Source organism: Silene latifolia, chromosome 2, assembly GCF_048544455.1.
Source record: "Silene latifolia isolate original U9 population chromosome 2, ASM4854445v1, whole genome shotgun sequence".
Taxonomy (NCBI): Eukaryota; Viridiplantae; Streptophyta; class Magnoliopsida; order Caryophyllales; family Caryophyllaceae; genus Silene; species Silene latifolia.
In genome coordinates, this window is record NC_133527.1 from 25,270,847 (window position 1) to 25,342,935 (window position 72,089).

Below are 72,089 nucleotides of genomic sequence, written 5' to 3' on the forward strand. Positions count from 1 at the left end.
GGAGGAAGCAAGGTCGATTGAGCCTAATAATAAAGATATTACACATGAGCTGGAAGCCATTAAGCAGTCTTTAGTGATCAACAAAAATGGTAAACGAGTTGTCGTTGACTCCTTAAATGCTGATGATGCTCGGGCAGGAAAGCTGTTTGGTTCTTCTCTTCATAGTCAGGACGTAGTTTCTTCTCTCCAACCTCAAGTTGCTGAAGTGGCCGAAAAGATAACAGAGTCTGTAACTAATGCATCGTCGCTCTGTTCTGAAGTTGAAGCGACTGGCAAGAAGACCTTATCGTATTCAGCTACGTCTTCTGTTGTTTATGATATTTCTAATTCACCAGATGAGCCCATGGATTATGATAGTTGCAACGTGACTGATGAAGCCTCGAATGATACACAGGTATTTAATTCTTCCTCTTCTCCTACCACAAAATCTCCTCATTTCCGCTTCACCAACCAGAAGCGATCTCATAACACACTTCATTTATCATCTCAAGATTACGAAAATTTGCTACATGGCAAGAATTTGGGTTTCTACCACCCAAGGTCCATGTCTTTTATGAGGGTTCGTCCCCTCATCTCTAAAACTATCCAGACGGGAACTCCCCATGACGTCGTTCATGGGACAGCAGAAGTTCCCAAATCCTCTCCTCCACGGGAGATCTTTTCTCATGTTAGTAATGTTGACCAGCCTATAGATAATGATTTGGTTACGGAGGAGATTGAGGTACAAGTTGATAAAAAGACTCGACTTAATTCCGACTCTCCCTATCCAACTAAGATCTCATCAGTCCAGTTCGAGTTCGATGCTGTCAGAGATGTTTCACTTACCACAGTCCCCAAGGATCGTTCCCTCACTAAAGGTTGTAAGGGCCGCGTACCTGCCACTTCAAAGAAAAGGTCTATGTTGTCAGTTTCTTTTTGCAGGTACACCCGCAGTACAATTGCCATTAAGAGAATGAAGCGAAAGGAAGTCCACCTTATCGAGTTCGACGCACATTACCATCCACCGTTCAAAAAGCGTCGTCTTGTTTCTTCGCTTGAAACTACTTGTACCGTTTCTTCTTTTACTTGGGTATCAAGTAGTTTTAGGTTTGGTTCTGTTCCTTTGTTTGTACTTTAAGGTGACCTATGTAGTTTGAACTGTTTTATTAATCAAAGTTTATTGTTGTCAAAAAAAAAAAAAAACTCTATCTTTTAGTTTTATAATTTGTTTATCTTTTAAGATTAAGATTTATTTTTGGTATATTTATTAATGTGGTCTTTATCTCTTTAGATTAAGATCAATATTTGCAAATTCTATTTTACTTGGAGTCTCTAGAATTGCCTGAAAAAAGCCTCTTTTATATATATACTAGCTTTAATGCCCGGGCGATGCCCGGGCCACTTGTAATATTCTGTCTCTTAAACCACCGTTAAACGTTAAGTTATAAATAACCAATACAATTGTCAACTCCCATCTACAAAGGCTATGTTCTTTGTTCTTTTTGGCTGAATAGAGCTAAACTATACTGAATTGAGCTAAAGTGAGCTGAATTGAATTGAAATTTGCTAGATGAATAGAGTTGAAATCAGCTGAGTTTAACTGAACCGAAGTGAGCTTAATAAGAAGTGAAATTAAGCTGAAAAGAAGGATCATCCGAATACATTTACAATTCACTAAAAGCTCTTCGAATAGTTAAGACTAACTTTACATGGTCATTATAACTTATAAGTACTATAAGGCCCTGTTCTTTTGGACTTAAAGTCACTCTCTATAAGTTAAGTTCAGCAAAATTAAGTTAAGTTCAGCAAAATTAAGTTAAGTTAAGTTCAGCAAAATTAAGTTCAGAAAAGTTCAGCAAAATTAAGTTCAGAAAAGTTCACCAAAATTAAGTTCAGAAAAGTTAAGCAGAATAATAAGTTTCATAATATTGACGAGTTTTAAAAAATAGATACAATTTTCGTTCAAATCGGTTGTATAAACAATCCGAGATTAATTATTATTCTATATAATTTTTTCAAAAAAAAAAACATTTATTTAAAGCCGAATTCTTACCTATCCCCCGAAGGTATGTTAGAGCATTTTAATTACCGACATTCGTCATTGAGAATGAAAGTTGAAATGGTATTTGGTCAATTGAAAAAAAGGTGGAAGGCGTTAAAAGTTATGCCTCAAATGTCACCTAAGTATCAAATGTCCATTATTATTTCTAATTTCACACTTCATAATTTTTTACGGATGCACACTCATGGGATACCTGTTATACAATATGAGAACGTTCTAGGGACAAAAGATTTAGGCATGTTTGATAAGAAGCGGAAAAAAGCTATGTACAAGGTGCGAAATAACATAGTCAAAAACATTTGGCGAGGCAATGGATTTGACGGGGTGAGCTCAAATGAAGATGAAAAAAGTGACGAGGAGGATGATAATATGGAACTAGATGATTGGAAAGAAAAAAAAAGTAATGTGATTTACTTTTTATTTTTATGTATTAGGTAATGTGTACGAAAATATTAACTTATATAAATAAAGTATTTTATAATCTTTATTTGTGTTTTTAGTTATATTTCTTTATTATTATTATTATTATTATTATTAAATATTATTATTATTATTATTTTTTTGAAGGGAATTATTATTATTGTTGTTGTTGTTGTTGTTGTTGTTGTTGTTGTTGTTGTTGTTGTTGTTGTTGTTGTTGTAGTATTAAGTGAAATTAAATTAATTTAATTTAAGTAAGATTATTTTAATTTAGAAACGTTAAGCTATTATAAGTAAAGTTTAGCAAAGTTTAGCAAAATTAAGTTCAGTAAAATTAAGTTCAGAAAAGTTCAGCAAAATTAATTTCAGAAAAATTAAGTTCAGAAAAGTTCAGCAAAAATAAGTTAAGTTCAGCAAAATTAAGTTAAGTTCAGAAAAATTAAGTTAAGTTCAGCAACTTTAAGTCCAAAAGAACAGGGCCTAAGTCTATTATTAGTATCAAACACATTTTAAAAGGGGTGTTGGAATACTTAAGCTTTTATACACAACAAATGGTATAAGAAATTTAGCCAATTATAAGTTAATTCTCATCATAATCGTATAAAATTAAGATTAATTTAATAAATATGTTACTCCCTCCACAAACCTATTTTCACCCCATTTGCTTTTGGGAGGTCAAAGTTTCCGAACTTTGACCGTAAATAAGTTGGACAATAAAAATTATTAGACTATAAAACAAAAACATTTACACTTATTTTCATGACATCTTTCACGAAAAAAAAATTCAAGAAAAAAAATTAACATATAGACTTCGAAAAACACGGTCAAAGTGTCGTCTTGGAAACCGCAATAAAGCAAATGGGGTGAAAATAGGTTTGTAAACACGACCATGTTAAATATCGTGTCATATTTCCAGTCCACTTATATAAATGGTCATTAAATATCAACCCAAACCCGTTAACTTTGTGTCTTTCGTATCATATTTTTGGCTTATATAACACCTAAGGTGCACCCATACGGCCATACGGCCACACGGAATACTTCAGAAATTGGTCATCCACTCATATCTTTTGAGTAAATCTCGCATGCAAGTATTGTGAGACAAAGAAATAAAATAAAGTAAAAAATAAGTAATCCGGAGTTGTCAAGATCAGACTCATATTAAAATTGGATAGTGATAGGACGCCACCGAGTGACGGCCAAATTGGGACTATAGTTAGAAGAATATTGAACGAATGTAAAAGAAAAATTGGGAAAACAATTTATTTGCGACACTTATCCCTAATTATACAATCTGTATCTATCAAGTGTGTGTACACACACATACCGCACAATGAATTTATATGACAAACATAATATCATGTAAAGTAGGAGAATAACAAATCATGCATAGTTATAAAATCTATCTACATGAAACAATACATTATTGGGTTTTTCCCCTAAACACTCGTGTAATACAAATACTGTGAAATGGACTTTTAGATCAATTTCTTAGTCCATCCTGAAAAGAAAAAAAAAAGCATTTAGTTATAAAACTATGAACGAATGGTAACACTCATTAAAAAAATCATAAATCGAATATAAAGAACATGGTAATAGCATTAGCTACCTATTTGGCATTGACGTTGTAACATTATTGTATAGAGGGCTTTATTTTCCGATTTTCGTCCAATAATCTTAACTCTAACGTTGTTAACAATTTTATTTGTATAGAGCCTACGTAAATACCACAATAATGCACGAAGTCCTTCCGAAGCAAATGTAAGTGTGCTGCAAAAATAGAAAAATAAAGGGATTAGTGTCTCTGAGCAAATAAAAAAATTCTGCGAAACCAGAAAGACGTTGAATTGTAAACTTTGTGAAGAGTATAATACAATTATTGTACACACAATCACATATAATAACCTCATATTGTACCTGAAATTACAAACAAATTACACAATTAGTTAAACTATATAGTAAGAATATGAGCCAATATGATCATAAGCAATAAGCAAGCAATCACATTATAATTTAAGCAGCACAAAAAATACGCACAATCAATATCACAACAAAGTTCATCCTACATCACAATAAAATTAGATTCAATTTGTACGTCTACACAAGAGCTTTTATTTATAATACATGTTAAAGTCTTTGAAGTTGTATCAAATTCGTTTCAATATTTAAGAGATTAATAAATCAATTAATTAGTACTTGATAGAAATTGTAACAATAAAAACTTTCACTCTAACACAAAGACTACAAAGTAGTTTTGAAAGGCTGGACTCTCTATAATCGCTCGAAAAAAGCTTCCTTTAATAATATAGATAGATACTAGATTTAATGCCCGTGCGATGCACGGGCCTAGTAGTAATATCGTGTTATTTAAATTTTCTTTAAGGCTGACACGGCTGATGACAGTGATCTACATATATAGCTTGGATTCAAAACTACCTCTCCTCATAGTGAACTTGTTTCAGTAATAAATTGGCTAAATTTAGGGTGTAAAAACATATTTTTAAACTTCTTTGCTTATAGTTAACAAAAAAAAAAGGAAAAAAACTCAATCCATACACATGCACTATTATTCCTGTTCCGGGTGTAATTCCGAAGCAGTTATTTGTTACCACTCGTGGCTCGTAGAATGACGTCTTTGGTTGAATCCTTCTTTCGGCCTCTCCTGAAACAATGAACAAACTGAGGGCTCGGCTTTGGCCTAGCGTACTCACTCCGACGCTCAAGTCAGTGAACTTAAAGAGATAAGTTGTGTGTTACTTGGCGAAGTATATGTTGTAGAGAGATAAAGAAGATATTACCAGATTATGAGGTGTTTTAGGTTAAGGTGTGGATCCTTTCCTCAATGAGAGTTGAGGAGTATTTATAGACTTTCACCTTTTGTCACGTAGTGGCCAAGTGGCTAGCAGGTGGAAAGACTGATGTACCCTCGGCCGAGGGACCCATGGCAGGCCGGCGGGCCCTGTTGACTCCATGCCGAGGGGTCTTGGATATGAGTACGCGGATATGTGCCCCGGCTGGCTAGTTGTCCTAGCCGAGGCACAAGAGACAGGGCGACAGGCTGCGTCGGTTAGGCTGTCTAAGTCGTTGACTTGCTGTGGATATCTTTGACCTTGCTCAATATGTTGACTCGGTCAGCGGGTGCAGAATATGCCCCATCAATTCCTATTCCCACGCACTAAATTTAATGCTTAAACCATTAACGAAAAACTCACTATTATTCATAGGTATTTGCAAAATCGACTATATATTACTCTTTTGGTGAGTCTCCTTGCAGATTGAATGCGAATTTGACCAATTCACATACTGCTTAGAAACGTAGGTATAAATTTTTTTAGTAATGATCATTAACTAAAAAGTATGCATTAGTATTCCGTTCTCTTCGTTACTCTTTTAGATTGTAAAACAATGATGCATACTGATACAATGTAAGTATATCCTCCTTAGCTATAAGAAGCTTTAGTTCTTAATATTTTCTATAATGTAAAGGTTAATGGAAGGAGGATATTATGAATGAAAGCCCTTTATTGGTTAAGGAGGACATACTTATTGCTTAAGAATTTAGGTTTTAAAAGTGTCTCAAACAATATAAGTTTGGAGTTACTATGCATTCATCTCTAAAGAAAACAAACATACTGTAAAAAGAAATATTATAGCACACACAAATATTAAAACGTGAATTAATGATGTTTGTGAAAGTGACGAAATAACTTGTATTTATACACAAGTACGCAACTGATAAGAAATTACAGTTGTCTTCGGTTTAGAATTATCAGTCTTTCAATATTCAAAGAAGTTTATTTTTGCGTACAAATAGTCATCATTCTCTTTTGATTTTCAGTTTTGTTATGAAATATTATAGTATAATATTATATGGATGTCCATATCTTAGAATATTCTAGAGTGTATTATCTTATGGAAAGTCTACCCTCATTGTATGTGTATATATACCCCTCATAATGAAATAATATACAGTTCTGTCTCTCTCTTTTCTTCTCTCCATAATTATCTCTTGTCTTTATTTCACAACACGTTATCAGCACGAGTCTCTAACCAACCTAATTTATTATTTCTATATCGGATGCAACCTACTTTATTATTTCTACATCGGATTATAACCTACTTATTATTATGTCGTACAATCAATTAGATCTGATAATCAGGAGGTTCATATCAGATCTTATTATAGTATTTACATAATTCAGGTACGTCTCAATACTATTATTATGATTTTTAATATCCGTATGATAGTCTGTTATGATTAATTCTAAAGATTGGTTAGAATAACTTTGATTAATCTATGGTACGTTCCTTTTTATTTTGACCGAGATAAAACTAAAAATCATATTTTGACAGCAGAATAGAATTTACATGCATGAACCACATCTATGTATGGATTTTAATGGTCGATGTACATCCATTGAGTGTTCGATTTTAATCTTAATTGTATTTAATTAGGCAGGTTACTTGTGGTTTGTGGTAGGCATATAAATCAATTGCCCAAAGTTAATTCGTATATGACTGATCTGTATATTCTTATTTCAATCGTTTGGTGGATTAATAACATATTCCGTCTGTCATAAAAAATAAAAATAAAAATTGATGCGATGCGATGCTAAACGTAGAGGGATGTATGTTGCTTCATGTTTGCTTATTGTTTAAGAATAACAAGGATGACTAATGTAGATGCTATGTATAATTAATTTTAGTATTTGCAGTAATATATAATGAGAATTAACATGTACTTACGGCTTACCTGCCATGTTTACTCGGATACGTGTAATATAATGCTCATAACTTTGTTTTGATTTGGCATTAGTTGATTAAAGTGCAGAGAACTTGCATTAATATGTCAATGAAGTATCTTATATCAATGGTTGCTGGGTTTATTTGAATGAGTTTTATAACTGACTTTGAGTACTCTATGTCGCTATGCAAAGGTTGTCAACTTGCTATCTATGTGTTCATATATTTACATTGCATGTTTGACGATAATACTCTATATCATTAAAGTAGATGATTTTTATCAATGTTTTACTATTACGGCTATTACTCGTACGTTGTTCTCATGGTATTATATACTAGTACTTGATTTTGAGCGTAGGGTACAACACCCGTTAATGGAAAATGACATGATGCATGTAAGAATTTTTGTTTCTTCTATCGTTGTATTTTAATATTTGGTGCACATGATAAGATGTAATATATCGGACCTCAAGAATGAACATATTTTGGCGTTGAAGTTTTATACTATATGTGAACATGTTTGGAAAGAGGACATATCATATAATTTTGGATTTGAAATTCCAAAAGATTGATTTTACAAAGATGAGAGATATGTCCATATTATGACTTTGGAAAGTTCAAAGTTTTAAAGGTGTGTAATAATTTAACACCGTCTCATCATTACAATATATTCATATTATATAAGTGTAAGTGGCCAGAAGTCCACGTCTATGAGTATATGAACCGCTGTTCAATTTAAAGCGGTTTTTATGAAAGGCAAATTTATTTGCTAATTGATTCTTGTTCACCTGAAATTGAACAGTATAATGAGATATGAAATTTGATTCATTCTTTGAAGTGAATGTGACATCTCATAAAGACTCTGTCTGTAGCAGAGATCGGGAATATGGCGTTATGATAAGCCTAGCATTGCGGCTTTAATTGAGCCTAATGATGTGGCCTTATTGAGCCAAGTAAAGAAGCCTTAATTGAGTTTAATAATGTGGTCTTATTGAGCCAAATTTGTTCATTGAAAGAAATGAAAATATGAAAATACTCAAAGAGTAATGTATTCCTTATTGGAATATTGACGAGTCTTGTCTACATATATGAGACACATATTGTGTCATATGTCACATCATTTATCCGGTTGGATAAAGTACCACTAACCATAAGATTAGTGTGATGAATATAGTCAACAAAAATATGGCATTTGATAAATGAAATTATTGAGATACATCCAATTTTGATTAAAGTTTGCCGTGTATTTTTGGCAAACTAAGAAAGTTGACATGAAATGATTCAGATGTGACAAATTAAAGCCATCCGGGTTCTTACTATACCTGTTTTGATAAACCTTGAGTTTATCTTCAAAAAAAGATAAGTGCTGAAATTCTCTCGTGTAGCAATTTTATTAAAGGCAAGACACTACACTACGATTGGGTATATATGATGTTGGAGATCTAAACTACTCGATATTGAATAAAGAACTTAAATGTTCGTGTATGGATTGACAGTATATTGTGTGACTTGTAGTCACATAATGATTTTTCTGAGTAGTTTCCGTGATTAAAAATCACATTCAGATTTTTATATAAAATCGTTGATCTCTTGAATTGGGCACTGTGAATCAGCACATTAAAATCCAACTGCATTATACATTTCTTCCAGAAATATTTTATTACTATACAAAGATGCCCATATAATTTTTCATTGATGATATGAGAAATTGAGATTTAAGGTGGTTATGATAAATATTTAGACTATACTTTGGTTATAGTTTTTAACACCTTAGGGGGAGAAAAGTAAGTTAAAGCTGGTAAAAACAAAATTGATCCCATACTGAACCAGAAGTTCAGAGAAATGTTATACATTAAATTCATTGAGTAGAGGTTTTTGAATTTGATATAACAAAATGTTTACCAGAATAATACAAGTACACATAAAGTGTAGTATAAGAAAAGTCAAGATGAATTGACGGTTCCAATGAATAAATGTGAAATAGCAAGTTCAAGCAGTTGGTATGACATATAATTGCTATATTTGAAGTGTCCTTGAAGTGACACGATATCTGAAGGATAATAGATGGCTTAAATGAATATAATGGTACCACATACATATTCAGATTCAGATATCATTAAACAGTACTGATATTATCAAGAGATAATGATGGAATTATATCGATATATTTATGGAACCTACATACATTTGCGCACGATATTTTATGGACTTTATAAATGGGGATCGTAAATTTAAGTCCATTTTCATTGTCGACATATAATCAATGAGATTATAAATGAGCTCATGGACTAGATGTCCAGTTATTGACCCGAAGTCAATTTAAATTATGAATATTGGAAAAGAAAACTGTACCGTTTGCATTTTGAGTCATCATCATGTGCATATAGAGAATAAGTTTATCATTGCATATTAGTTTTCATATTTACATTATTATTATTGTATATTTGTTAGGATATGTTATTTAGAACTTAGTTTCATATCATATGCATGCACATGTTTCATAATATATAATTTTGAATGGATAATGATGGAAAGGAGAAATATATTTTACTCCTATGAGGATAACTCCCTATAGGAGCCCCTTATAAATGATCATCAATTGTTAATGGTTAATCAATTGAGTTATTGAAAACTCATGATATATAAACCTCTACTATACGATTGAAAGATATCGTGATTAGTTCCAAAATGGAACATCAAAACTTCTATAGAGTTTATTTGAAAAGTTATTGTCTCAACCTTAAGTTTGAGCATACTGAATGAGCTTTTTGCTAAACATGTAAAATTAGTTTATGGTCCAGAAGTACCATAATGTTTAGAATAATGTAGTGAAAATCTACAATGAAAAATGTCAATCCATACATATACTGTTTATTTAGCAAAGAAAATCGCTCAAAGGAATTGAATGATTTATTCAATAATTATCAGATTGATTTTCCTTAATAGAGGGAATTAAGGAATGATATGGCTATACTCTTTTTCCCTTCGACTAGGTTTTTTGTCCCAATGAGTTTTTCTTAGCAAGGTTTTTAACGAAGTAGCACTATAAGCGCATATACGCTATAGTCATGTCATCGTGATTATTGAGATGACAATTGTTTCAGACATATAATGTCATGTCGTTTATTGAGTAGAAACTATATCACTACTACAGAAGTATTATTTTGAAATGAAGATCCAAGAGTTATTATGAAATGACTATATCCAGACTGTGAGTTCTCAAAGAAAGATGATATCGAAGCTGTCATGGATTTCTATTGATTGAAGATTCAAGTTTATCAACCACAATAGATACTACTTCAACAATCGAGAAGTTATGTCAAAGCATGAATCATTTCAAGATTTATAAAGTTATGTAATTATCAAAGGGAGTAGCACGCGCTGTACTCTTTTTCCTTAGCCATGGTTTTGTCCCACTGGGTTTTCCATGGAAAGGTTTTAACGAGGCAGCTTGTTATGCGTGTTTGAAGATTAGTGTACTCTTTTCCTTCACTAGTATTTTTCCCACGAGGTTTTCTAGGAAGGTTTTTAACGAGGCATCTTCTTCAGTGATGGACATCCAAGGGGGAGTGTTATGAAATATTATAGTATAATATTATATGGATGTCCATATCTTAGAATATTCTAGAGTGTATTATCTTATGGAAAGTCTACCCTCATTGTATGTGTATATATACCCCTCATAATGAAATAATATACAGTTCTGTCTCTCTCTTTTCTTCTCTCCATAATTATCTCTTGTCTTTATTTCACAACAAGTTTGTATTTATCGGTATTTTAATATTCAAAGCATTTTATAAAAGATGGGCTCTCTATAATCGCTCAAAAAAAGCTTCCTTTATTAATATAGACTAGATTTAATACCCGTGCGATGCACGGGCCTAGAAATAATGTCGTCTTATTTAATCTTTTTTAAGGCTGTCATTAACTTATACAATGAGAAAAAAAATGATTATTTGGAGCTTTTTTTTTACTAAAATCATGTTTTAGGCTCCTAAATTTATTATCAAATTTTGATTAATAAGCAAGTAATTGATCCACTTTTCAATGTGAGCACCAAACTTCGAGTCCTCACAAAGACTTTTTCACCCTTATTTTCGTAATTGTGATCTCACTTATTCTCGAATTCAACTCCGACCGTTATGAAACGACGCGATATTGTATCTTATCGTTTAATTGTTTCTTCTCTTTAATCTCACATCCTACCAAAAACTTTACAGAATCAGATCATGAGAGCGTAATCATACAATAAAGAATGTAACTAACACATTGAATTTTAAAAGGAAATAATCAATCAAAAAGTTGTGGACGCATCATGGAAAACAATATCAACAATGGGAGGACAATCGGTATATACAAATTCGATCAGTGCAACTATATTGAACTTATACGTAAGAAAGAACCTAAGAAGTAAGAAGTAGTCATTCATTAAAAGACGCATATGGCTATAAAATATAATTGACAATCCAGCTAATTAAAAGCAATTAAATTATTAATAAATCTAAACTAATTAAGCAATACATATATTTAGCAAATTGAAGCCGCTACAGATCCATATGTTAAAGGACTACGAACCTATAAGAAGTGATATTCTTTAAAGCTAAATTTGATGATACAATTAAGTTTACATAATTATATATAAATTAAATAGTATGGCTAAATTTAACAATCTATTCAACATAAATAAATGATTATAGAGACAAAAGGTACGGTGTATTATGCTTCGTAATAAAAAACCGGTTTTATATTATGAGATGATAATTTCTCACGGAAATGAAAATTAGCCCCATAACTCCAGAAACCGCAAAACGATATAAAAAGTAAATAAATAAATGGGAAGAAGGACTATATGTAAACTCAAAATTAGCCTCATAACCCCAAAAATTGTAAAACGATATGGGTTGTTGAGCTTATACCTTTTCCGGCGGAACTATTGGAAATTTGTTTCTTCATGAATTTAACGACCGTGTTATACCCTCAACCATACAATGTACCTGAAAGAATTGACCATCTATATACTCAATCTCATATTGTACCTGAAATTACAAACCAAATCGCCTTATTAGTACTTTAGATAGACCTATTTATATAATAGAAACAGAAATACTTCGTATAAAACAATATGATATGCAATAAGCAAGCAATAATCACATTGTAAGAAAAAAAAATAATATGCACAATCAATATCAAAGCAAAGTTCACCCTACGTACTCCAAAAAAAATAAACAAAAAAAGAGGAATATGATGGAGGTAAAGTTTGATTTCTTTGTCTGAGCATAGCTTTATATATATATATATAGAAGATTTAATGTTGTATACGGAGTACATGTTTAAGTTCTTGAAGCTCCATAAAACTCTATCTATGCGTAAAATTGTAAACTTATTATTTCATTCTAATACAAACACCACTTGCGTAATCTTATGTTAGTATAATCATATACGAGTATGTACTGTATTTTCTATTTTCTTTATCTCCTAGCTCAAAACAATTTTATGAAAGTTGGACTCTCTATAATCGCTCGAAAAAAAGCTTCCTTTAATAATATAGATAGATAGATAGATATTGATTTTCAATTAACTAAAACTATTTTAAAGTTGCATAACTCATAATTCATAAATATCATTAATATTTTTTCAATGATACGGAGTATATCTTAAAATTAAAGTTAATTACATTGAAGTCTCTTGGTTTCTGGAATTAATATATAGTATTGATGATTGATTGATAAAAAAAAAAACGTACTTTGCAAATGACACTATCATATTATCACTACTTCGTATTCATATAAGCATATAAGCATAATTAGAGTAGATAATTACAGATAAACAGAATTGAATCTAAAACCCCTAAATTACTTGACCGCTAATAAGCAAATCTAATTAATTTAATCTTACACTTCAAACTATCATTAAATAACAACAATGAAAGCATACAACATCCTAATTAGGCATCAATCGAAATCAATATAAACCCTAACTAATTAAAATGAAATCGGTGAAAAACTATGAATACCTATTATCAAAGAGGAATCGTCTTACAGGAGATGCAACCGATATGAAGCCGCAGTAAAGGTAGCTTGGGCGTGCGTATGGCGACATTGTGCAAGTGCGTAATCAACAACCGTAAATGTCGCCTTGTGAGAGTGCGGTTTAGTGGTGGCATCTGGGCTAGGTTGGGTGGTCGGCGAATAAGCGGGATTTGGTGGTAGCAGGGTAAGACGGTGGGATGAGGTGCGATAATGCGAGTGGTTGATAAAGCATAAGAAACAAAACAGAACTAACAAACTTCTAAAAATTTAACAAGACAAGCCTATAATTAAGAGCAGATTCAAGGAGATATCCACTAATCAGCCGAATAATTGTGCTTCAATTAACACAACAATTATGTTATATTATTATATAACAACAACAAAATCATATAACATTTTAATTCAATTAATTAAGCACAAATCAAATTACCCATAAAACCCTAACCAATTAAATTGATACCAGTGAAAAAATGAGTACCTATTAAGGGGCCGTTTGGTTCAAACATTAGGAATGGAATGGAGTGGATTCTAACTCCATATGGGTATGGAGTTAGAACCCCATACCTCTTAATGCTTGTTTGGTTCACGTTTGGAATGGATTCGGATCCTTTTGTTTTTTTTTTATTATAAATAATACTTACAATATTATTTATAATTTCAAGTAACTAATACAAGATACTAACAAAAATAAAACTTCAAAATAATCGATAAAAAATCAATACGACTAAATTAAAAATATTCTTGAATTATTAAAAACAAAAAAATTGCAATATAATCATCTATCACTCTGATGATTACAATAAATCATACTTTTTATGATGATCATCTGTAATGATCAATGCTGCAAATACTCAAAACACTATTCGCCGTACAAAGCATGTATGATCATCATCAATGATGATTATATTGCTAATCATTTTGTTATGATGGGATAACATTGCAATTAGTCACACTAATCACACTTTCGTATTAAAAAAAAAAGAATAAAAAAAGGTAGAAAAGTATTGACAATGAAAAACACGAGAAAAAAAATGAAGAATAGAAGATGGCAGAGAAAGACTTGGTAAAATGTAATGTTGTATTTCTTTTTATTTTTTGTTTTCTATTATTCTAGGGTTTGTATATGGGGGGAATGAATTTAGAATCATGGGGTGAAACTAAGGTATGAGATTCTAGGGGGTTGGGGTGGAATTAGAACCCCTTGGGTTTCTAACTCCATTCCAAAAGGGGCCAACCAAACATTGGAATGGATGAAATCCATTCCAATCCATTCCAAATGCTCCAACCAAACACCCCATAAGAGTATTAAGGGGGAATCAATTGAACGGAGGCGCACGAAACACGAGGCGACATTGATGGTCGGTGTACGGCTTGGCGAATGGCAAAGATAATAATAGACGGCTCCCTACATCGTCATGGCGAGTTGCCGCGGTGAACGAATTGGGGCAGAATCATCCTTTATGTTTGAGAAATGGGAAAAAGATGAGGGGATATTCTACATGGTAGCCATCAACTTTTCGACTTTTTACGTGGTACTCCTACATTTTTTAAAACATACAGGGTACCTCTAATTGTTGTCATTATCACTAAGTGCACCTGTAAACTTTATTTTCCGTCAATTAAACTCAGTTTTAGGCGTTAAGTGATGATTTGGGCGCGTAACCAAGCTTGTCATTTATTATCCCATGACATATGGACTCTATTAGGCTCAATATGAACTGAATTAATGTTGGGCAAAATTAATAATTAGTTGTGAAGGTGTGAAACATCAACTCAGATAAGTGGATTATTGTCTAGTATATTTTGATTGTTATTATGATCATGCTTGACATCAACTATGATGTTGATAAACAACTGATAACAGTGGTGCGAGATTTGTGTTTGCGAAATTGACATTAGTACAAATTTTGATAACAGTTATTAATTGATCTTGTTTAGTGTTTGTCATTTTTGACATTTGACATTTATTTGTTGATCAATTGATTTAATGATGTTGATCATGATTTTGTTACTCCGTATCACGAAATAGAGTAACAACTTGGGCGTTGGCTCCAACTCTTTTAAGACTAAGTTTATCCACAGACTCATCTTCAGACTTCATAGTCTGCCACCTCAGCTTTCCACTAACTTTTCATTCTTCAGACACAGACTCAGACACTCTCAGACTCACTTAAAATATACACTTTATCCTCATACTCATTTCAGACTTTGCCACCTCAACTTTCCACACAATCTACAATCTATATATATATATATATATATATATATATATATATATATATATATATATATAATAAAAAAAAAATCTACAATTTAATATTAATAAAGATGTACAATATAATTTTAATAACAAAAAAAACCATTTGTTACCCAGCTCAACTCAATGCACTACTTTTGTTACCCAACTCAACTCAATTTTTGTTACCCAACTCAACTCAATAAGATGGGGTTTTTCTCAATTTTTGTTATCCAACTCAATAAGACGGACAAAATGTTGTCATTTTACGATAAATTGTTACCATCATTTTTAGGGTAAAAAGTGAGAATTTTAGTTATAATATTTTCTCACTAAATTGTTACATTCTTTTAAAAAATGGTGACATTTAATCCGTCTTATTTTAGAGCGTCTGAAGCAAGACGGACTATATTAATTGTTCCGGGTATAATTCCAGAGCAGTGATTAATTACCACCCGTGGCTTGTAGAATAATGCCTTGAGCTGAATCCTTCTTGCTCCTATCGTCCCACTCGGCCTCTCCTGCAACAATGAACAGGCGAGGGCTTGGGCGTGTGCCAAGCGTACTCACTCCGACGCTCAAGTCAGTAAACTTAAAGGATCAAGCTGTGTAACTTGGCTAGGTATATATTGTAGAGAGATAAGGGAGATATTACCAGATGAATAGTGTATTTAGGTTATAATTGTGAGATCCTTTCCTCAATGAAGGTTGAGGAGTATTTATAGACTTTCACCTTTTGTCACGTAGTGGCCAAGTGGCCAAGTGGCTAGCAGGTGGAAAGACTGATCTACCCCTCGGCCAAGGGACCTATGGCAGGCCGGCGGACAATGTTGGCTCGCCGCCGAGGGGTCTTGGATATGAGTACGCGGATGTGTGTCCCATTTGGAAGGTTGTCACGCCGAGACCCGGGTGGCGGCCGATGGGATGCATCGGCTAGGCTATCTAAGTCGTTGACTTCTTTGTGGATATCTTTGACCTTGCTCGGTGTGTTGACTTGGTCGGCGGTGCGAGAATATGCCCCATCAATTTGCCCCCAGCGTAGTCTATGCCGTGGTATGGGCTCCGATGTACGTTGAGCATGTATTCTGCACAAGTAATTTTTAGAAATTTTCTGCATCGGCTTCTTCTTGTGCATCGGCGTGGCTCTTGCTAGGCCGTGCCGTATACCATATCCCCCCTCCACATGGATGCGTAAAGGGCACTCGATGTGGAAAAGAATATGACGGTGGCCGTGACCAAGGCCGAGAGTCCGGTTGATTTTGATTGCCCCCGGCCGTGCTTCCTAGCTTGGTTGATCGGGTGGCGGCGGAGACCGGATACCTAGGAATTTGTTGAGGAAGATGAATAGTTGAAGGGATGTGAACGGGCGTGTTGAAGACGCTTGGTCACTGTCGCATTGATTGACGTTTAAGCGTTGCGATGATTGACATTCCGTGGTTGCATGCTCGACACGTGTTTGCTCGTTGATTGGCTGTTGCTTCATGGGTCGTGCTCGATTGGCCCTTCGTTGTGGGCTTTTTCCCTATAAATAGGGCAGTTTTTTCGTGATTTTGGTCACTAATTTCATTTTCTCAAATTTTCTTCAAAATTTTCGTCTTGCTAAACTGAAGAGCTTCTTTTTTCTTCCAATCTTCAGAGTTTTTGATCCGGCTAGCACTTTTTCCTTTCAAGGTAAACAAACGAATTTTTCTTTTCTTTGCTAGTAATTTGTTGTGAACATGTCCGCCATCGATGCCGGGGCTAGCACTTCCGCGCCGGGGTTCCCCGTCGCGTCTTGACGAGGAGGAGATTTTAGAGGCCATCCCGCTAAGGTTAGGGGGTCCTAGGCCTCCTTCTCCCATAGATGACCTGCCCCTCCTGGGGGAGTTGGAGGATGAGGATGATGTTGATGTTGATCACGGTGATGGGGCTCCCGTCGATGGTGGGAGGATGACTGTTCCGAGTCATGGCGAGGCCTGCACGACTGGCCTCGACCGTGTTTGGACGAATAAATTCGCTAGTAGTTCCGGAGGGACCCTGTTCGGAGATCATTTCTTCTTCGGTGAGGGATATAAAATTGTTATCCCGGAGGAGGGTCGAGTGGTCTGTTGCCCTCCCCCGGGCCATATCGGCGTGTACCTTAAGCATTTGGAGTTCGGGCTCCGGTTTCCTTTAAACGAGCATGTTGTGGCCATCATCAAAGCTATGAACCTTGCCGTGGCCCAACTACATCCGTTGGCCATGAGGACGATAATCGGCTTTGTGTGGCTCTGCCTTTTTAAAGGGGAGGTCCCTACGGTCAACCTATTCCGCCGACTTCATAGTCTTCGGCCGTCGATCTCCCGAAAGGTGGGGTGGTACGGCGTCCGAGACGGAGCCTGGATATGTCTCCGTAAACAAACTTACTTCCCGCAAAGATTGGTGGGGCGATGGGTGTACGTCCAGTGCTTGGGAGGACTACCCGTTGCCGAGGTCTTTCCAGGGCCCCGTTCATTTGCGGTGTGAGACCCGGGAAGAGTATGCGAAGTACGTCTCCCGGGGTAGCAAGGTTAAGATGGACGCTTCTTTTGTCCCCCTTACGGCGGATGAGAAGCGGGCAATGCAGCTATTTGATGCTGAGGAGGGATGGCTGCCCCCGACCCAGATTATCCTTCAGGACGAGATGCTCTGCCGCGTCGGCCTCATACCGGCCCTCAGCCGTGGTGAGTAGGGTCGGTGTGAGGCCCACCTTTATTTGTTATGCTCCTGTTTGGAGCTTTATTACTTCTTTCATATAACTCTTGTTTGGTTCTTTGCAGATCGATTTGGTCAGGACCTGTCAGAGAAGGACTTGGAGAGGCTTGGGCTTGATAAGGACGGAAAGGTTCTCATCCGCCATCCTACGGCTGAAGCACGCGATCGCCGACTGTCTCCTAACGAAGTCATGGAAAGACAGACAAAGGCATTGGATCCGGAGACGGCTCAAGCACGGGTTCTTGGCAACGTCTTTGAGAAGATCAAAGAAGGCGGCGTCCAAGTCGGCGGCGCATCGTGGCAACTCCTCTCCGACCCCGTGGTCGCGAAGGACCGTGTGGAGGTGATCAACATTTACGAGGGAGAGGTGACCGTTGCTAAGGCCCCTTCTCCGAAGAAGAGGAAAGATCCACCGTCTGCTTCCGCCGTTGCCGTGGAAGGGCACGCTTCCACCTGACCCTTGCTAAGAGGGTTCGAATCGGTACGGATTTAACTTGTGGTTCGGGATTTAGCCGGCTCGTTGGGCGTTCGACGATAGGCTTTTCGACGTGGCAATGCACGGTGACATGGATGCCCTCGTGATTTTTTTGCGGTTCCATCGTCGGAGGCCGCCGTCCTCACCGAACGGCAGCAGCGACGGGGAAGCGACTGAGAAGGCGCGAGAAGGTGGGTGACCGAAATGTCATCGTGGACTCCTCACCCCGGAAGGTTACCCCCACCGAACTCGTGGCGGAGGGTGAGGAAATATATAGGAGGTTGGGGAGATGGAGCCGTCAAGCCGCCTCCCTCATCGTGGAGCAAGAAAAGGCGACGGCCGAATGGGGCCGTTGATTACAAGGCTCAAGCTTGATCTCGCCGCGAGGGGGAAGCCGGGAAGGCTAAGTTGGATCTTCTTCTTTGCAAGGGGCGTGCGAGAGGAAGGCGAGAAGCTGCGAGGGCCGAAAGGGCCAAAGTTGAGAGAGGCGATGGCGCCACGGCCAAGATGATGGAGGAGCGAAATAGGTATAAAGGTGCCTACGACGCTGTGGTTGCCAAGAGGGACGAGTGGGAGGATCGGTTCCAGAAGCAGGCGGAGGTGCTCAGGGACACGCAGGCTATCCTTGCTCAGAAAGAGAAGGATATTGAGATGCTTCAGGATGAGGTCCTTCCTAAAATGTGCGTTCGATTCGGGACCGGGCCGAGGAGGCGACCGGGAGGCGATAAGAAGACTCGTCCCCGAGGGCTCCTTTCCATGGGATAAATTTGATACTCTTTTGGATGAAATGGCTGAGGCTGAGGAGACCGCGGCTACGGAGAAGGCTGAGGCGGCGAAGGCGGCTCAGATAGCTGAGGCCAAGGCGGCTTATGATGCGAAAGTGAAGGAGGATGAGAGGCTGAAGTCGCTTGAAGGTGCTCAGCCTTCAACGAAGCCGCCACCGATGATCTTTGTGCTCTGGCTACCGACGCAGGGGAGCATCGAGCATAGGGAGACGGGCGGTCGTCACCGGACTCACCCGGCATCTCGGATAGCTTTAGCTGTTCGGGGGCCAATTATTGAGCCTTCTCTCCCTGCCATCCTTTTGGCGCTTCAATTTCCAAGTCTGTACCTTTTGTTTTTCTGTTTCCTTGCTTTTTGTAAAGCTCTGGTAGGTAGAGTTTAGGCAATCCTTATGGGGACGGCCGTCGTTTGTACTCTTCTTGCAGTCATTTTAACAAGGTTTTATCTTTTTGGTCCTCGGCTTGGCCGGGACTCTGATTACGATCCTTTATTTGCCTTCTTGTGTCATTGACTGAGGCGATTTGAATGTATGTCTTAACCGTGTAGACATGTTGACCGCTAGATTGGCGTCTCAACTGCACTGTGTATACGTTTTTTTTTTTTTTTTTAGCGTATCGGCCGACGTGTTCCCCGTCGCTCTCGGTTTCGGCCGAGGTAATCGGGGTTGCGGCTTCGATAGCAATCGCAACTGTGTAGGCATATTGACCGCTAGATTGGCGTCTCAATTGCACTGAGTATACTTTCTTCTTAGCGTATCGGCCGACGTGTTCCCCGTCGCTCTCGGTTTTGGCCGAGGTAATCGGGGTTGCGGCTTCGATAGCAATCGCAATTTGTGTGTAGGCATATTGACCGCTAGATTGGCGTCTCAATTGACCGAGTATACGTTTCTTTTTAGCGTATCGGCCGACGTGTTCCCCGTCGCTCTCGGTTTTGGCCGAGGTAATCGGGGTTGCGGCTTCGATAGCAATCGCAACTGTGTAGGCATATTGACCGCTAGATTGGCGTCTCAATTGCACTGAGTATACGTTTCTTTTTAGCGTATCGGCCGACGTGTTCCCCGTCGCTCTCGGTTTCGGCCGAGGTAATCGGGGTTGCGGCCGATAGCAATGAATGTGTAGGCATATTGACCGCTAGATTGGCGTCTCAATTGCACTGAGTATACTTTCTTTTTAGCGTATCGGCCGACGTGTTCCCCGTCGCTCTCGGTTTTGGCCGAGGTAATCGGGGTTGCGGCTTCGATAGCAATCGCAATCGTGTAGGCACATTGACCGCTAGATTGGCGTCTCAATTGCACCGAGTATCGTTTCTTTTTAGCGTATCGGCCGACGTGTTCCCCGTCGCTCTCGGTTTTTGGCCGAGGTAATCGGGGTTGCGGCTTCGATAGCAATCGCAGAATCGTGTAGGCATATTGACCGCTAGATTGGCGTCTCAATTGCACTGAGTATACTTTCTTCTTAGCGTATCGGCCGACGTGTTCCCCGTCGCTCTCGGTTTTGGCCGAGGTAATCGGGGTTGCGGCTTCGATAGCAATCGCAACTGTGTAGGCATATTGACCGCTAGATTGGCGTCTCAATTGCACTGAGTATACGTTTCTTTTTAGCGTATCGGCCGACGTGTTCCCCGTCGCTCTCGGTTTCGGCCGAGGTAATCGGGGTTGCGGCTTCGATAGCAATCGCAACTGTGTAGGCATATTGACCGCTAGATTGGCGTCTCAATTGCACTGAGTATACGTTTTTTTTTAGCGTATCGGCCGACGTGTTCCCCGTCGCTCTCGGTTTTGGCCGAGGTAATCGGGGTTGCGGCATCGATAGCGTTTCTTCCCTTCGAGTTTCCGTCTAATGGCAAATCGTTGAGGGGACAGACACTTTGATGGAGAACTTTGGTGATTCATTTGCTTGTCATGATCGTGCGTTGGGGTGTCCACAATGTGTTCGGACACCTCCGCCGCTATACAAAGTATTTTCTCAAGTTATCGGTGTTCCAATGGCTCATCAGAGGCACAACTCCCATGTCTGTCAGCCGGTATGTACCCGGCCTTATTTCTTCGATCACTTTGTAGGGACCTTCCCAGTTGGCCGTCAGTTTGCCATGAATATTTCCTTTGTTGGTGGCGGCCGACTTCCTTAGGACTAGGTCTCCTACTTTTAAGTCCCTTTTGTGGACTCTTCGGTTGTAGGCTCTCTTCATCCGGCTCTGATATACGGCCAAGTTGAGGCGTGCCGTGTCTCGGCTTTCTTCGACCAGGTCAAGGGAAGCTCTAAGGCCTTCCTCGTTTTCATTTGGGTCAAAAGTGGCCGTTCGGAAGGTCGGCACGTCGCTTCGATCGGTAAGACCGCTTCGGAGCCGTAGACTAGATGGAAGGGGGTGTATCCTGTTGCTTCTTTTCTCGTGGTTCGAAGGGACCACGGGACGCCGGTAGCTCATCGGCCCACCTTCCCTAGATCTTCAACCGTCTTTTTCAAACCGTTGAGGATGGTTTTATTGGGCCGCCTCACTTTGCCCGTTACTCTGCGGGTGGCAGACGGAGGAATATGCAAACTTGATGCCAAGCTCCTCTAACGATTCATTATCGGTCGCTCCAAAACTCGCGGCCGTGGTCGAATACCATAACTTGGGGTAATCCGAAGCGGGTTATAACGTTTTCCCAGATTACCTTTCGACGGCGGTTTGTGGTCTTTGCCGTGCATCGCTACGGCCTCAACCCATTTGGTGAAGTAGTCAACGGCGACGATTAAGAACTTCCTTCCCCCGGAGGCCGTTGGGAATGGCCCTAGCATGTCCATCCCCCATTGTGCGAAGGGAAGGGGACTAAGCACCGGTTGCAGGTCCCTGGAGGGAGCGTGTATCACCGGGGCGTGCATTTGACAGTTCGTGCACTTCTTGGTCTTCGTTCTGGAATCTTGAAGCATGGTGGGCCAGAAGTAGCCAGCTCGGAGAGCTTTGTGGGCTAGTGTTCTTGCCCCCATGTGATGTCCACAGATGCCTTCGTGGATTTCTGTCAGTATCAGCTCTGCGTCGGCCGGACCGACACACTTCAAGAGTGGTCTTATTACGGATCTTCCGTACGTTCTCCTTCGAACAACGGTACCTGGCGGCGATCCTTTTTATTTTGGCCGAGGGATTGCGGCCCTCCGGCAACTCACCTGTAAGTTTGTATCTCATTATCGGAGTCATCCACGTTGTCTCGGTCTCTATGTTACCCACCATGCCGACGGTCTCAGTGATGCTTTTCGCGTTCCTGATGTCTACCAGCACGGTTCGGCTGACATTCTTGATAGTTGAGCTGGCCAGTTTGGAGAGCGCGTCGGCCCGGTTGTTCTCGGATCTGGGGACACACTGGATCTGGAAAGATTTTAATTTTGCTACGTCGGCTTTTACCCTCTCTAGGTACCTTACCATTCCGTCGTCCCGAGCCTCATACTCTCCTCTGATTTGGTTGGTGACCAATAGCGAGTCAGTTTTTAACACAATGTGTTCTGCTCCGGCAGCCCTGGCTAGCTCGACTCCGGTTATCACCGCCTCGTATTCGGACTCATTGTTCGAGGCCGAGAAGGTGAATTTCAAGGCGTACTCAAACTCATCCCCGTTTGGGCTGATGATAAGGATGCCGGCTCCTGAGCTATTCGCCGTGGAGGAGCCGTCGGTGTAGACCTCCCATATGCCTGGGTTTGGCTCTTCCTGATACGTGCATTCGGCCAGGAAATCTGCAAGCGCTTGCCCCTTTATCGAAGGCCTTGGTTTGTACTTAATGCCGAAACCGGAGAGTTCCACTTTGCCCATTTGATGAGCTGCCGGATTGCTCGAATTTTTCCAAAGCTTTCTCCAACGGTGATCGGTTAGGGACCGTCACGGGGTGTGCGTCGAAGTAGGGTTTTAACTTCCTTGTGGCGACGACGACGGCGAAGGCTGCTTTTTCGATTAGTGGATAATTCCTTTCGGCGGGCAGCAGTGTGTGGCTGACAAAGTAGATTGGGTGTTGCTGTTTGTCTTCTTCCCTGATGATCACAGCACTGACCGTGGCCGAGGTTACGGCTATGTATAGGTATAGCGTCTCCCCCAGTATCGGCCTGGATAGTGTTGGGAGAGTCTGAAGATGAGCTTTCAGTTGCTCGAAAGCCGTGCTCTGTTCCTCCCCCCAGCTGAAGTCTTTATTCCCTTTCAGCACTTTGAAGAATGGGGTGCTCTTGTCGGCTGACCGGGAGATGAAACGGGCGAGTGCCGCCATTCTCCCGGTCAGTATCATAACCTCTTTCCGATTCCTTGGTTCCGGTAGGTCTAGGATTGCTTGGATTTTGTCTGGATTGGCATCTATGCCTCTGGCGCTGACAAGTACTCCTAGGAATTTTCCTGCCCGAACACCGAAGTTGCATTTCATTGGGTTGAGCTTCATCTTGTATTTCCTTAGTGAACAAAATGTTTCGTGTAAATCGGCCGGATGCTCATTTGTCGGACTTGCTTTTTACAATAGCATCGTCGACGTATGCCTCAATGTTTCGCCCTTTTTGGTTTTGAAACACTTTGTCTACCAGCCTCGTGTACGTTGCTCCGGCGTTCTTCAAACCAAACGGCATCATTTTGTACATGTATGTGCCGTTGGCGGTGATAAATGCGCATTTAGGCATGTCTTCCTCGGCCATAAACACTTGGTGATACCCTGAGAAGGCGTCCAGCAGGCTCAAGATGGTGTAACTGCCGTGGCGTCGATTAAACTATCTATCCGAGGCAAGGGATAACAATCTTTGGGGCATGCTTTATTAAGGTTGGTAAAGTCTACACACATTCTCCATGCCCCTGATGACTTCTTCACCATTACAACATTGGCTAGCCACTCAGGGTAAGTACAAGGCATGATGAAACCTGCCGCTAGTAATTTATCTACTTCGGCTTTGATGGCCTCGTCCTTCTCGACCGAGGAGTTCCTCATTCTCTGCTTGACGGGGCGAGCGGTGGGGAGCACGTTCAGCTTGTGGACAATCACCTCTCGATTCACGCCTGGCATCTCGGCCGCTGAGTATGCGAAAACGTCTTTGTTCTTTCTCAGCAGGCCCAGGAGGTTGGCTCTGAATTCTGGTTCCAGGTTGACACCGATGGTTACGGTGCGGCCCGGATCGATCTCTACCTCCTCGGTTTCTGCTCCTTCGACCATGCCGATGGTCCGGTCGTTCCCGGATCTGGGGGTGTACTGTATTCGGAACGATTCTAGTTCTGAAGCGACAGCTCTCACCCTTACTAGATACCTTATTGTCTTGCAGTCCTGGGCTTTGCACTCTCCTCTAACCTGGTTGGTCACGAGGAGCGAATCAGTCCTTATCATGATGCGCTCTGCCCCGGCGGCTTTGGCTAGCTCAATTCCGGTTATCACCGCCTCGTACTTGGATTCCCTGGGGGTCACTGAGGTAAGCTTCAAGGCGTGCTCGGATACGTCCCCGTTTGGGCTGATGATGACGATGTCGGCCCTCGAGCCATTTGTCGCGGAGAGGCCGTTAGCGTGAATCTCCCACAAACCGGGATCTTCCTCTTTTTCCGAGATGAGCTTATGTGCCTCCCCCCGGTCCGAGACATACATCAATGTCAGGGCCCGGATGGATATTACAGCGTCGATCTCGCTCAAAGTGATCCGGCCTATGAGTACGTCGTAGGCAGGTGTACCGTCGATGACTACGAATTTAGACATAACGTTCTTGGCTGCACCTCCCTTGCCGAACCTAACCGGCAAACCGATTGACCTTGGGGGTACCAGCCGGCCCAGGAAAAGCTGTATAACGGGTTGGTGCAGGGGCTCAAATTTTCAATCCTCAGACCGAGGCCGAGAAAGCATTCTCTGTTCATAACATTCGTGTAGGCGCCTGTGTCAATTAGGCACCCCTTCACCAGGTGGTTGGCTATGTCAGGCGATCGTAAGGGGGTCGCTATGAAGGGCGGCGACTCCTCGTAGTCCCCTTGTCCGATGGTCATGTCCGGGATCTTTGGGAGCGGGGTATTTGTGTTGGGCACAAAGTTGATGGCCGGATAAGGTTCATCCTGGGGCCGTTTGTGCTCATTAACGGATCCGCCGCTCTCGTTGTCCCCGATGACGACGTTGACTACTCCTATCCGCTCAGAGGCGGACTTGCTATTCGATCCGCCGGCGTCTGATTTTTGGCCCCTGGCAACATACTTGCCGAGGCTTCCCGTCCGGATTAGCTCTTCAATGGCATCCTTCAGGTGTCGGCAATCGTTGGTTAAGTGTCCGGTGTGGCCGTGGTACTTACAGTACTGGCTCGTGTCACCGTCACTCCTCGGCCTAGGGGGTCTTTCCCATTTCTGGCCCTCGTTCTTGCTCAAAGCGAAGACCTCGGCTGCCGACACGACTAGGGGGGTGTGATCATCGTACCGTTTTTTGTAGTACGTCCCCCGGCTCCTCCGGCATCCGCCGAGCTTTGTTTTTCGCGAGACTTTTACGGCCGTGGCTCGTTACATTACTCTCACGGCGTCTTTCGTCGGACCGTGACCCGTTGTTGTCACGGCGTTTTTCATTCGGGTTAACCTCCCGGCGGTTCTTCCTTTTCGATTGCTCGGCCTCGTTGGGGCCTACCCGGTCTTGTGGTAGTCTTCTACCTTGATGGCTTGGTCGGCCAATTTTCCGCGGCGTCCAAACCTAGGCCTCCGCACTTGATGAGCTCATTTTTTAAATCTCCCTTCGGGAGGCCTTTCATTAGTGCGAAGGCGCGATTCGGGATTGATTTTCGAATTTTGGACCTTTCCGTCGAACCTTTTCACATAGTTCGAGAGACTCGTCTCCCTCTGTTTGATAGTTAGGAGGTCCGACGTCTCCACGACCCTTCTCTTATTGCAAGAGTCTTTGGGCTAGAAAGGCGTTCCTTAGGTCGGCGAAGTAGTACACCGAGCCGTCGGGAAGCCCTTTGTACCGGCTCCGAGCCATCCCATGCAAAGTTGTTGGGAAGACTCGGCACCGGACCTCGGGTCGGGCTGCTCCCATACCGACATGTAAGACTCGAAAGCCTCAGCGTGGTCGGAAGGATCACTATCTCCTTTGTATGAAATCGGTGGCAACTTGAGCTTGGGTGGCACCGGGACTTCTAGGACGTAGGCGTTGAGGGGTTGCCTGACCACGTGTTGAATGACACGTGGCGATCGGCTCCTCGCATCCCTATCTTGGCTTCTCCCCTCGCAGCGGGAGGGGCTCCTTCTTCGACTATGACTCCTTCTCCAACTCTGCTGAGTCGGACTCCTCTGGCTCCTTTGGGGTATGCCTCGTTCGTGTGGCGGGGACGCTGTCCTTCCGCGAGTGCGGGAAGGACTTAGGTCTACCGCGCCCACTTTGGGCTCCCCCGGCGTCTTGACTGGGTCAACTTCTCCTAGTGCTCCGTTCAGATTTCTCGGAGTCACGTTTTGGGCCCCGGTCTCTGGGTGGTTTCCGCCGCTCTTGTCGGTGTGACAAGTGTGAGCAGACGCATTGCTAATTAGGTCCAGGACCATTTTCGGTTTTTGCTATGTCAACCACATGTCCCATGATGGTGACTGGTTGGTGGGCGGCGTATCTGGTATTATCGGCATCCCGAACTCCGGTTGGATTACTCGCGGTGGAGGGCCGCTCGACTCGAGAATTGTTGAAGGTATCATCCGGGTGGAGGGGCTCGTCGGTTACGAACACCTCTTCTTTGTTTCGACATTTTCTTAGCTTTTTGGGTGGGTTTTTGTTTTTTTTTTTTTTTTTTTGGGAATGAATGTGACTAGCTTCTAGTGTCGTCCCCACAGACGGGCGCCAATTGTTCGGGTATAATTCAGCGGTGATTAATTACCACCCGTGGCTTGTAGAATAATGCCTTGAGCTGAATCCTTCTTGCTCCTATCGTCCCACTCGGCCTCTCCGCAACAATGAACAGGCGAGGGCTTGGGCGTGTGCCAAGCGTACTCACTCCGACGCTCAAGTCGTAAACTTAAAGGATCAAGTTGTGTAACTTGGCTAGGTATATATTGTAGAGAGATAAGGAGATATTACAGGATGAATAGTGTATTTAGGTTATAATTGTGAGATCCTTTCCTCAATGAAGGTTGAGGAGTATTTATAGACTTTCACCTTTTGTCACGTAGTGGCCAAGTGGCCAAGTGGCTAGCAGGTGGAAAGACTGATCTACCCCTCGGCCAAGGGACCTATGGCGGCGGCGGACAATGTTGGCTCGCCGAGGGGTCTTGGATATGAGTACGCGGATGTGTGTCCCTACCGGAAGGTTGTCACGCCGAGACCCAGGTGGCGGCCGATGGGATGCATCGGCTAGGCTATCTAAGTCGTTGACTTGCTGTGGATATCTTTGACCTTGCTCAGTGTGTTGACTTGGTCAGCGGTGCAGAATATGCCCCATCATTAATAAAATCTACAACTTATATTAATAAAATAATACAAATATACTATTCATCCGTCTGAAGAAGCGTCTTGAAAATCCAAGACTGATGCTCAGACTCTCAGCTCAAACCCACTACTTTATCCAAGTATGAGCTTCAGCCAGTAAAAATCTGACGCTAAGACCCACCCTCATACCTCTCTTCATACCCCGTTAAACTTAGCCTAAGGATCATGATTTTGTTACTCCGTAACATAAACGAGTTGAAAAATAATGCAATTGTTAATTGAATCGTTTTAACGAATTTCGGTGAACTGAACCGGGGAAAAATTATTTGACATGAAAAAAGTTCGCCTTTGATTGGCTAGTTTAGAAAGTTGGTTAACCAAATTGAAAAACTGAATCGTTTCACTAAAAACCAAGGAATACAAAATCATTCTAGTCTTCTGTTTTAATTATATATTGCTCGTTTTACGAGTAACAATTAACCAAATCGCTGTTTGAAACAAGCAGGGATAACGGTGACTGAACCGAATAAAAATAGTGAACCGATTATCACCCACAGACCACAGTGGTGACATGCAGGTAAGACTGAATTAACCTTATTGAAGTAGTAAACTGTGAACATACATACAACTACGCAGAAACAGTAATTAAATACAGAGTTGGTAAGTCTTACAAGTGGCTAAAAATGGAAGGTGATAAAGGTTACTATTAGTAGTAAAAACAGAGATTATTGACATGCATGCTCCTCTATATATTTCCTGCCTTTTAGCTTTTCTAATTTAAAGCCAAAGAAACAATGGCAACTGCTAGTTGCGGAAATTTGAGTATTCGAGTTTCGATGTTTTGCATTCTGTTTTGCACCTTAGCGCTACCTTCTACCTTAGGTAAGTCTACCTCTACGGCTCTACCCATACATACTTGTTTCGACTTAAATTTTCAATGTTAGCTCTCGAACCTTAATTTCAAGTTGCAGCGTGTTATGGACTTATGGTACAATAGGACCGTCTTATCTAAAACCTTTTAATAATATTTGTAACTGTAGAGTCGTAGTCGTCTCCCCTGGATGCATAGTTGGTTGGTTATAGTTACTTGCTGAATTGGTTGCGCAGGGCGTCTACCAAAATCCGAAAGATGGATTGATTCAGGAAGCAGGTTGGTAAGGAATGTGCAATTGAACAATCTGAATGATAGTACTGGTATGTACTGTAATTTATACTAAGAACTAACCCTTTTTTTATGTCACATTTAATTTAATTTGATTTAAAATCGGAACTGGTTGTTTTGAGTATATGTTGTAGATTACGGGGACAACCCAACATACAAACCATGCTCGAATGAAGACATAATCATTGGCCAGGGGCCGGAAGCACCCCTTCCAAGCGGAATCCAAACTTACTCTGTATAAATAATGAATGCATGTGTAGAGGGATGCAGCATCTGCAATATCCTCGTCAGCTGCGGATGGTTCAGCTCAGCTAGGCTGATTGACCCAGCTATCTTCAAGCGAATTAGCTACAATGACTGCCTTGTCAATGACGGTAACCCTCTTCCAGCCGGCCAAGCCGTCTCCTTCCAATATGCTGACAGTTATCCGTATCCTCTCTCTGTCTCATCTGTCATGTGCTGCTGAATGAAATCTACCTTTACTCTTTAAACATTGCAGCCCTTACACGAATCATTGTATCTCATAAAATACTCATCAATAAAGTTTCTTATGAACTGCGACTCCATTTCATTGATATCGAGTCATATCGTGTTTGAGTTACTCCCTACATTCAAATCTAAATACCATATCTATTTTTGGTACGGCCTCCAAGAAACTACTTTAAACATGTGACGTTTAGACTTAAATGGATGAAGTATCAGGTGGGATGGATCATCTGGAGTAGGGTTCGGGTTCAATTCCGTCCTGTTTGACAAATGAGTGTGTTGTCAGTTATTGGTTTGGCCCAACACATTGGATCGGTAGCGCTTCATTTAATCACATTTTTCTTGCCAAATTAGGTTTCAGACAGATCGAGTCATGTCAGATTTTGGAAGTTCCAACTTCCGGTGCAGGACATGTACACAATAGTCATTTTAATTGCATTAATTTCAAATGAAAAGCACAGAATAAATATGTTGTTGATTTATTAGAGAAGGTTGATAAACAACCCAAGTGTGTTCTCAAGGGGGGGCGATCCCCTTTTTCAGAAGCATGTCATAAATGCGATCAGTTTTGGTAGGCTCCAAATCAACCAAACGGTGAGCGTCCGCTTGAGTGGCAATATTGCCGCTGAAGATGTTGACAGATAAAATCTGCTGCGCCTTGAGATACGACTCTGACGATATCTTCAAGTCATGGCACAGCCGTTTTTCCTGACAAGACATCGCATAAGAGTCAGATGGAAACACAATACACTTGTACAAGACAGCAAAGTCGAGGAGAGAAGTAACTTACAGCTTCAGAAAGCAAGTGATGAATAGGAGGGATGCAAGTGGCATCCTCTTTCCCTCTTTCCCCTCTTTCTTCACGTTCCCTTTTCCTCTTCTCTTCAAGGTATTTATCTGCCTCCGCGGATGAGCGACATCCTGCAGCTCGTGCTTCCTGCACCACATCACATCAATCAGACATCATTCCTATTTATCTGGACGTGTAACAAGGAAAGTGACAGCCAATAGTATTGCTTGACCTTGAGCTCCTTGATTCGCTTAAGAGTGCGGTGTTCTGCAATAATTGTCTGTAGCATATCCTCATGATCCTCCTTGGAGTGGAATCGCATGAATGGATCATATTGACGGCATATTGCCTTCTCTTCCGCAGAAAAATCCTTCTCAATGGGGTTGGGATATAGTAAATTTCTCTCGATGATGAAATCCTTTCTTCTAGTCCTCTCATCAAGCCTGCAAGTTAACAATGAATGTAAGATTCTGTATCAATGTACTCCACCGACCTTTGACACTGATTAAGCAGAGAAATGACAGTCAGATCCGGCAATAGTGTACAATGAAGTGAATAAGCTACCTTTGACAGTAGATATGCAACACTTTTAATTTCAGTTCTCGTTCCTCTTCTGTGTCAGCGTCCTTAAATTCCATATCCGCGAGCAACTGCTCAGCATTGACATCATACTCCGGATCAAATTCACGCCGCTTAGGGTTGTATCCACTTAAACTCACCATGGAAGAATCTTCTTCTTTTGGAGGTTTCTTTCCAATGGGATTCCTTTCCACCTGAGAATCTACAGTTTGAAGGCAATATGAGTACGAGCTAATACAAATGCATTGCCAATCTATAAACAAAATTAAGTACTCCCTTTGTCCCGATCATTTGTTGTCCTTTTCCATATTAGGGTGTCTCAGTCAATTGTTGTCCTTTCTATTTTAAGAATGAATTTGATGAGCAATTTGATCATTCACATACAATTTGGTCCACTTGTCATTCAGTAATTGGCCCCTCCTCTTTCCTTGATTTTTGTGCCAAAACTAAAGGACAACAATTGACCAGGACGGAGGGAGTAGCAATGTTGGAAATAAAACATATGAAATTGGAGAATTTAATCAGTTCAGTTCGGTGGCAGAATAACCAGAAAAGACACATTAAATAAGCATCTTAGCCAGGCCTAATTAAGCGAGAAACAATTAGTATGCCTCAACATTTCGTTGATGCCTCATTTCTTGTCCTCCTCATTTGATTCTTGTTGGTGAGTAAGTAACGGACTCACCTGTGTTTTGGATAAAGCGACTTGAAGGTCCTCCTTTCTGTAAATCGTCAACTCTGACAATTGTAGTAGAAACTTTCACTTCATCTGTTGTAGCAGGCTAGCATTGATCAATAAAAAAAGAAGGATAATCATACATGACCATAGAAGGAGAGAATGTAGGCTCTGCTTTTAGAGTGTGATCACCAAATGGGGTTGACCCTGCAGCAGACGTAAAAACAAACATGGATAACGGATTACCAATTTCCTTGTATACATCATCGTAAAGTAATATAGGAGTAATAAACTAAGCATAGTGAACTTATAAAAACCCTTATATACAATCATAATACCCTTAAAATTCCTTGGTCTCATAGAGGCAAATGCAATAACACCAACTCACCTATACCATAGTATTAATCTAGGTGTCGGTCACGGTGGCCATACTGGTAAATTACCTTATAAAATGCAACCAATATCACCTCAAAGGGCTCAAACTATGATAAAATGCGGTCAGCGTAACCTCCAAAACCTTATAACTCGGCCACGTATTGTCATGGCTGAAATACCAAACCATGCAACTTATTTTCAAAACAGACAAATTCACTATGCAGACCCAATATATGAGACTCTGATACCCAACAAATACATACAACTACTTCAACTTACTGCATCTTTTCAGCTTCTACCATACATAACTTATTTTCCCCGCACACCAATATACGAATATTACATTGCTTGAAAAAAGGCTTAAGCTTTGACCACCCTGCTTCACAGAATAAAAAAATTTTAAGTACAAACTACTGAAAATGTACATACTTACCTTTCTTTTCATCATTATTTTCCTTTGCCATAGCTAGAAGATCGTTCCTATTTTTCCCAACAACATGAGTCATGTCCTACAAGTGTAAAATTTGCCACGTCTTACAGGAATATATTGCAAGCAAAAGTGATTTTAAGCCATCGCATATCACATACCGGCAAAGGGAAAAAGGGTGAATCTAGGTACACACTCCTATAATGGCTAATGCACTGTTCTTTGCTCTTCGTACCCACGTGCTCTGCTACCTCTGCCCAGTTCCCAAGTCCATACATTTCCAGTCCCTTCAAGAAATGATGACAAAAATATAAGGAGCAAGCCTCCCAAAACATAAAAATCCCCTTAACTATCAGCATTCAGCAAGGATCAATTGACAATAATGCAACATAAATCATTGATAGAATACAGCACCTCCAAAAGCAGTATCTCTTCATCTGCATTCCAATCCGCTGTCATCAGTGGGAAGGATAAACTGTCCTGTAATATATTTTGTTCCCAACAATCTCAACATTAAAAGCTAAGCCCGAAAATTTGTAGCATGCACCAGTTACTGAGCAACATAAAATGTTCATTAGGAGGTAAAAGAGACTTCACTGACCATAACCCTGTAAAAATGATTGCTTTTGTGCGGTTGCATTTCTGCTCCAACGGAAAAGCACTCAACACATAAGTCAAAGTCGGGACACATGGCACATTTGATACGAATGCGGCCAGTAATATCTTTGTTACAGTAATTACAGTGATACAATGCCCTTTTCCCATCACCTGTTCCTTGTCCTGTGCTCATCAGAGAACCAGCAATAAGTATATATAATTGCATTTCCATCTAGTAAACTCCATAGAAAGAGCACAGCGGAACTTATTTCGAATTCCTTTGACCACACACCACCATTCTTATTCTGGAGTTTATGGTTATCAGTGTATATTATCAAGCCATGTTTTACTACAAGTAGCAGTACAATTAGATTCACATTTCATGGTCAGCATCGGTTGTAGGCAATTATATTTATATATTATCATACTTAAGATTAAGGACAACTTTAGCGCTCCCACTCACCCCTTAATATCTGGAGAACACATTATGATCGTCATTTGATATCAACTTATTCCCTACCATAAGAAGTATCAAGGTCATGCATTTATCAAAATCAACTTTATCATAAGTCGTAACGCAGTAGCTAATTTGACAATCTCCCTAATGATTGCAAGTGACTCTAATTACCGTTTTGCTTAAAGAGCAGATATCACCTCAGTCACTTCACTACAACTCAACTAGCTTATCATATGTCAACAGTCACCAAATTCAGTAAAACTACTGATCCTTGTTTATCAACTGACTTCAATCATTGAGTATGGAACCAGGGATTACCTCCAAGGGCGGATTCTATATTTTCCCCACTTGAGGCATTCTTTTTTCTTCTCGATCTGCAAAAGAGAAAAAAAAAACGCAAGTTAGCTGGTTAATCAAATGTTCCGTAACAGGTGTTCTTTTGGACTGAAACTTGACAAACTGAACTAAAAAAAGCTGAAATGAAATAAACTGAGCTAAAGTGAGTAAAGTTAAGTCCAAACGAAAAGGGCCTAAATCGCTTTTGATTAACATTAGGATTCCAATTCTAACTGCGTTCATAACTTCATACAGTACTATCTAAGTTTGCTTATGAGCCAATCATGCCAATTGTACAAAAAGAGACAACATTTTCCACATCCTACAGCACAAATTATCAAATTAAGACAGTTGCATGATGTATATCATCTTTATCAAAATACTTGTTTAAGGCGGTTTTCCACAAGTATACTGTAAAGCAGGTCATTTGGTAACTTTTAACATTCATGGCACATATTCTAGCTACTTGGGATCTATTTTACACAATATTAGCATAAAACCGTCTTAAACCATAACTTTTACACCTCATTGAAAAGTTATTATAAGCTCGTTGTAGACCGTACGCCGGTGTCACAGACTAACTATACGACATGTTAAGCAAATAAGCAGTGTAATCATAAATACCAACAAAAACAAACACAAGGCAAAGATCATAATAACCTAGTTTAAGCAATTAAAGAAGAAAGAATGGAAATTTACTTGAGTAAATAGATTAGTAATTAAAAATGAAAGAGAAAGAGAAAGAAGAAGGAATACCTTTGAGTTGGGTCATCATCAGAATGGAAAACACCTCGAGAACGACCCATCAATTTTTTTGATTGATTAAATCCAATACTAATTTCAGCTCTAACATTCAACACATTTTGTAACTATCTCTCAAGGATTAGTAGTTAAAGTATTCAGTTAATTTTATTACGACAGAAGTTTACGAGGTATAGTATTATTTTATTTGGATAATTAGATGATACTTCTAATTTTGTTGGTAAATGGAATAAATTAATTTGGGTTTTTCTTTTCTTCCATGGAGTTGACAAAAGTGATACGACCAAACGAATTTGATTTGCCAGAATCTACCACAACCAAGGTGAAGCAAAATACTTTTGACACCAAAATTACACCAAAATTAAGGGAAGAGAATGAACTAATTAATTAAGTGTTTGCAGTTTAGTGGTAGATTTGGGTAATCTTAAAGTTTGCAAAGGCAAGAATTGCGAGGTCCCGTATTTGAACCCACGGATGAGCAATGCATGCGGTTATCTCGGCGGCTCCATTTGGGGTGGTTTACATGGTCCAGGTGGTGACGCTGGAATGCCTGAGCCCGGGGGAATAAACCCCTCGTCACCACAAAAAAAAAAAAAAAAAAACTAATTATCATTACACAAATTTTCATTGAATACGGACACTATCCGTCTTCAGCTTGTGACGTATAATTTCCGTCACAAGCAAGATGCTTTGTTATCATTGTATGATAATTAATATATAGACTAAATTAAATTTTGAAGGATTAAAATATTCATTAAAGACATTACAAAAATATGAAGGTAAATAATTAACTGAAATACGCAAAATGTATTACAGTAATAGGTAATAAATAACCCGGACGGAGAGGATAATCCACTAAGGTTAAACCGATAACCGATAATACTCCATTGTAACTGATTTAGGGTCATGATGTTCTCGGCTTAATTTCAGCTCACTTTAAGTGCAACTCACTCCAATTTAACTCTATTTATCTCAGCAAATTTCGATTCAGTTCAATTCAGCTCAAGTCCATTCAATACAAAGTTACAAACGACATGACCTTATTCAAGTGGAACTAAAATCAATCCTATTTTATATTTCCTCCAATTTCATTTATTGTTCTATTGTTCCTAGAGGCGGCAAACATTGACACGACACGAAAATCCGACACGAACCCGACACGAAGTTAATGGGTTTGGGTTGAGGCTTAATGACCCATTTATGTAAGTGGGTCGACACGAACACGACACGAAATTTAATTGGGTCGGGTTTGGGTTGAGCTCTCTAAACACGAACCTGACACGGATGACCTATTTACTAAATTAATCCTATTTTTCTTGATTTTTCATCGCATAAATATACTTATACTTTTCAAATATAGACAAAACACGAAAACACGACACGAACCCGAAACGAAATTAACGGGTTCGGGTTGAGGCTTAATGACCCATTTATGTAAGTGGGTCGACACGAACACGACACGAGATTTAATTGGGTCGGGTTTGGGTTGAAGGGTCTGTGACCCGTTTACATGTGACACGATCCGATCTGTTTGCCAGGTCTAATTGTTCCCCTTTCTTTTGGCATAAAAAAATAAGAGAATCAATTTGGACCACACAATACACATGACCCCACATCAAATTGATTTTGAACTACATAAAGTTATCCAAAAAATGAAAGAGGAAACTATAAGAAAAATGGATGGAAAGGGAAAGATGAACAATAAATAAAACAATAGGTCTTGGTATAGACGGGTAGGGCGAACAGACGGGTAAAAACCTCTAATAAAATGGGTAGGGGGATAAGGTGGGACACCCCCATGTGTTTCCCACTTTATGGCAAATGGGTATTTTATGAGGGAAAGTGATATCCGTCTATACGTATAGACGGATAGTGTCCGTCTATAATGAGAATTTGTGTAAATAAAATTGAAGGGAGTACATATTTATTACTTTTGACACAAATTTGACAGGATGATTAAAAAGGACTGATGACTAAAGCAGAAGATGACTTTGGTGTGATGGTGTCTACGTAAAAGGCGTTGAGGCTAGAGTTGGCATTGGGCCGGTCCATGTGTCGGCCCATCGTACCTTCCCCAAAAAATGGCTCGGTCTAGGCACGGATATTGGGCTGATTGTGCCATGTCGTGCCTACTCACCCAAAACTCCGCCGCGGCCCGCTTCTGGCACGCTCAGTTTGGTGCTCGGGCCGTGTCTGGCAGCTAATCGTGCCTGGCACGTGGGCCGGCTCAATAACCTTAGTATTTTTTTCTAAATACTTTTTTTATTTATATAAATAATGAATATTAATGATTTAAATATATATTTTATTAAATATTAATATACTTGATGTCTTGATTACTTGTATTTTTAATGTACTAAATTTAACCAAGTAATTAAAAAACGTTATTAAAAAAAGGAATTTAATTAATTAAATAATTAAGAAACAGGCAAAATCTCGGATCGTGTCGTGTCAGGCGTGCCGTGCTTGGTTCGTGCCGGACTTGAGGCTCATGCTTCATCCTAGAACATTGTCGATGTTGCTTTATTTGTTTTGTCAAAAATAAACTAAAACTCATGGATTTTAAAAAGAAAGGAAAAAAAAGTAAGAAGATGACTAAATAACAATTGGCTTTTAATGTTCCAAATAAGTTTAGATTGGAGCTAAGAGGCTAGCAGAGACGCTTATCCCCGCTAACACTCGGTTTGAAGTTTTTAATTAAAATTTTTCAATTTTTTCGAGTTCTTCTTACACCATTACCCGTTCCCTCTGTAAAGATTTTTCGCCCCGTTGACGTCAATTCGTGGCTCTGCCACTTTAAAACTATCAATCTAAACTTAAAAATAAACATAAGATGAAATACATGTATGTTGATAACTCGGTCCAAACCGAACCGAACCTCATCCGACTTGTGTACCAACCTGAACTCATTTTAGTAAGAAGATGACTAATTCATTTCTTTTTCTTTCAATTTTAATCAAACTATTTGGAAATTTTTACAGAAACACATATTTTGTTATTTTTGGAAAATACTTGTATAAGCGGTTTTACACAAATTTATCGTAAAAACGGATATTTTATTAACCACTTTTAACAATTAATAGGGTTCTGATTAAAACCGTTTTACAACTATCTTATATATATGGGTTTTTCTAACATGTGCCCTAAGGGCACATGTTAATAAGTTAAGTATGGAAAGATTTTCAACATTATATCACTAATTATGGTAATATATATATATATATATATATATATATATATATATATATATATAGGGTCGGGGTCAGGTGCGAACTAAAGTACGGTACGAACCGTACGAACTACCTTAAGTCAATAAAACACGCGACTACCCTCGACATTAAAAGCTTTACTTTTACAAACCAACACCCCTTATATTTTCTTTATCCCCTTCCACCACCCACTACCCTCCCTCCACCTCCCCAGACCACCACCCTCATCCGACGGCGACCTACTTTACGGGACTCCGACGCCGATCACGCAGACGCAACTTTGACACCGACAGTCTTTGTAATACCCCGTATTTTATATCGCTAATTGAGTCGAGTTAATTGGTTAGTCGTATTGATATCGTAAGATCGAGTTATTCGTAAACTTGTTGAGACGGGTTTAACTGAACGAAGTCACGTTAGCTACCCACTTACCCAATCACGTTACCCATGACCCATTTACCAGACCCATTTACCATCTAACCTAATCTTTAACCTAAATTTTACCCTAGCTCTTCAAACACTCCTCCCTCATCCGCCTCCCTCTTTTCAACGGCACAAATCCCAACCTTCACGCAAATCGAGAGCAACGAGAGTGAGTGTGGGTGTTGACGGCGCAGCAAGGAAGAGCATAGAGTGGTTGTCGACGCCTTGAGGCGGCCCTATTGGTGGTTTGCGCGGCAGTTAGGTAAGCAGTCGACGTTCTTTTCTTTTCTTTGTCGTTTGTCGGGTTGTTTTTGTGGTCACCGTGTGTCTTGAGGAGGTGTTAATGGTGGTTGGTGTCGGGGAGGTTGTATTGGGTGGTTTGGGTCGTTTCTTTTGGTGGCGGTTAGGGAGGTGTTAGGCGATGGAAATGGCGGCAGGAGGCATTGTCGACAGAGACAATCAAACGGGTTATATATATGGGTTTTTAGACGGGTTTAGACGTTTAGGTTTGAGGTGGTGCCACCGTGGACTCGGGGGAGGTCGAAACGGCGGCGCCACGACGTCTGGGTGTGTTGTCTGACGGCGAGCAGGGCTGTGGTGGTTTGGCAGGGGATAGGTGTTGGCTGCGGTGGTTGTAGGTCGAGAACAGGGGGTGGTTGGTGAGGCTCGGTGGTGAACCAGGCCAAACGACGACCCTGGTTCGACTCGCCGGCGGCAGTCGACCAGGTTGGGGTCGGTTGTTGGTGGTGGGGTCGAAGTGGGGAGCAGGCCTGGTGGTTGTCGTGGTGTCTCAGGCGGCGCGTGAGGGGGTTTAGGCGAGTGTGAAGTCGGGTTGTGGGGTTTGTGTTGTGTTTGTTTCGGTTTTCTTAATCGTAAAAATTGTTAATCTTTTATTTATCGTCTTAGTTATTCAATTTAATTTCCGAATCGTTTGAATAATTAGAGACGCGTTTTGAGTCGGGTTGATTAAAATGGAAAACTGTTATATCGGGAAGTTTCCATTTAAGGAAACTTTACATGTTAGGGACTTTCTATTTTTAGTAACTTTCTATTTTGGGAACGGGGATAGTTTAAGTAATTGTTTATCATTTATTTTTCTTTCAGAGGGCGAATTGTTGTGGAATATTACTGAGCACCCGACTATTTGACCGCGGTACTGAGGTAGGGAAATACACTTGACTTCTTATCGTGTTGTTGAATTGTGTTGACTTGTTTGTGTTTCATATGACCAAATTGTGAACGCGACTTGATTCGTGGTTGTTGATTACGCTATGATGTGGTTGACTGAATTGTTCGTGTTGAGTGTGTTATCACAACATTTGGTAGCTGGCATGATTTCATTCATTGATATACATATTGTATTGCATTGTTTACCGCTGAGCATTCATTTGCATTGGAGATGGAGGATGTTGTGGTGACGTGGTGTGGTGATGATGGTTCTGCAGGACTTGCCCTGGTGTCCTCTCGCGTGAAAGTGGCGAGATCGGCTACGGTCGATATATAGTCTAAAGGGGATCGGTATGGTGGGCGTTCGGGTTATGAGATATGAGTTGAGATGGAGGTGGAGGTGACGGAGGAGCATGCATATCATATTTTGTTGTTTCATTGTATTCCCTACTCAACCTCGTGGTTGACCCTGTGTATTCGTGAACACCTGTGACGATCCAAATATTGGGGAGCAGACTTGACAGGTTTATGAGATAGGATGGGAGCTTGATGGGCGTGAGACACTGGATCAGAAGACTTAGTAGCTAGATCATCATTTAGAAGACTTTCACTTTTATTTATGTTAGTTCTTTGTAATTTGATGTAAATGAGGTTTTGTAAAAAGTTAAATTAAAGAAATTATGTAATTTGCCTTGGAGTTTAATTTGTTATTCACTACCTCGGGAAACCGAGATGGTAACAGTCCGGTTTATTAGGGAATGTCTTGTTAAAGGCTCCTTCGTAAATCGGGGTGTTACAGTCTTGCTTTTCTTCTTCTGATCGATTGTCAAAGTTGAAGAAGTTGGTGGTTTTGTTGAGGCGGGCTGATCGATTTAATGGTATAAAAATAGGGTGATAAAGGTATGTGAAGGATGAAACATCAGTTGTCATCATTCGATTAAGGATTTGATATTATCAATGTTGATGAATTCGATTGATAGGCGCCGATCGGTAATTAGGATTTCTCATTTGAAGTTTGGGATGATTGTTAATTGAAAGGCAATAGTGATTGGTGTCAGATGTATGTCGGTGTTAGTCGAAGAAGTGGCCAGAGACGTAAACAACGTGAAAGTGACAAAATGGCCAGCATTTCGTCTTTGGTCACCGAAGTATTCGCCGGCGACAGTGACTAGTGCGATGGTTCTCTGTGGCTTCTGGACTCGTGTTGCGATTCTGCGTTGGATATGGTTATTCAAATGGTGGTGTTTGGAGATTTATGATTTTGTAGGTGAGTCAAATAGGAGGAACCGTAATCATAAATTGCAGATTTGAAAGACGGTTGATTAGAACCCAGAATGGAGAGTGGAAGCATCCCATGATTTTGAATTGTCAAAATTCGATCATCATCATCATCATTCGCTACAATTCTTCTTCTGACTTCCTCCCAATTCAATCTTCCTTCCTCGCATTACAAGTGAGTTTCGCTACTGGTTTTTTTCTCTCTTTCTTAATTCCGCATTTTTCCTTTTATATTTCTTCCTTTTAATTTATTTCCTCATCAAACTATTTTACCATCCATTTTTTTTTCATTTTCCCAATTTTTTATTGCTGCATATACTTAGGTTTACAGTATCTGGAATTTTTTGACCTATTTTTGATCAATATTCATTCATATACTGCTCAAATGATTGGTTCAACTACTGCAATGTCACTACTCAATACTAATTTTGGGTTTCGACATTGTAAAGGAGTGTATCTAGGAATTGCAGAGAAAGATTGTATCAGCGAGGTAAAAAGAGTGTATCTACTTGAGAGGGATGTGTATCTGACAATCTAAAGGAGTGATATAGTGTATCTAGCCATCAAGCGTTTGAAAATGTGTTGACATAAATGAAAACAGTTGCCAGACAAGAATTGTTTACAGATAATGTATGGTTTTATCCAACTAGTTAACATAAAACATGTCTAAAAAAAACATGAAAGGATCAAACAACGCACAAGAAGAACTAGATATAAACATGGTTTCTCAACTATTTACGACAAAATATGGCAATTTAAAGGGGTGTATCAAGCATCAGAGAGAGATCAAAGAATTTAAAGGAGTGTATTTAGCGAGGTAAAAAGAGTATCTTGATTGACAGAATGTGTATCTAGCTATCTAAAGTAGTGTTGTGTATCTAGCGAGGTAAAAAGTGTATCTCAGCAAGGTAAATGAGTGTATCTAGCTCAAGAAGATGTGTATCTCAAAGAATCTAAAAGAGGGTATCTAGCAAGGTAAAGGATCCTAACATGTCTAAGCACCCTCACTCTACTTAAGTCCTTTTCTTGTAATTATCGACAACTGTTTCAATTCAGTTGTATACGTCTATCTATGTAATGGAGATGTGTTTCTGATTGTCAGTTTTTAATTGGTAATTACAGGGAAGAATCGAGGATTTTAGGAAGACATACAAGGAAGAGCATCCTGATTCCAAGGGTATTAAGGAGCTTGCTAAGGATGTTGGAGCTAAGTGGAAGGCCATGACCGATGAGGTTTATTCTCATCCTGACCTGTGTGTCCTTTGCAGTTGCGTGGATATTTAATTTAATTGATTGGTAATGCTGATTTAATTATTGGATTATTCAGGAAAAGAAGCCGTATTTGGACAGAGCAGCATAGCTGAAGGTGGAGCATGAGAAGGCCATGGAAGAGTATAATGCTCATAAAGAAGAAGAGGTATGTAGATAGTATAGTTTCAGCCTGCCTATGATACAGTGGGATAACTTTCCGAGTTTCTGCCACGAATTTTTGCATTTTTCTTTCTTTACTTCAGTAACGAAAATGCATTGAGTTTTTTTTGTCTTTCCCATTCTGCCCTCTGCTCGTGTTCATTCCAATATTCAGGTGTTGACATGTTGATTTTTCAGCTCTTCTTGTATCCACAAGTTGACAAAATCTTTGGACCAGTTATGATTATTCGATTATGTGGGGTATGCTTTTCCGAACCCTCTTACGTGTTCATACTACAGGTATACAGTATACAACTGAGAAAGTATATATTGACATTACCTCCTTAAACTTCTTTCAGATGTTATCCATATCTTTGTTACAATCCTCCCCTTTCATAGCATTACTGCAAGGGTTAAGTCTCGTTGTGGTGTTAAATAGCGCCTATGTGATCAAGAATGTTATGTCGGTAAGTCTGAATAAACTGTAATTTTCATTTATGACCCATATACGAGTCTGAATTGTGAATTATGATATGTGATTTGCATTTCACTCTCCACTGTTGACGTTTTTACAGACATGTATTAGAACCAGCTCATTTATTCTGCAAAATCGAGTTGTGGTAAGTTCATTTTAACCTTTCTGACATTATTTTCCTTAATATCCAGTCCAATTTTCATGTCTAACGAAGATAAACAAATTGAATACAGGATCAAGATCAACGAGGAGCAGCTAACGGCATCTCCATGACAACCATGTCTCTTTTCAAAGCGGTTGGCCCAGCTTGTGGAGGTGCACTGTAAGTGTCTACGCTTTACATAAGATATGAATTACTGTACTGTTTTCGGTATTGCAGTAAATAAACATGAGTTCGGTGGAGTTACATAACCATCTTATTCATGTTACAAAGGTATATCCTTTATAGTGTGATTCACTGACTTTCAAGGTTTCTGACGACTTGACGGCGGCTGAGATCAGGGATAACAGGTGGCGCATAGGAATGAGAAAGGTAAGAATGCGAGATCTGGTGATTACGGGTTTGATGGGTAGGAAGAGAAAATGCAGTGCTCGAGAAAAGATAGGTTGGTGTGGTTCACCGCCATAAATCAATAAAATATGCGCATCATTCCCTTTCTACTCCAACACCAAACTCAACGCCTTGACTTCATCTCTCGTTCTTATCCGCAACTTCCAGTACACCTGACTTCCCCCTTCCTCATCTACTACCACCACCGCCACCACCCGTCGAAGCTTCCATACGACCGTCGAACGTGGTGCTATCTGTCCCGAGTTTCCTCTACGCAGTCCATCGCTACACCTCAACACTAACTCCATTGTTAAACCTCCGTGTTCGGTCCATTATCAGAAAAGGTATGCTTTAATTCCGACTTCTATTTCCCTTTTTAATGAACCTAATTGCCCTTTTTAATGAATAGTATCTACAAAGAATTAGTTAATTAGAATTCGAAAAATTAGGGTTTACTAATTGATTTGAGATTGTATTTTGTCAAAAAAAATTGTGATTTTGATGTTAGATACTGCTTATATATTACCCAATTGTACATGTACTCTGCCATCTCTGAAACTATCTGATTTATTCAGTGATAAGGAGTCATTAAATTGTATGGGATAGGGGAATCCGCTCTAAAGAGAGAGCCTAAAACGGTTTTATTTTAAACTGTAATTTTTCTTCCTTTTAGATTATTGATAGGCTGAAAAATATGGATTGAAATGAATAGTTTCTTTGAAGAATCTGAAAACATTGTTGTTGTTATGATGTTTACGTGCAGAGAACTACTATCACCTCCTTAATTGGTGACGTACTTTGACATAGGACTGTGATGCAAATGAAGAGGTGCTTCGGCAATTCGACTTGAATATGACCTGGCTTAAGGGCTATGCATTGGCATGTCTCGACTTGATCGGCGGAATGTTGCTTAGAAATCCGGATTGAATATGGCCTGGCTTAAGTTCAATATTCATGCACTTCGGATAAGCTAGCCATATATAGCATCTTCCTCTTTTATATTTGACACCTTCATCTCAGGTTTTGTGTTGGTTAAGAAATATGTACTGTTTTATTTCAGAAGTGCATGAATATTGAACTTACCGCAGATGAATAACTTCCTCTGTCGTTTGAAATACAGCTCTACGATAAAACTGTGACTGTAGGGTTGAGGGACTGGTCTGAATATTTCTAAGTAGATAGTGTTAACGCCGCTCCGCCATGTAATAAGGAGAAGGAAGTTGTATTAATGTATTATTACACTCTCTATTAACTATTTACCTGTAATAATTGTCTGAATGCAATCCATCACTTAAGATACTAAAGTCCTCAACATTCAGCAAGATAGGAAACTATCAAGTACTCTTTCTAATCAAAGTGGTTATATTGTAATCATGGCTTCTTCTTCTTAGGAGATTACCACTTCTGAAGTTGACTCAAGAATTAGTTAAATTTTTGCAAGAGGCTTTGCATATTGCAGAAGCAGATGAGGCAGTATGGGCTGTGAAGTTTTTGACTTCCAAAGCGGCTACATCCTTGAATAAACTTCACATTGCTTGCATTGAGCTACTTTGCTCGGCCATGGCATGGGCAGATTTCAAAACGGCAAATCATGCTGAGCTGCGGTCAAAGATTATATCCATGTTCTTCAAGTCGTTAACATGTCGCTCACCAGAAATTGTCGCTGTCGTCAAGGAAGGACTAAGACATGTCTTTTGATTTGTCCATTCTTAATTTTAATCTTCACACATATTTCTTAAGAATGGAGAACTTGCAGCATAGTTTACTAATTCTTTAGTTATGAATTTTGAGTGTATTTAACTAGCTAAAAGTATGTATCTAGTAACTAAAGGAGGAGCGTATCTAGCAAGCTAAAGGTATGTATCTAGTAATTTTAAAAAATGTATCTACTCCCTCCTATTCCCTCTATCAATCTATTAAGTGTTAAGGACAAGGTTACATAAGTTGTGTAAATATTTGTATCTAGCAAGCTAAATGAGTGAATCTAATAAGGTAAAAACTTGTATCTAGCAAACTAATGGAGTATATCTACCTCTTGTTAGAGAAGTGTATCTAGCAAGGTAAATAAGTGTATCCAGCTTACCGGATATGTGTATCTGACTTACAAGAGATGTGTATCTAGTAAGGTAAAAGAGTGTATCTTACCAGATATGTGTATCTAGTAAGGTAAATGAGTGTATCTAGCTTACCAGTAATGTGTATCTAGCAATATAAATGAGTGTATCTAGCAATATAAAGGAGTGTACCGAGTGTATCTAATTTGCCAAAAGTGTGTATCTAATAAGATAAAAAGTGTGTATCTAATAAGATAAAAAAATGTATCTAACAAGGTACAAGAATGTATCTTACACATTTACATAGTCACCTAAATATATGTATTTACCCAACTAGAGATACGTATCTACGCAGGTTAAACAATGTGTCTACAAGCCAATATACGTATCTACCCAATTTTTCTCCCCTACATACATTTTTCGACATAGAGTTTTACATACGTGAACGCGTGATGCATTGCTTTACATTTATAATGCTCCGCATATCTAAAGTATACATTACACTTCTAACATACTCCGTAATTAATTTTGTGAAATACTGTATATTGCCCAAGTACACAAAACACATTATATACATTCAAAAGCAGTGTAAATACATTTTTTAAAATGCACTAGTTCTAGATACCATTGAGCAACACCGCTAAAATCAGTTGACGTCGCGAACCATCACCGTCACAATTGTGTCACCGCCAGCGCCTATTGCACGTGCATTAATTTTGGCCAGTAAAAACACCTTTTTAATTTCGAAATTCTCCAACGTGAAGCCTTGCGTACAATCTCAATTCACAAAGTTCAGAAGAAATCCCTACCAGGCTACCACCACCCCATTACCAGTCGCCGGAGCCTTGTCATATAACCCATAGGCAACCTCCATTTTGCATCCCTTCCATCACCACCATCAAGAAAATGCTCCTGGATACAGGTATGTGAGCTGCCCTTCTTTAGAGAGACTATCTTGTTCGACAAGGAGGGAGGTTGCTTGTGTCTCTTCTTGCAAGCTGAAAAGCATTGATTGCACAATCAAGTAGTTGCCACGCTCAAGTTCAAACAGGACTGTAGCAAACTCTGCAGCAGGTGTACCTTAATTTGCATCCATGATCTGAAGATTGTAAGTTGGTATTAGCTATTTAATAGCCAGGTTTGCTAAGTAGTCCTTTGCTAGATTCGGTGTAGTACAGCGAGGACCAATTAGGAACTTAGTTGGCCCAGGTGTTTGCGGTGGTTTAATGGTAATCCATGATGTGTAGCTTCCTTGGTAATGTTCAATAGTGTGCAATGCGGTTGATCGTATTTTAACGACGTGGTAGATTTTCCTGAGGACTGTCATGTAGTCGAGGAATATATGCACTGAACCTTGTGGACTTATTGGAACTTGTTCATCCATTTCTGTTAGAATAGCTCCTGTTGCAAGCTGCTCTAATTCCATAAGTCTAAGGCTGTATAGTTTACTACACCTTTCGGCAGATTTAAACGACGGGGCTGGTTGTGGGGTTAGTTCAGGGATGTGCTGGTGGTGCTGGCATTAGGTGTGGTGGTCATGGTGTTAGTGTTAGTGTTGGTGTTGGTGTTGGTGTTGATGGTGGTGGTCAGGTGGGTGGTCGTGGTTGATCTTTAGATCGTGGATACACTAAATAGCAGCCCGAATACACATAGTATTATTAGTGGATACACAAACTGATTTGTGTATCTAGTAATAATATCATGTGTATCTGGTAGTAGTACCATGTGTATCCGACGGTAACCCTTGATATGCCTAAGACCGACCTGAATTACACTCAAGAAGAGTCGTTGCTAGTCAATATCGAACACGAGTGGATCCAAACCCAAGCTTCATTTGGCAAGTTCACACTCCCTGTATAAACATAAATTTGTAATTATTTCAGATGATTTCCAATGGGTCGATCATTTCAACTCAATCGCAAAAAGATTAGCACATTTAGCTAATTTCAAGCAGAATGCCAAAGAGTAAAAGTTGGCTTGATTTAACTTGTTTTTCTTTATTAAGGTCGAAAGAATCCTATTAAGAAAAGACCTAGCATACCCAATTTAAACATGGAATAGTCAAATCTACAGTACGCACAAAAATAAGAAATAATTAGCATAAAACAGTAAAATTAAGGGTTAAATTGTACAAAACTTAAACCTATGAATAAATTGAAGAGGTTACATCAAGAACCGCAGTAGACGAATGATAGGCGAGCAAATGTGAAGTTGTTGACGCCATTTTGAGTGGAATGAGGTAAGACTGAAATTAGGGTTAGAATTCTTTAAATTACAGCAAATTTGGGGGAAATTAATAAAATGATGGAAGTAATTAACGAAACAATGAAAATTAGTACCAATTATAAACTTACATAAGGAAGAATCTCCCAAATTTGATCGAGATTGGAGGATTGATGTGATGAATTTGAGCGAAACACGATCGAAGGTGCGGTTTTCTGCGAAATAGTTAGATAGAGATCCCGCCGCCGGAGAGCTCTCGTCATCGAAGAGCGGCCGTCGTCGGAGTGTGGTGCATGTCAGTGATGAGTGAGATTCGAAGTGTTAGTGACAATGAGAGTGTGTCACTGTGTCGGGTGGATTTGGGGGTTTTGTTTGAGAGGATAAGAGGAGGATAAAAGCGGTAATCTTGGCCGTCTAAATTATGATCTGAATGGTTGTTATTTAGTTCGTAAGTTCGCACCGAACTTTCAGTTCGCACGAGATCCTATTTCTATATATATATATATATATATATATATATATATATATATATATATATATATATAAAGCTGGGTTGAAACGCGTGGATGTGGCGTGTCAACCCGGCCTTAAATACACATATTAATTAATTACAGCTGAAATTAAATACAAACATAATAAATGTTGTATAAATCTCAGCAAAATATTAATTATAGTTTAATAAATTTTATTATAAAATTTTATTAAATAATTACGGTGATTTGATTCTAAATTTACTAAAAAGTTATTTTGATAAAAATTCTAAAATGTAAATAATTACGTTCATTGTGAAAAATGCTTTCAACTGAGTATAATTTTCATTATATTTATTGAAATATTTATTTTGATATATAGAGATGATTAAAGTGAGTGTCTCACAATGTTTTACATTTACGTATAAAAATATTTTGTGATAAAACTTAGACTATTAAATCCATTACGAAAAAAATATTTGGAAGAGTCATTGTATATATTAAAAACACAACTTTAAAAAAACTACTAAGAGATAAGTTTTTATAGTCTGGGAATGAAAAATAATTATCTTGGACAAATTGAATACATATGAGATTTTGATAGGTTTCAATAGTGTGATAACGAGTATGTGTACGAGTGTGTATGTACATAGTGATCGCGAGTGCATTTGAATAATAAAAACAAAAGTAATGATTATTAAGTAATATAGTATTATACGACATGAAAAAGTAGAAAACACGTTACATTTTTCTTTATTATCTTTAGTTAAATATGTTGATGGGGCATATTCTGCACCCGCTGACCGAGTCAACATATTGAACAAGGTCAAAGATATCCAAAGCAAGTCAACACCTTGGACAGCCTAGCCGACGCAGCCTGTCCCTTGGGTCTCGGCCTGGAAACTAGCCAGCCGGGACACACACATCCGCGTACTCACATCCAAGACCCCTCGGCATGGAGTCAACAGGGCCCGCCGGCCTGCCATGGGTCCCTCGGCCGAGGGTAGATCAGTCTTTCTACCTGCTAGCCACTTGGCCACTTGGCCACTACGTGACAAAAGGTGAAAGTCTATAAATACTCCTCAACCCTCATTGAGGAAAGGATCCAAAAAGATAACCTAAACACCTCATAATCTGGTAATATTTTCCTTATCTCTCTACAATATATATACTTCGCCAAGTAACACACAACTTAATCCCTTTAAGTTTACTGACTTGAGCGTCGGAGTGAGTACGCCCGGCCAAAGCCGAGCCCTCAGTTTGTTCATTGTTTCAGGAGAGACCGAAAGGAGAATTCAATCAAAGACGTCATTCTACAACCAAATACTCCGTATTACTTTTAGTTAAATATTTTATATGTTATCTTTTAAATACTTTGAAGTTAAATATCAAAAAATAATATTTGAGAAAGTTCAACCTATTATATTTACAGGTAATAAACTCTTAAACATCATTATATATAGTTGTTTAACAAAACAAAAGGTGCAAATTTCTCTTAGATATGTTTGACACATATCACATGCAAGACACAATCAAAACATTTGGATAAGTTGAGGTTGAATTCTATATGTTTGATAGATAACTGTCACATGTTATACATAAAAAATTAAAAATTACATAAAATTATGTTCACATCATTGTGAATAAATATTAATTGATTTGAGACATAAAGTATCGTGAAATGATATAATTTGAGAACTTATTGTTGTATTATTCGAATAAATTTTATTTTGATTAATATGATATTTCACCAGTCACAAATTTATTTATAAAACGTTGATCATGCATAATTAATTATCACTTATTAGTTTTAATTAAAACTCTTATGTATTTTATTTTAAAACATTGAAGTTAAACCTAAAAATATTAAATTTGAGAAAAAATTATTTATAACAGAAAATATCAAAGGTTATATGAATTATATAATTTTTCTTCAATTATAATCATAAAATATTAAAATAGGTCGCGCGAATACTACCTAATATTAATGTAAAACTGTCTTACCCAAGACTAACTCAATTTTACACGATAGAAATTTCACTTGCTCTTTAAACACTGTTAAAAATCCAATTAACATACTCCCAAGTCCCAAATAAGCCGCAATTGACTCTTTTGGTAAGTTTCCAAATCTCCGACTTCGCTAATTTCCTAAAACCTAAACCGATTAAAATTTCCGTAATCTAATTGACTAATTCCTAAACTCCGTCGAACAGAATTTCCTAAACCTTTTAGAATTCCTTCCGGCTTCCACTATATAAACCCACCTCACCCCACACTTTTCTTTCATCACAACAAACTCTCTCATAAAACAGAGAACAAAAAAGAAGCAAAAACAACAACAATGGCGGAAACAACAACAACATCAAAGAAGATCATGTTAAAATCATCCGACGGCGAGGATTTCGAAGTGGACGAGATTGTGGCATTGGAATCTCAAACAATAAAACATATGATTGAAGATGAATGTGCTGACAACGCTATTCCTCTTCCTAATGTTACTGCTAAAATCTTGTCTTTGGTTATCGAGTATTGTAAGAAACATGCCGATGCCGCAGCTGCGAAGAACGCTAATACAACTACTACTACTACTACTACTGCTGATACTACTTCCGTTGGTGATGATGAGCTTAAGAAGTGGGATGCGGATTTTGTCAATGTTGACCAAAATACCCTTTATGATCTCATCTTGGTATGTTCCATCTTCACGTTTTTATCTTTTCAATGTTACTAATTGATTTGTCGATAATTCTTGTATAAAACCGTTTCTCGTGTAATATTGGCCGGTTTATCCTAACATGTTGTCTGTCAATGGTGTTATCTCAGGCTGCTAATTATCTGAACATCAAGGACTTGTTGGACTTGACCTGCCAAACAGTGGCTGACATGATCAAAGGAAAGAAACCAGAGGAAATTAGATTGACGTTTAACATTAAAAACGACTTCACCCCGGAAGAAGAAGAGGAGATTCGAAAGGAGCACCAGTGGGCCTTTGAATGATCGTCTCTCGTTTCGCTGCTGCCATGTTTTTATGGTCGGAGATTAGTTGTTGATGTCAAAGAGTTGAGAACTCAATATTTTGTTTTGTCTTAGAATTTAATTTAATGCCTAAATAATATATTTGTTAATCGGATAATTATTGGTAAGTGATGAAATAAAAAGAAATACATTTTTATAATTTAATTAATGTTCCGTGTAATAATATTACTCCGTATTATTGTTCTTGTGGCTCCCTTTTACAACGAAAAGAAATTAAGGTTTGTTCAGTAAATTGTTATATTCTCTATAAAAACAGATTTTTGTTCCTTTTTAGATACATAACGATAGGGAGCAATAGCAAATATTGTAAAGAAATCCAAAATATGAGGACGGTAACAAAAATCAAAGAAGACGACGATCTATCGGCCTTGGGTATCTGTATTTGCTTCCATCAGACATGCAGAAAATTCCAGTTTCTGGTGAGGTGATAGTAAAGTTATCAGAACTTGTTCATATTTTCCGAGCAGCTGTGTTTCCCTCTTGGATACCAGTCAGGCAGTCACTTCACTACAACTCAACTAGCTTATCTTATGTCATTAGTCACCAAATTCAGTAAAACTACTGACCCTTGTTTATCAACTGACTTCTATCATTGAGTATGGAACCAGGGATTACCTCCAAGGGCGGATTCTATATTTTTTCCACAAGTATATTGTAAAGCAGGTCATTTGGTAACTTTTAACATTCATGGCACATATTCTAGCTACTTGGGATCTATTTTACACAATATTAGTATAAAACCGTCTTAAACCATAACTATTACACCTCATTGAAAATTTATTATAAGCTCGTTGTACACCGGTGTCACAGACTAAGTATACGACATGTTAAGCAAATAAGCAGTCTAATCATAAATACCAACAAAAACAAACACAAGGCAAGGTCCAAGGATCATAATAACCTAGTCTAAGCAATTAAAGAAGAAAGAATGGAAATTTACTTAAGAGTAAATAGATTAGTAATTAAAAATGAAAGAGAAAGAGAAAAAAGAAGGAATGCCTTTGAGTAGGATCATCATCAGAATGGAAAACACCTCGAGAACGACCCATCAATTTTTTGATTGATTCAATCCAATACTAATTTCAGCTCTAACATTCAACACATTTTGTTTCTATCTCTCAAGGATTAGTAGTTAAAGTATCTTATCTTTATAAATACCTAAACATTTAGAGCAATTCTGTGCGTCCACATCATCAAATCCAATTTTTTTCTTTTTTCTTTTATACCATTAAATGCGAGACCCAAAGAAAAATTAAGAAATTAATTAACAAATAACCGTCGTTGTTGATGTTTTATACGTAAATGATTACATTTATAATTTATACGTAAATATTTATGAATAATTTAATAAATTAACAATTTATGAATAATTTATATTACAATAAATAGCAACAAATTACAGCAATTTACATTACAATAAATAACAACAAATTACAAAAAAAATTGATACAAATACAATACAAACTTCAATAAGTCTTCCTTGTGACGGGTATATCCGTCACAAGCTTGCGACGGGTCAAATACTACCCACATGGGTAGATAAGACAAAACAAAATGATACTCCCTAGGCAATTTGCTTTTCTCTTATCTCCTCATTTGGGTAGTATTTGACCATTCGCAAGGTTGCGACGGATATGCCCGTCACAAATGAGAATTTGTGTACAAACTCTTACTACACTTTTTACTACAATAATAAATTAAAATAACAGTAACGCACAAAAAAATCCACCACTTATGTCGATTTACCAAAAAATTAAATACTAAATACAAAATGCAATTATAAATTAGCTGTAAATGAACAAGGAGACTAAAAAACAAATTCCTTTTTAAAAAATAAATTTTAAATCATGATTTTTATTTAATCATTCATATAGTTGCAACAACCTTAAGAAAATATAAACTCGACTAATAAAATTATATAATTATTTTAGAAAAAAAGAAATTAAAATTCAATTTTAAAAAACTAAAATTATATTTTGTTACATTTAACGATCTAATTTGTAAAAATATAATTTTAATTTTTAATTTTCTCTCAGATCTCGACAGCTATCCAATCATCACCGAGAAATAATTTGGAGCAAAAATTTCAGGCAACTATCTACCGGCCGCCATTCCGTTTTCAGAAGGTGGCAATGATAGGCTACCAATTAATTTCCGCTACCACAAGTCCGTTTCTATGGCCAAATTATCATCATAATATCATAATAGTTAGTAGCCTTGAATCGAATCGCCAAATAAATTATGTACGATAATAACAAATTCAGAATTGAAATAATGGGCTAACAACCATTCACAACAGATTCGAATGAGCCTACACTTTCTCAGAATTACCAATCAACAATCGTACAAGTCTAGAAAAAACCTCCTGTAATTAAAAGACGATTAGAAAATTTATTACTGTGGAAATAAATTCTACATAAAATGAAATTCGAGTCAATTAAACAAACTTGGTCATGTGAGCTCATACCTATGTGGGTCGGGTCAGATCCATGTGGGTCAAAGGGGACAAACACACATCGATCAATTCGGGTCAGTCCCATGTGGTTTAAGTCGGGTCAAACGCATATATTAGGGTTAGAGCCATTAGTTTCGACTCGATTCAGGTTGACTCAATTGTTTCGGGTCAAGTACGACCCGAGATTAATTAATTTCACAAATCACTTTATAAAATTATAACATTTCATAAATTAATTTATTAAAATTACAAGTAAAAAATCCTATTTACTTAAATTAATTAATTTAAAATTCCATATGTGAAAAAAAAAACAAGCAATTACCAATCAACAATAATAACTCAGATCTGAGTATTGAGAGCATTAAATGTTGATGCTCTTATTCAAACGCCTGATCAGTTACATGCAAAAACTACAAGAGAGAGAAGGAAAACGTTTTTCACTAAAAAACGTACTGATAATGTTAGTAATCTCTTTTCTAAATTGAGTCCCCCTACTACACCAGTACACCACTTAGCTCCACCACTACAGGTATATCTATCTCTCTTTGTTATATATCATAGTTAGTCATGCACGTTAACATTTTCATTCATAATTGTTTTTAATAACGTGATTTAGGAGGTATATGTAGTCTAAATGACGTGGTTGAGCGATTGGTAAGAGATCTATGTGTCGAGTATGGTGAACCTTTAAATGAAGTTCTTCCTTTTATAACACCAAAATGAAGAAAGACGAGGTCATTATGTAATAAACTCATCCTATTCATGTGGAGAATGTTCACGAACTCAAGAAAACTCATCCGTTGACTTAATTAATGACGGTAAGTATTAATATTTTCTTCGGTTTTTTGTGTTAGTCAATAATTGAATTTGTACATAATAATTATTATGTATAAACTTTTAACTTTTAACGTATAATTTTAATATATTATATATCATGTTATAACACCGAATTCGTACATTAATATCACGGATTTAAAACATGTGCGAGTTTCAAATCCTTGCATGTTTTGCACATGTTTTAATCTTTATCATTATAAAAGAAATAGAGTATAAAATATTCATATATTTTGATTTACATTTTTAAATATTAATAATTATATCAATGATCTTAAAAACATACCCGTACAATTTTGCACGGGTTGAAAACTAGTTCAGTTAATTTTATTACGACACAAGTTTACGGGGTGGAGCATTATTTTATTTGGATAATTAGATGATTGTTTTTTTGACAATGATGATAATTAGATGATACTTCTAATTTTGTTGGTAAATGGAGTAAATTAATTTGGGCTTTTCTTTTCTTTAATGGAATTGACAAAACTGATGCGACCACACGAATTTGATTTGCCAGAATATACGACACCAAGGTTGATAGAATATTAGTAAATATATGTAATTTATTTACCATATATTTGTTTTGATTAGTTACCTTAGTTGTATTATCCTATTAACCTAATCGTAGCTATTTAGTTATTTAGTTCCTAATTAACAAGATACTAACTGATGGGGCATATTCTGCACCCGCTGACCGAGTCAACATATTGAGCAAGGTCAAAGATATCCACAGCAAGTCAACGACTTAGACGGCCTAACCGACGCAGCCCGTCGGCCTGTCTCTTGGGTCTCGGCTGGGACAACTAGCCAGCCGAGGCACGTATCCGCGTACTCATATCCAAGACCCCTCGGCGGCGAGTCAACAGGGCCCGCCGGCCTGCCATGGGTCCCTCGGTCGAGGGTAGATCAGTCTTTCCACCTGCTAGCCACTTGGCCACTACGTGACAAAAGGTGAAAGTCTATAAATACTCCTCAACCCTCATTGAGGAAAGGATCCAAAAAATAACCTAAAACACCTCATAATCTGGTAATATCTTCCTTATCTCTCTACAATACATACTTAGCCAAGTAACACAGAACTTAATCCTTTAAGTTTACTGACTTGAGCGTCGGAGTGAGTACGCTCGGCCAAAGCCGAGCCCTCAGTTTGTTCATTGTTTCAGGAGAGGCCAAAGGAGAATTCAATCAAAGACGTCATTCTACAAGCCACGAGTGGTAACAAATAACTGCTTCGGAATTACACCCGGAACAATTGGCGCCGTCTGTGGGGAAAGATACTAGAAGCTAGTCACATTCATTCCCAAACAAAAAAAAAAACACAAAACAAAAACCCACCCAAAAAGCTAAGAAGATGTCGAAACAACAAGAGGTATTTGTGACTGACGAAACCGATTTCTGCCAAGATGATACCGTCCACAATTCTGGGGTTGTGCAGCCCCCCACCGACCGAGTAGTTCAACCGGCGTACGGGATGCCAATAATACCAGATACACCGCTGCCCGCCGACCAAGTCACCATCATGGGACATGTGGTTGATGCAGCTAAACTGAAGCTACTCCTGGACCTACTGGGTGGCACGCCGACTCACACTGTCACTCCGACAAGAGCGGCGGTACCCGCACAGGAGACCAGGGCCCAAAATGTGACTCCGAGAGACTTGAACGGAGCATTGAAGGAAGCTGACCCTGTCAAGACGCCGGGGGAGCCCAGAGTGCAAGTGGTAGACCTAAGTCCTTCCCGCACTCGCGGGAGGACAGCGTCGCCGCAGCACCGACGAGGCCTGCCCCAGAGGAGTGAAAGAAGTCCGACCCGCCAGAGTCGGAGAAGAAGCCCGACTCAACAGAGTCGGAGAAGAAGCCCTTCCCGCCACGGGGAGAGGAGCCGGACTAGGGATGCGAGGAGCCGATCGCCGCGTGTCGTTCGACACGTGGTCAGACAGCCCCTCAGCGCCTACGTCCTAGAAGTCCCGGTGCCGACTAAACTAAAGTTGTCACCCATATCATACAAAGGAGAAAGCGACCCAACCGACCACGCCGAGGCTTTCGAGTCTTACATGTCGGTGTGGGAGCAACCTGATGAGGTTTGGTGCCGAGTCTTCCCAACGACCCTGCATGGGATGGCACAAAGTTGGTACAAGGGGCTGCCCAATGGGTCGGTATACTGTTACGGCGACCTAAGGGACATATTTTTGGCCCAGTATTCTTGCAATAAGAGGAGGGCCGTCGAGACATCGGATCTCCTGACTATCAAGCAGGAGGGATGCGAAACTCTCCGAAGTTATGTGAAGAGGTTCGACGTCAAGGTTCAGCAAATTCGTGAGCTGAACAGCGAGCTGGCGGCCTTCGCACTGATGAAAGGCCTCCCAAGAGGGGACTTGAAAAACGAGCTCATCAAGCGCGGAGGCCTGAACCTAGACTCCGCCAGGAAATTGGCCGACGAAGCCATAAAGGTGGAGGACTACCACAAAACCTGGGTAGGCTACAGCGAGGCCGAGCACTCGGAGAAGAAGAGCCACCGGGAGGACAACCCGGATGAAAGACGCCGTGACAATAATAGGTCACGGTCTGACAAGTCCGCCAGGAAACAGAACTCGGCGGGCGCCGGGGGGAGTTCGGGACCGTACTACCAAAAGCGGTACAATGATCACACCCCCCTGGTCGCATCTGCTGCCGAGGTCTTCGCCCTGAGCAAAAACGAGGGTCAGAAGTGGGAAAGGCCTCACAGGCCGAGGGGGGGACGGTGACACGAGCCAGTACTGTGAGTACCACGGCCACACCGGTCACTTAAATGACAACTGCCGGCATCTGAAGAATGCCATTGAAGAGCTGATCCGAAAGGGGAGCCTCGGCAAATATGTTGCCGGAGGCCAAAAAACAGGTGCCGGCGGGTCAAATAAGAAATCCGTCTTTGAACGGATAGGAGTAATCCATGTTGTCATCGGGGGCAACGAGAACGATGGGTCCGCTCATGGGCACAAACGGCACCTGAATGAACTATATCAGGCCATCAACTTTGTGCCCAAAACAGCAGCCCCCGCTTCCAGCATCCCCGATATAACTATTGGGAAGAAGGACTACGAGGGAGTCATCGCCCCGCACAGCGACCCACTCGTAGTCCACTTGGACATAGCCAACCACCTGGTGAAGAGGTGCCTGATTGACACATGCGCCTACACGAATATCATGTACAGAGAATGCTTTCTCAACCTCGGTCTAAAGGTTGAAGACTTGAACCCCTGCACCAACCCGTTGTACAGCTTTTCTGGGGCCGGCCTGGTACCCCTGGGGTCAATCAGGCTGCCGGTGAGGTTCGGCGAGGGGAGTGCGGCCAAGAATGTTATGTCTGAGTTCGTGGTCATTGACGGCTCGTCCGCCTACAACGTTCTCATAGGCCGGGTCACTTTGAGTGAGGTAAATTTGTGATGTCCATCCGGGCCCTGACATTGATGTATGTCTCGGACCGGGGGGAAGCGCATAAGCTCGTCTCAAAGAACGAGAAGGACGAAGTAGTCAATGTCCAAGTATCTGCCAGAGGGTGCAACATGCAATCCTTCAAAGTGGCGAAGAAATCAGAGAAAGGGAAGAGCCCATCCTTGCAACAGGAGGGCGAACGCATGGATACCACCATCGGCATGGTCGAAGAAGCGGAGACCGAGGAGGTGGAGATTGACCCAGGCCGCACCGTAACTGTCGGCGTCAACCTGGAACCAAAATTCAGAGCCGACCTCCTGGACCTGCTCAGGAAGAATAAAGATGTATTCGCCTACTCAGCAGCCGAGATGCCAGGCGTGAGCCGGGAGGTAATTGTTCACAAGCTGAACGTGCTCTCCACCGCTCACCTGTCAAGCAGAAGATGAAGAACTCCTCAGCCGAGAAGGATGAGGCCATCAAAGCCGAGGTAGATAAATTACTAGCGGCGGGCTTTATCATGCCTTGTACTTATCCTGAGTGGTTAGCTAATGTTGTAATGGTGAGGAAATCATCGGGGGCGTGGAGGATGTGTGTAGATTTTACCAATCTTAATAAAGCGTGCCCCAAAGATTGATATCCCTTGCCTCGAATAGATAGTTTAATCGACGCCACGGCAGGCTACACCATGCTGAGCCTGCTGGACGCCTTCTTAGGGTATCATCAGGTAGGTATTCATGGCCGAAGAAGACATGCCTAAGTGCGCATTCATCACCGGTAATGGTACATACATGTATAAAATGATGCCGTTCGGTTTGAAGAACGCCGGCGCAACTTACACAAGACTGGTGGACAAAGTGTTCCAAAATAAAAAAGGGCGAAACATTGAGGCTTACGTCGACGACGCTATTGTAAAAAGCAAGTCTGACAGCGAGCACTTAGCCGATTTACACGAGACATTTTGTTCGCTAAGGAAATACAAGATTAAACTTAACCCAATGAAATGCAACTTCGGTGTCCGGGCAGGTAAGTTCCTCGGCGTACTTGTCAGCGCCAGGGGAATTGATGCCAATCCAGAGAAAGTCCAAGCAATCCTGGATCTGCCGGAGTCGAGGAATCGAAAAGAAGTTATGATGTTGACCGGGAGGATGGCGGCTCTAGCCCGTTTTATCTCTCGGTCAGCCGACAAGAGCACCCCATTTTTCAAAGTGTTAAAGGGGAATAAAGACTTCAGCTGGGGGGAGGAACATAGCACAGCTTTCAGGCAACTGAAAGCTCATCTTCAGACTCTCCCAACCCTGTTCAGGCCGGTGCTGGGGGAGACGCTATATCTATACATAGCAGATTACCTCGGCCACGGTCGGTCGTGATCGTCGAGAGAAGAAGACAAACAGCAACACCCAATCTACTTTGTCAGCCATACATTGTTGCCCGCCGAAAGAAATTACCCGTTGATTGAGAAAGCAGCCTTTGCTGTCATCGTTGCCGCAAGGAAACTGAAACCTTACTTCGACGCACATCCCGTGACGGTCTTAACCGACCAACCATTGGAGAAAGCATTGGAAAAAATTGAGCAATCCGGCAGGCTCATAAAATGGGCGGTAGAGCTATCCGGCTTCGGCATTCAATACAAGCCGAGGCCCTCGATAAAGGGACAGGCACTTGCAGACTTCCTGGCCGAGTGCACATACCAAGAAGAGCCAAATCCCGGAGTATGGGAAGTATTCACCGACGGGTCCTCCACGACGAACAGCGCAGGCGCCGGCATCCTTATCATCAGCCCAAACGGGGACGAGTTTGAGTACGCCTTGAAATTCACCTTCTCGGCCTCAAACAACGAATCCGAATACGAGGCGGTGATAACCGGAGTCGAGCTAGCTAGGGCTGCCGGGGCGGAGCACATCATTTTAAAAACAGATTCACTTTTAGTGGCTAATCAAATCAGAGGAGAGTACGAGACTCGAGACGACGGGATGGTAAGATACCTGGAAAGGGTAAAAGCTGACACTTCAAAGTTGAAATCTTTTCAGATACAATGCATTCCCAGGTCTGAGAACAACCGAGCCGACGCTCTCTCAAAGCTTGCCAGTTCAACCATCAAAAATGTCAGCCGAACCGTGCTGGTGGACATCAGGAATGCCAAGAGCATTACTGAGACCGTCGGCATGGTGGGTAACATAGAGACCGAGACGACGTGGATGACTCCGATAATGAAATACAAATTGACAAATGAATTACCGGAGGACCGCAGTCTCTCGCAGAAGATAAAGAGGATCGCAGCAAGGTACTTGGTGTTTGAAGGAGAATTATACAGGAGGTCCGTGATAAGGCCACTCTTGAAATGTGTCGGCCCAGCCGACGCAGAGCTAATACTGACAGAAATTCACGAAGGCATCTGTGGTCATCACATGGGGGCAAGAACACTAGCCCACAAAGCTCTCTGAGCCGGCTACTTCTGGCCCACCATGCTTGAAGATTCCAGAGCCAAAACCAAAAAGTGCAACAACTGTCAAATGCATGCTCCGGTGATACATGCACCTTCCCGAGACCTGCAACCGGTACTTAATCCCCTTCCTTTTGCACAGTGGGGGATGGATCTACTAGGGCCATTTCCAACGGCATCCGGAGGAAGAAAGTACTTGATTGTCGCCATTGACTACTTCACCAAATGGATTGAAGCTGTAGCGGTACCTGCGAAGACAACGGCGGCCGTAAGAAAGGTAATCTGGGAAAATGTCATAACTCGTTTTGGGTTACCCCAAGTCATGGTATTCGACCACGGCCGAGAGTTTTGGAGTGACACAATAATGAGCTGGTTGGAAGAACTTGGTATCAAGTTTGCATACTCCTCCGTCTGCCACCCACAGAGCAACGGACAGGCGGAGGCAGCCAATAAAACAATCCTCAACGGTTTGAAGAAGAAAGTTGAAGACCTAAAGGGAAGATGGGCCGATGAACTACCCGGCGTCTTGTGGTCCCTTAGAACCACGGAGAAAGAAGCAACGGGGTACAATCCATTCCACTTAGTCTACGGGTCCGAAGCAGTCCTGCCAATTGAAGCAACGGTGCCGACATTCAGAACGGCCACCTTTAACCCAGTTGAAAATGAGGAAGGTCTGAGGATCTCTCTAGACCTGGTCGAAGAAAGCCGAGATACAGCACGCCTCAACTTGGCAGTATACCAAAACCGAATGAGAAGAGCCTACAACCGAAGAGTCCACAAAAGGGACTTAAAAGTAGGAGATCTAGTCCTAAGAAAGTCGGCCGCCACCAAAAAAGGAAACATTCATGGTAAATTGACGGCCAACTGGGAGGGTCCCTACAAAGTGGTTGAGGAAATGAGGCCGGGTACGTACCGGCTGACAGACATGGAGGGTGTGCCTTTGATGAGCCATTGGACCACTGACAATCTCAGGAAATACTTTGTATAGCGGCGGCGGTGTCCAAAACAATTGTTGGCACCCCAACGCATGTTTATATCTAATGAAGAATCATCCAAGTTTTCCATCAAAGTGTTTATCCCCTCCGTAGTCATATCGAGGTAGACGCCACGGCCCAAGCCGGGCAGCCACCCCAAGAAGTAGACGCCACGGCAGTCACTACCAGTGCAGTTGATACTCGCGAAAGCGACCAACATGCCTTAGGAACGTATAAGTACAGTTGAGACGCAATTCTAGCCACCTCGGCCAACCGAAGGCCTGGCAGAGGAAGCGATCAATATGTCTACAGATACGAACGCTTTCACGCCGTAACCTCTAGCCGCCTCGGCCAACCGAAGGCCTGGCAGGGGACACAACGGTCGATACGCTAACATGTTCACAGCGGCGGTTGGGAAGCGCAAATCGGACGCCTCGGCCAGACCGAGAGTGAAAGAGGAAGCGACCAACATGCCAACATGTTTAAAAAGACATTAAACACAGTTGAGATACGCATTCTAACTGCCTCGGCCATGCCAAGGGTAAAAACGAAAAAGCACTCAATTAATAACGCAAGAAGACAAGTGAAAGATTGTGATCAAAACCCCGGCCAAGCCGAGGGCCAATAAACAAGCTTTATTAAAAATGATTATAACTAAGGAGAATACAGACGACGGCCGTCCCCATAGGGATAAGCCAAAACACAACCTACCAAAGTTTTACAAAAAACAAGGAAAAGAAAAGCAAAAGGTTACAGACATATCATTTGAAGCGCCAAAAGATGGCAGGGAGGAAAGGCTTAATAATTGGCCCCCGAACAGCTGAAGCTATCCGAGATGCCGGGTGAACCTGGTGACGACCGCCCGTCTCCCTATGCCTGTTGCTGCTGCTGCTCGCCATCGGCGACGTCAGCAGCATCATCCTTGGTAGGCGACCCAGAAGCTGTCTTGGCAGCTTCAGCCTCAGCTGCCCTCATTCTCGCAGCCTCTTCATGGGCCGCCTTCGCCTTCTCAGCAAGGGCCGCTTTCTCCGCGGCCTCCTCCTTTTCCTTCTTCACCCTTGCCTCCTCAGCGGCCTTCGCCTCCGCGGCCTTCTCTTTAGCTTCGATCTTGTCATCAAGCAGCTTGTCGAATTTTTGCCACGGAAAGGAGCCATCAGGAAAGAGCTCCCCTATCACCTCCCTGGCGGCCTCTTCGGCCAGGTCCCGGTACTGGGCGCACATTTTAGGAAGGACAACGCTTTGGAGCGTCTCAATGTCCTCCTCCCTCTGGGCGATGATAGCCTCCTTATTTCGAACCACCTTCCCCTGGGCCTGGAACATGGATTTCCATTCGTCCCTCCTTTTGGCAGCGAAGTCAGCAGTAGCCTGAAGACGGTCACGCTCCTCCAGCAACTTAGCGGCACCAGCATCCGCAGCCTCGACCTTGGCTCTCTCGGCAAGGACCGCCTTTTCAGCGTCCTCCCTAAGTTTTCGCTCAGCAAGGACCGCCTTTTCAGCCTCAGCCTTGGCCTTCTCAGCTTCCTTCTTCGCATCAACGACCTCAAGCCTGAGCCGCTCAAGCTGTGGGGCAACTTCAGCCATGGCCTTTTCCTGCTCCATCATATGAGCACCGGCCACTTCAGCCCATTTCGCCACCATCCTGGACAAACTTATGCCCTCCGACCTAATCTGGGCGGGGGTAGGCTTCGGGAAGGAGGAAACGACGGTGGCATCTTTACCACCCATCTGCGCAGGTCGCTTCTCAGCACGCCGTTCAGTAGGACCGGTAGACGGCGGCGGTGGATCTACAAAAAATTCAATCAAGGCATCCGTGTCAACATATGTGGACATACCAGAGAGATTGTCATCAGGAACGCCTAAGGAACCGGCTAAGTCTGAGCCACAGGTTAGATCCGTACCAGTCTTGGCCTTCTTGGCCGGAGGATCCTTTTCTTTGCCGACCTCGGCAGCTGCAGCAGCGGCAGCGGCGGTCTCTTTTCTCTTGCGTACGAAAGGAGATTCCACGGCCACGGTGACATCGTCCTCGGCGGTAATATGAACGATCTCCACAGTCTCCTTTTGGACTGAAGGGAGTGGAGGTGGAACTGATGTCGACGCCGTCGCCGCCGAGGACTTTGTCTTTCGCGTTCGGCGCGGTATATTGCCAGCAACCTTCGCCTGGGCCGCCGTAGTATCTAGGCCCTTCAACTCCTGGTCCATAAGGTCGGTTGGCGCCGGTCTGCGATCATTTTTATCGGCCTTCGGATGCTTCTGAAGAACGTTCTTGCCTTTGTCAAGTCCCATCTTCAAAAGGAATTCCTCAGACAGATCTGGGCCAAAACGGTCTGCAAAGGAAGTGAAGCAAGAGTTAAGTGAAAGAAATAAATCAAAGTTCAAGAAACAGAAACATTAAAAGCAGAGATGGGCCTCACACCGACCCCACTCACCCTGTGCTAGGGCCGGTATGAGGCCGACGTGGCAGAGCGGCTCGTCTTGAAGAATGATCTGAGTCGGGGGCATCCACCTCTTCGGCGACCCATCCTTCTCAGTCTCAAACAGCCTCATCGCCCGCTTCTCATCCGCATTAAGAGGGACCATGCTGGCGTCCATCTTAAGCTTATTCCGGGAGACCCATTTGTCATGCTCCCCCTTACTCTCGCACCGCAAATTGACTTGGTGCTGGAAGGACCGGGGCAGTGGATAATCATCCGGCACCTCGACGTATACCCACCGCGTCTTCCAGTCCTTGCAGGAAGAAAGCTTATCAACGGAGACGTAACCCGGCTTCGTCTGTATACTATACCACCCCCTGCCACCTTGGACATTCAGTCGAAGGTGATGAAGCCGACGGAATAGGTTCACCGTCGGAATCTCCCCCTTGAACAGGCATAGCCACACAAAACCAATGATCGTCCTAACGGCCAACGGATGCAGCTGTGCCACAGTGACGTTCATGGCTTTAATAATGTTAGCAACGTATACATTGAGAGGAAACCGGAGCCCATACTCCAGGTGTCTCATATACACGCCGATGAAGCCCGGAGGAGGGCAACAGACAGCCTGACCCTCTTTGGGAATAACAATCCCATACTCCCTTCCAAAGGAGAAATGATGTTCGAAGAAGTTAGGACCAGAACAACTGGCAAACTTGTGGGTCCAAGCACGGTCAGGGCCGATCTTAGAGGCCTCGCCGTGATCCATGACGTACGGCCTCCCCTCATTAGGACGAGTCCTTTCGAAATCATCACCGTCATCATCAACATCATCATCCTCATCCTCCCATTCCTCCAAAACTTGTTCGTCAACCTCAGGAGAGGGAGACCTAGGGCCCCCGGACCTTATCGGGATGGCAGCCAATACCCCCTCCTCATCAGGACGCGACGAGGAGCCCCCCGGCGCAGAAGTACTAGGTCCGGTGTCAACGGCAGACATGGTAGCAACAATTACTTAACAAAATAAGAGATTGAGAAAAATTTGTTTGTTTACCTTGAAGAAAAGCACTAGCCGAAGTAACGACTCTGAAGATTAGAAGAGAAAGAAGCCCTTGAAAGTTTAGAGAGAAGAAAATTTTAGAGAAAATGAAATTGGTGCCCAATTTCAGGGACTAACTGCCCTATTTATAGAGGAAAGCCCATGAAGAAGGACCAATCAGGGCACAGCCCATGAAACGTTAGCCAATCAACGAACAGACACGTGTCAGACATGCAACCATGGAATGTCAATCGTTGCAACAGTTGAACGTCAATCAACGCAACAGTGACCAAGCGTCTTCAACACGCCCCTTCATATCTCTTTGCCTATTCATCTTCCTCAACAAATTCCTAAGTATCTGTTCTCCGCCGGCCACATGATCAACCAAGCTAGGTAGCACCGGCCGGGGGCAATCAAAAACAATCGGCACTCTCAACCCTGGTCTCGGCCAGCGTCACTTTCTTTTCCATATCGGATGCCCTTTACACATCCATGTGGAGGGGGGATATGGTACGGCCTAAGCAGAACCAAGCCGAGGTAGAAGAAGCCGGGAAAGAAAATTTTTTTTTTACTTGCGCAGAATATACGCTTAACACACCTCGGAGCCCATACCACGGCATAGACTACGCTGGGGGCAAATTGATGGGGCATATTCTGCACCCGCTGACCGAGTCAACATATTGAGCAAGGTCAAAGATATCCACAGCAAGTCAACGACTTAGACAGCCTAACCGACGCAGCCCGTCGGCCTGTCTCTTGGGTCTCGGCTGGGACAACTAGCCAGCCGGGGCACGTATCCGCGTACTCATATCCAAGACCCCTCGGCGGCGAGTCAACAGGGCTCGCCGGCCTGCCATGGGTCCCTCGGCCGAGGGTAGATCAGTCTTTCCACCTGCTAGCCACTTGGCCACTACGTGACAAAGGTGAAAGTCTATAAATACTCCTCAACCCTCATTGAGGAAAGGATCCAAAAAATAACCTAAAACACCTCATAATCTGGTAATATCTTCTTTATCTCTCTACAATACATACTTAGCCAAGTAACATAGAACTTAATCCTTTAAGTTTACTGACTTGAGCGTCGGAGTGAGTACGCTCGGCCAAAGCCGAGCCCTCAGTTTGTTCATTGTTTCAGGAGAGGCCAAAGGAAAATTCAATCAAAGACGTCATTCTATAAGCCACGAGTGGTAACAAATAACTGCTTCGGAATTACACCCGGAACACTAACTATTGTATTTATATGCATCTTCTTCATTGAATAAAGATAATCCATTATCTTCCTTTATGGTATCAGAGCAGGTTACGATTCTAACTCGCTTCCGCTCCAACCTAATCGTTGACCTCTTCTTCTTCTTCTTCTTCTTCTTCTTCTTCTTCTTCTTCTTCTTCTTCTTCTTCTTCTTCTTCTTCTTCTTCTTCTTTTTCTTCTTCTTCTACTCACTGACCTCTCGTCAAACTCAAAGATGACTAATGACACAAATGCTAAGTCAGCTTTCCATCCGGCTCTCGCTGTCAATAGCATCAGGAACCACATCACCGTCTTATTGGGTATGGACAATGATCAATATCCCGTGTGGGTTGCTCTTTTCACAAATCACGCGAAATCGAATCGCGTTCTCCATCACATCATCAAACCAAAAAGCGGATTACCGAAACCGCCTGCTACTGATGACGAGAAGGAGTTGTGGGAAACCCTCGACGCTACGGTTTTGCAATGGATTTATTCCACCGTCACAAACGAACTTCTGGAAATTATTGTTGAGGCTGACACCACCGCTATGAAAACGTGGGATCGCCTTGCCAATATTTTTCAAGATAATCGTAACTCTCGTGCCGTGACGCTGGAACAAGAATTTTCACACATAGAAATGCGTGATTTTCCCAACGCCTCCGCCTACTGTCAAAGATTAAAATCCTTGGCCGATCAATTGAAAAACGTTGGTGCTCCGGTAACTAATAGCCGACTTGTTCTTCAAATGATCTCGGGTTTAACTGAGGCCTATAGTAATGTTGGATCGATAATCCGACAACGTGAACCTCTTCCAGATTTTTTTCAGGCCCGTTCCATGCTTACTCTTGAAGAAGCACGGCTTGCAAAGCAATCGGCGACCTCTGCCATGTATGCGAAAGGGTATGTCGACAGTGATGGTGCCGGCTCCTCCACGGTGGTTTCTCACAGTTCTGGAAAGGGTGGTAAACATGGCGGCAAGAAGAAAGGAGGGGGTCACAAAGGTGGTAAGGGTTCCAAACAGCACTCGACTACTCCCGCTTCTCCGGTTTCGTCTCCTGCTACTGCTCCGGGACCTGCTCCGGGACAGTGGCCGACCAGTTATGGTGGGTGGTTGTGGCCTGCTGCCCCATGGGGCTACCCTCCTTGTCCCTATCCTACGGGTCCTTGGGGAAGGCAGGGCATGTCTTTTCGGCCTCAAGCAGGGGTACTTGGTCCGAGACCTGCTCAAGCGTACACCGCATCAGGAACTCCTCCGTCTCAGACGGATATTGAGGTTACCATGTATACTTTGGGTCTTACTCCTCCCGAGCCATGGGTTATGGACACAGGCGCGGCATCTCATTGTTGGAGCTTGTGTCCTCCACAAATTAGTGTGATAACATTTGTAAATCTCTTACAGGTTCACAAGGGTATACTTCGTATTTTAATCAGTTGATTAACGATTACCTAATAACGGTTGGCTTGCTAGAAAGTTTGACGTTATTATCATACAGATGGCGGTGATCAACTGATCCCTAAAGGTCACACCTATAGGATGTGTTTGAGAGATGTGGTTATATAAATATAATCACATTGATGCCTTATATGACTAAACAGTTAGTCAATGTGTTGATGAGACAATTATTTAATGAAGATTAAATAATATTAGTTGAGACGAATTAACTGTCAATTCGTAAATTGAATATAATAAGTTATATTTAATTAAATGTATGTAATGTTAGCTTGGACGAATTAATATGTTAATTCGTAATTAAATGTAATCGGTTATATTTAATATCAACAAGATGAATGTGTCATAGTGGTAATAGTGAGGGTACTCAAACCAAGAGGTTATGGGTTCGATCCTCACTAGATGACAATTTATATTTAACACATTTTACATTTTTGGAAACCGAAAATAAGGAATTAAAACTCCTTATTATTTCGGAAATGGGCCGAAAAAGAGGAAGAATTTTCTACCCTATTTCACTTACTCATACACGGTTAAAAGGGGAAGTGAGTAGAATTTTTCTAACCTAATTCTTTTTCCCATTTTGCTTGCCTCTCATCAAAAACACAAAAACGATAAACCCTAATTGAATTTACTGAAATTTGGGGATCGATTCTAGCAACAAGTTAAGGGCATTTCTCATATCGTCTTGGGTGCAACTAATAGGCGAATATCATTGTGATATTGTTCTTAGGCCGAATTTGCTAGGACCGAAGGTTATTTCTTAATCCTTTACGATCTTGTTTATGCAATTTATTTTATGACTAGTAATTCATCATGTTATAATTCGTTATAGTCCTTAAAATTAAAGGGATGCATACAGATAAATCCCACAAGTGGTATCAGAGCCAAGGCCACGAATTTTAATTTTGATGATTTTCATAAAATTGTTTGTAAACAACATAAGGGTTTCGAAAAAAAAAATAGGGTTTCGGTATAAAATTTTTTTTGCCGATTTGTTTTTTTTTTCTGCCGAGTTTATGCCTTTGTTGTTGATGATTATTTCCATTTCGATTTTTCATATTGTTGTTTAATCAGTTAACATAAACATATGATAAATTGGTAGTTTTTGATTTAATGAAGATTAAGTTAAAATTCAAATGGCATCGTCATGTTGATGATATAAAAATTGTTTTTGCTATATAGTTTTTGGCATATAAGATTAATCATGTTTTATTAATTCATATGCTAATCATGTTCTAATAGCAACTATAAACGATTTTCTTCATCGAATTTACGTTTTAGGGCATTTTTGCCGCAAAAGAGACATAAAAGAGGCATTAGGGTTCTTGTTTTTAATTTGAGCCGTGAAAATTTTTTTTTGTTACTGTTCACGTCTCGATTACGTGGAGCAAGAGGAGATAGTGATTGACAAGATTGCGACAGATGATAACATCGCGGATCCTCTCACTAAACCGTTGAATTATGATAAGCATGTAGGGCACGTTATTTCCATGGGAATTAAACGTGTTCCTGAGTTGTAGTACTTGATTATGGATTTGATACATTATCTTTTTCATATACTATTTATAACTTCATCGTTTTATTATAATATTTTGTTTTTCATGTGGATTGTACTGACAACATTGAACGCCACAAAGTGAACTGAATTACATTATATTTGTTTGGTCCGTAATCGCCCATGTGAGATGATAACTCCGGCTATTATATTGTGCAGTCGATTGATGGTGGGTTCAACGAGCCATAAGTCAAATTGTTGACTGATCGATCACAAATGCGAGATTATAACGATACCTCGTAGGACAAATTTTTGTGACAACGTAATGGAGTCCTAAATGTTTAAAAACATTCGGTGCCAAGTCGTGGATAGGACATCCATTGTGTTCCTAGAGTCGATTCTTTTGACTATCGACTGTCTCTTGAGATTAAGGCAGTTTTTGGGTGACTTTGGTTTCTTTCTCACGGTCTGCCGTAACGGGAGGCTAAGTAGATTTTTTCTGGGTCATTTCATACTGTGCTTACATCTGCAGGGAGGAAAATATCCAACCTTTATCAGGTATAGTTATTTCTCAGGGCCACTCGAGGATTTGTAACTGAAATGCATGGCCATGCTCGAATGTTGATTCGTTTATCAGTTAAGTTACTCTTTAGTCGGGGAAACCACTCTTGATGATGATCGCTTGTAAAATACGACCTTTGTGAATACGGATTTGCAAATTGTTTTACATTGAGTGAGAGAAATTTTAGGATATGAGAATCGGTTATCGCACATATACTTGTGAGGACAAGTGGGAGTTTGTTGGAGCTTGTGTCCTCCACAAATTAGTGTGATAACATTTGTAAATCTCTTACAGGTTCACAAGGGTATACTTCGTATTTTAATCAGTTGATTAACGATTACCTAATAACGGTTGACTTGCTAGAAAGTTTGACGTTATTATCATACAGATGGCGGTGATCAACTGGTCCCTAAAGGTCACACCTATAGGATGTGTTTGAGAGATGTGGTTATAGAAATATAATCACATTGATGCCTTATATGACTAAACAGTTAGTCAATGTGTTGATGAGATAATTATTTAATGAAGATTAAATAATATTAGTTGAGACGAATTAACTGTCAATTCGTAAATTGAATATAATAAGTTATATTTAATTAAATGTATGTAATGTTAGCTTGGACGAATTAATATGTTAATTCGTAATTAAATGTAATCGGTTATATTTAACATCAACAAGATGAATGTGTCATAGTGGTAATAGTGAGGGTACTCAAACCAAGAGGTTATGGGTTCGATCCTCACTAGATGACAATTTATATTTAGGGTTTTTTGTCAAACACAACCTTTAAAAAACTTTTTTTTCGAAACACCACCTTTAAAAAAAAAGTTTGTAAAACACAACCTTTAATAATTTTTTTTTTGTAAAACACGACATTTTGGCCCGAGTTTAACCACTTGCAATAGGGTGACTTTAAGTCGATATTTGAGGTAGCAAACGAGTTCCATTTGAGGTGTTCTTAGACTCTTTGGAAAGGCGGAAGTACAAGCTTTCCAATGGTTACCAATACGGCGGTGATAGGTGAGTTTATGTGGGGTCTATTGGTATGTAAAGTAAGGTTGGTCAAGGAGTGAATTGGAGAGAGAAACAAATCAGAAAAACACCAATTCACTCCTTGACCAACCTTACTTTACACACTAATAAACCCCGCATAAGGCCACCTATCACCGCCGTATTGATAATGTCGGGAAAGCTTGTACTCCCACCTTTCCAACGAGTCTAAAAACACCTCAAACCGACCCCGTTTGCTATCTCAAACATCGACTCAAAGTCACCCCATTGCAAGTGTTCAAACTCTAGCCAAAATGTCGTGTTTAACAAAAAAAAATTTATTAAAGGTTGTGTTTCACAAACTTTTTTTTTAAAGGTCGTGTTTGGAAAAAAAAGTTTTTTAAAGGTTGTGTTTGACAAAAAACCCTTATATTTAACACATTTTACATTTTTGGAAACCGAAAATAAGGAATTAAAACTCCTTATTATTTCGGAAATGGGCCGAAAAAGAGGAAGAATTTTCTACCCTATTTCACTTCCTTATCCTATATATATATATAAAACTGGGTTGAAACCCTGTGGATTCGACATTTGTCATCTTTTAATTGGTTAATAAGTTGAATGATGTGTATTTCAGTCAAAGTTCGAGATGAAAGTAACATAATGGTATGTATACATGCATAGAATTCATGTATCTATGATTAATAAGAAAGAATACCTGTTTTTCTTCGTAAATGTTTTTAAGAATTCAAAATAAATTGATCAAATAGAATTAAATACAAAGTAATTAAACACTTACTGCGTGAATTGACCAAATAGTGCAACGTGATGAATGACTGAATAGATAGCAATTCACATGATGATATTAAGTGTTTGCAATTAATTTAGCCAAAGCCATTTGACCGTAGTACCCACATATAGGCAGTGTATATGCAGTGTACTTATTTACAATAATTCACATTTACTCTATATTGTAATGGTGCATTAAATGAAATTGTATATAAATACGGAGTATTTGATAATGCAAGTCGAAACATTTTGTACAAAGAAAAATCGTTCCTCGCAACTTTCTATCGTCTCTATTTTGACGAAGACCAAACCAAGAGATTTGACTTTCATATACTCCATAACGACGAAGACCAAACCAAAAGATTTTGACGTTGTTCATGTAGATTATGTGTCATCACTACAAAGGTGATTGTAAGTTTATTAATTTTAAACTGATTTTCACTTTTTTTTTTTTTCTACAATAGAGCAATATTTAATCTTATACTTTATTATTCAATAGCAGGTGGTAATTGAAGGATGAACGATTTTATAACTATAATAATAAGACTCAATATTAATGTTGCAATTATAATAAGGTGTTGTCATTCATTATAAAATAGAGTAATTTAGCTGTATACTCCATTGTTTCATTTGCTAATAACTTCAATTATCTTTATGATTCACAATTCTTGCATAAACAATGAAATTGAAAGTGTAAAAACTTTTCCTAATAAAATAATGCAACTTCATCTAGAAAAATATAAATTAAAGAGAGTAGGTAAATAGATACATTTTGAAAATTAAATAAGAATACAAATGTTCTCGACAAGTAGTGTTTATTATAATAAGATTGTCTCTTCTATATTGAAAAAAATTTGAAAACACTAGATTTTATCACTTTTACATTGATGTACAATCATAAAGCGATGTATATAATTTGAGGCGAAATTAAATAGTGATGTAGGTAGTATTTGTAATTTGGGGCGAAATTAATACGTTACACTTAGCTTACCAGAGAGTCTATAATATATGTATATAAATGTAGGGTGCTTTATGAATTTTATATTTCAAGGCATTTTAAATATATATTTATGTTGTCAAATTTGAAATTGGCACATGTACTAAATATCGATGTATTGCCTTGAAAATATTGAAATTTAATAAAATATACGCAGAAATTTAAAACTAAATGAATTTAGAGTATGTCTTATATCTAAATTTTAAAGCTTAAAATGCCCTATTATTTTATCTAAGTTAAACACGACCACAAAAATATAAGAAAATGTTGAGCAAAA

The 72,089-nt window shown here is 40.3% G+C and overlaps 3 protein-coding genes and 1 long non-coding RNA gene across 13 annotated transcripts; 2 read left to right on the plus strand and 2 right to left on the minus strand.

Annotated features, from left to right (window-relative positions):
- Positions 1 to 29,849: 29,849 nt before the first annotated feature.
- Positions 29,850 to 51,849, minus strand: LOC141642486 (transcriptional adapter ADA2b-like). Of its 2 annotated transcripts, none has more exons than XM_074451317.1 (12): positions 51,731 to 51,849; positions 33,657 to 33,712; positions 32,886 to 33,064; positions 32,699 to 32,764; positions 32,446 to 32,571; positions 32,291 to 32,366; positions 31,626 to 31,689; positions 31,492 to 31,544; positions 30,792 to 31,008; positions 30,460 to 30,670; positions 30,228 to 30,374; positions 29,850 to 30,145 (listed from the first exon to the last, which is right to left on the minus strand). In XM_074451317.1, exons 1-12 carry the CDS (start codon positions 51,778 to 51,780, stop codon positions 29,954 to 29,956), a joined length of 1,437 nt encoding a protein of 478 aa, XP_074307418.1. In that variant the 5' UTR covers positions 51,781 to 51,849; the 3' UTR covers positions 29,850 to 29,953. The 2 variants fall into 2 exon arrangements, with proteins under 2 accessions (XP_074307418.1, XP_074307417.1); XM_074451316.1 differs by lacking the exon at positions 51,731 to 51,849 and adding an exon at positions 34,431 to 34,748.
- Positions 40,037 to 44,252, plus strand: LOC141642484 (protein ZINC INDUCED FACILITATOR 1-like). Of its 7 annotated transcripts, none has more exons than XM_074451313.1 (9): positions 40,037 to 40,688; positions 41,636 to 41,746; positions 41,841 to 41,930; positions 42,099 to 42,184; positions 42,283 to 42,390; positions 42,499 to 42,543; positions 42,632 to 42,720; positions 42,900 to 43,292; positions 43,712 to 44,252. In XM_074451313.1, the coding sequence occupies exons 4-8, from the start codon at positions 42,107 to 42,109 to the stop codon at positions 43,024 to 43,026; spliced, it is 447 nt and encodes a 148-aa protein (XP_074307414.1). In that variant the 5' UTR covers positions 40,037 to 40,688; positions 41,636 to 41,746; positions 41,841 to 41,930; positions 42,099 to 42,106; the 3' UTR covers positions 43,027 to 43,292; positions 43,712 to 44,252. The 7 variants fall into 7 exon arrangements, with proteins under 7 accessions (XP_074307414.1, XP_074307416.1, XP_074307410.1 ...); XM_074451315.1 differs by having other exon boundaries at positions 42,122 to 42,184; positions 42,868 to 43,292; XM_074451309.1 differs by having other exon boundaries at positions 42,122 to 42,184.
- On the minus strand, positions 45,351 to 47,678 carry LOC141642485 (uncharacterized). Of its 3 annotated transcripts, none has more exons than XR_012543323.1 (3): positions 47,357 to 47,648; positions 47,146 to 47,247; positions 45,351 to 46,854 (listed from the first exon to the last, which is right to left on the minus strand). It is a non-coding gene; the product is annotated as an uncharacterized LOC141642485 (long non-coding RNA). The 3 variants fall into 3 exon arrangements; XR_012543324.1 differs by having other exon boundaries at positions 47,170 to 47,247; positions 47,357 to 47,647; XR_012543322.1 differs by lacking the exon at positions 47,146 to 47,247 and having other exon boundaries at positions 47,357 to 47,678.
- LOC141642487 (SKP1-like protein 1A) lies at positions 49,912 to 50,963 on the plus strand. Its single transcript, XM_074451318.1, has 2 exons — positions 49,912 to 50,384; positions 50,519 to 50,963. The coding sequence occupies exons 1-2, from the start codon at positions 50,037 to 50,039 to the stop codon at positions 50,690 to 50,692; spliced, it is 522 nt and encodes a 173-aa protein (XP_074307419.1). The 5' UTR covers positions 49,912 to 50,036; the 3' UTR covers positions 50,693 to 50,963.
- Positions 51,850 to 72,089: the final 20,240 nt, after the last annotated feature.

Bases quoted from the DNA above. Each gene is read 5' to 3' on its own strand.
- LOC141642484 (XM_074451309.1), top strand. From the start codon at position 41,898: ATGGAAGAGTATAATGCTCATAAAGAAGAAGAG. The intron at 41,931-42,121 runs GTATGTAGATAG...TTGATTTTTCAG, and splicing joins ATGCTCATAAAGAAGAAGAG to CTCTTCTTGTATCCACAAGT. The intron at 42,391-42,498 runs GTAAGTCTGAAT...ACGTTTTTACAG, and splicing joins TGATCAAGAATGTTATGTCG to ACATGTATTAGAACCAGCTC.
- LOC141642487 (XM_074451318.1), top strand. From the start codon at position 50,037: ATGGCGGAAACAACAACAACATCAAAGAAGATCATGTTAAAATCATCC. The intron at 50,385-50,518 runs GTATGTTCCATC...GTGTTATCTCAG, and splicing joins CCCTTTATGATCTCATCTTG to GCTGCTAATTATCTGAACAT.
- LOC141642486 (XM_074451317.1), bottom strand. From the start codon at position 51,780: ATGGGTCGTTCTCGAGGTGTTTTCCATTCTGATGATGATCCTACTCAA. The intron at 32,572-32,698 runs GTGCTGTATTCT...CATTTCTTGAAG, and splicing joins AAGAGATACTGCTTTTGGAG to GGACTGGAAATGTATGGACT. The intron at 31,690-32,290 runs GTAAGTATGTAC...CGTCTGCTGCAG, and splicing joins AAATAATGATGAAAAGAAAG to GGTCAACCCCATTTGGTGAT.